Source organism: Mercurialis annua, linkage group LG5 (assembly GCF_937616625.2).
Source record: "Mercurialis annua linkage group LG5, ddMerAnnu1.2, whole genome shotgun sequence".
NCBI lineage: Eukaryota > Viridiplantae > Streptophyta > Magnoliopsida > Malpighiales > Euphorbiaceae > Mercurialis > Mercurialis annua.
The window spans coordinates 35,747,997-35,820,085 of NC_065574.1; the positions used below are offsets into that span (position 1 = coordinate 35,747,997).

Sequence of the window (72,089 nt, forward strand, 5' to 3'; positions counted from 1 at the left end):
AAAATTTGTAAACGTTTGACTTAAACCACTAAAAAGGCAAAACGTTTGGATTTGTTTCTTAATGTTTTAAACGTTTGAATTGGTTTCGTATCATTTTTGACGTTTGGTTTAAATTGCTAAAAAGGTGAAACGTTAGGATTTGTTACGTAACGTTTTAAACATTTGGATTTGTTTTGTAACGTTTTAAACGTTTGGCTTAAATCGCTGAAATAGGTAAAACATTTGGATTTGATTTGTAACGTTTTAAACATTTGGATTCGTTTGGTAACGTTTTAAACGTTTGGCTTAAATTGCTAAAAAGGTGAAACGTTTGGATTTGTTTCGTAACGTTTTAAACATTTGGATTTGTTTTGTAACGTTTTAAATGTTTGGCTTAAATTGCTAAAACGGTGAAACGTTAGGATTTGTTTCGTAACATTTTAAAAGTTTGGCTTAAATCGCTAAAAAGGTGAAACTTTAGGATTTGTTACGTAACATTTTAAATATTTGGATTTATTTCATATAGTTTTAAATGTTTGGCTTAAATAGCTAAATATGTGAAACGTTTGGATTTGTTTGGTTACGTTTTAAACTCTAACTTAAATCACTAAAAGGTGAAACTTTAGTTTGTTTCGTAACGTTTTAAACGTTTGGATTTGTTTCCTAACGTTTTAAATGTTTGGCTTAAATTGCTAAAAAGGTGAAACGTTTAGATTTGTTTCTTAACGTTGGAAACGTTTAGCTTAAACTGCTAATAAGGTGAAACGTTTGGATTTGTTTTGTAACGTTATAAACCTTTGGATTGGTTTCATTACATTTTAAACCTTCTACTTAATTCGTTAAAAACATGAAACGTTTGGATTTGTTTCATAACATTTGTAAACTTTTGGTTTATATCGCTAAAGAGGTGACACGTTTGGATTTGTTTCGTAATGTTTTAAACGTTTGGATTGGTTTCATTACGTTTTAAATGTTTGGATTAAATCGCTAAAAAGGTGAAACATTTGGATTTGTTTCGAAACGTTTTAAATATTTGGCTTAAATCGCTAAAAAGGTGATACATTAGGATTTGTTTCGTAATGTTTTAAACATTTGTCTTAATTCGCTAAAAAGGGGAAACATTTGGATTTGTTTCGTAACGTTTTAAACGTGTGGCTTAAATCGCTAAAAAGATGAAACGTTTAGATTTGTTTCGTAACATTTTAAACATTTGGATTTGTTTCGTAACGTTTTAAACGTTTGGATTAAATCGCTGAAAAGGTGAAACGTTTGGATATGTTTAGTAACGTTTGTAAACGTTTGTCTTAAATCATTAAAAAGGGGAAACATTTGGATTTATTTCGTAATGTTTGAAACGTTTGGATTGGTTTCGCAATGTTGGAAACATTTGGATTGGTTTCGTAATTCTTTAAACGTTTGGCTTAAATCGCAAAAAGGGGAAACGTTTGAATTTGTTTCGTAACGTTTGGCTTAAATTTCTAAAACGGTGAAATGTTTGAATTTGTTTCGTAACGTTTGTAAACGTTTGGCTTAAATCGCTAAAAAGGGGAAACGTTTGGATTTGTTTCGTAACGTTTGTAAACGTTTGGCTTAAATCGCGAAAAAGGTTAAATGTTTGGATTTGTTTCGTAACGGTTTAAACGTTTGGATTGGTTTCGTAACGTTTTATACGTTTGGCTTATATCGCTAAAAAGAGAAACGTTTGCATTTGTTTCTTAACGTTTGTAAACGTTTGGCTTAAATCGCTAAAAAGGTGAAACATTTGGATTTGTTTCATAACGTTTGTAAACGTTTGGCTTAAATCGTTAAATAGGAGAAACATTTGGATTTGTTTTATAGCATTTCTATACATTTGGCTTAAATCACTAAACAGGGGAAACGTTTGCATTTGTTTAGTAACATTTGAAACATTTGGGTTGGTTTCATACGTTGGAAACGTTTGGATTGGTTTCGTAACATTTTAAACGTTTGGCTTAAATCGCTAAAAAGGTGAAACGTTTGGATTTGTTTTGTAACGTTTGTAAACGTTGGGCTTGAATCGCTAAAAAGGTTAAACGTTTGGATTTGTTTAGTAACGTTTTAAACGTTTGGATTGGTTTCATAATGTTTTATATGTTTGGCTTAAATTACTAAAAAGGGGAAACGTTTGGATTTGTTTCGTAACATTTGTAAATGTTTGGCTTAAATCGCGAAAAAGGTTAAATGTTTGGATTTGTTTCATAACGGTTTAAACGTTTGGATTGGTTTCGTAACGTTTTATACGTTTGGCTTAAATCGCTAAAAAGATAAACGTTTGCATTTGTTTCTTAACGTTTGTAAACGTTTGGCTTAAATCGCTAAAAAGGTGAAACATTTGGATTTGATTCATAACGTTTGTAAACGTTTGGCTTAAATCGTTAAATAGGGGAAACATTTGGATTTATTTTATAGCATTTCTAAACGTTTGGCTTAAATCGCTAAAAAGGGGAAACGTTTGCATTTGTTTAGTAACATTTGAAAAATTTGGATTGGTTTCGTAACGTTGGAAACGTTTGGATTGGTTTCGTAACATTTTAAACATTTGGCTTAAATCGCTAAAAAGGTTAAACGTTTGGATTTGTTTCGTAACGTCTATAAACTTTTGGCTTGAATCGCTAAAAAGGTTAAACGTTTGGATTTGTTTAGTAACGTTTTAAACGTTTGGATTGGTTTCGTAATGTTTTATATGTTTGGCTTAAATTACTAAAAAGAGGAAACGTTTGGATTTGTTTCGTAACGTTTGTAAACGTTTGGCTTAAATCGCTAAAAATGTGAAACGTTTGGATTTGTTTCGTAATGTTTTACACATTTGGCTTACATCGCTAAAAAGGTGAAACGTTTGGATTTATTTCGTAACATTTGTAAACGCTTGTCTTAAATTGCTAAAAATGTGAAACGTTTGGAATTGTTTCGAAACGTTTTAAACGTTTGGGTTAAATTGCTAAAATGGTAAAATGTTAGGATTTGTTTCGTAGCGTTTTAAACGTTTGGATTTGTTTCGTAACATTTTAAAAGTTTCGCTTAAATCGTTAAAAGGGGAAACGTTTGGATTTATTTCATAATTTTTCAAACTTTCGGCTTAAATCGCTAAAAACATGAAACGTTTGGATTTATTTCGTAACCTTTTAAACGTTTGTCTTAAATCGCTAAAAATGTGAAATGTTAGGATTTGTTTCGTAAAGTTTTAAAAGTTTGGATTGGTTTCATTCAATTTAAACGTATGGATTAAATCGCTAAAAAGGTGAAACCTTAGGATTTCTTTCGTAACGTTTTAAACGTTTGGATTGGTTTTATAACAATTTAAACATATGGATTAAATCGCTAAAAAGGTGAAACCATAGGATTTGTTTCGTAACGTTTTAAACGTTTGGATTGGTTTCATAACAATTTAAACGTATGGCTTAAATAGCTAAAAAGGTGAAACGTTTGGAGTGGTTTCGTAATATTTATAAACGTTTGACTTAAACCTCTAAAAAGGTGAAACATTTGAATTTGTTTCTTAATGTTTTAAACGTGTGGATTAGTTTCGTACCATTTTTAACGTTTGGTTTAAATTACTAAAAAGGTGAAACGTTAGGATTTGTTACGTAACGTTTTAAATATTTGGATTTGTCTCGCAATGTTTTAAACATTTGGCTAAAATCGCTAAAAAGGTGAATCGGTTGGATTTGTTTTGTAACGTTTGGCTTAAATCGCTAAAAAAGAGAAATGTTTGCATTTTTTTAATAACGTTTGAAACGTTTGGATTGGTTTCATAACGTTTTAAACGTTTGGCATAAATCGCTAAAAAGTGAAATGTTTGGATTTGTTTCGTAACGTTCGTAAATGTTTAGCTTAAATCGCTAAATAGGTGAGACGTTTGCATTTGTTTTGTTATGTTTTAAACGTTTGGATTAGTTTCGTAACGTTTTGAACGTTTGGCTTAAATTGCTAAAAAGGTGAAACGCTTGGATTTATTTCGTAACGTTTTAAACATTTGGATTTCTTTTATAACGTTTTAAACGTTTGTCTTAAATTGCTAGAACGGTGAAACGTTGTGATTTATTTCGTAACGTTTTAAACGTTTGGCTTAAATCACTAAAAAGGTGAAATGTTAGGATTTGTTACATAACGTTTTAAATATTTGGATTTGTTTCGAATCATTTTAAACGTTTGGCTTAGATCGTTAAAAAGGTGAAACGTTTGGATTTGTTTCATAACGTTTTAAACGTTTGGCTTAAATCTTTAAAAAGGTGAGACGTTAGGATTTGTTTTGTAACGTTTTAATCTCTGGCTTAAATCAATAAAAGGTGAAACTTTAGTTTGTTTCGTAACGTTTTAAACGATTGGATTTGTTTCGTAACATTTTTAACGTTTGGCTTAAATTGCTAAAAAGGTGAAACGTTTGGATTTGTTTCCTATCGTTTGAAACATTTAGCTTAAATTGTTAATAAGGTGAAACGTTTGGATTTGTTTCATAACGTTTTAAACGTTTGGATTGGTTTCGTTACATTTTAAACGTTCTCCTTAATTCGCTAAAAAGATGAAACGTTTGATTTGATTCATAACGTTTGTAAACGTTTGACTTAAATCGCTTAAAAGGTGAAACGTTTGGATTTGTTTCGTAACGTTTTAAATGTTTGGGTTGGTTTCATAACGTTTTAAATGTTTTGGTTAAATTGTTAAAAAGGTGAAACGTTTAGATTTGTTTTGAAACGTTTTAAACATTTGGCTTAAATCGCTAAAAAGGTGATACATTAGGATTTGTTTCATAATGTTTTAAACGTTTGGCTTAAATCACTAAAACTGTGAAACGTTAGGATTTGTTTCGGAACGTTTGTAAATGTTTGGCTTAAATCGCTAGAAAGGTTAAACGTTTGGATTTGTTTCATAACATTTCAAATGTTTGGATTGCTTTCATAACGTTTTATATGTTTGGTTTAAACAGCTAAAAATGTGAAACGTTCGGATTTGTTTCGTAACGTTTGTAAACGTTTGGCTTAAATCGCTAAAAAGGTAAACATTGGTATTTGTTTCGTAATATTATAAACGTTTGGCTTAAATCGCTAAAAAGGTGAAATGTTTGGATTTGTTTCGTAACTTTTGTAAACGTTTGGCTTAAATCGCTAAAAAGGTGAAACATTTGGATTTGTTTCGAAACGTTTGAAACGTTTGGCTTAAATAGCTAAAATGGTGAAACGTTAGGATTTTTTTTGTAATGGTTTAAACGTTTTGTCACCACCCATTTTCAGATATCATGACCGGCGCTAGGGTATGGGTATGGTTGTACCAACACCCGTAGCAAGCCTTGCGGAAAACATTTAAATATCATAAGCAACTATGTACCTGCAGAAAATCACATGCTAGGGGGCAACCGAGACTTTAGCCTAGTCTAGCAGTACATACAAACAACATATAATTTAAATATTCTTATCTTAAGAAAACCTCCAATAGTATGGAAATATATAAAATACCATAAACACTGTAATCATGCCAAAGAAAATAAAGTAAAAGTTGGACCATTCCAACAATCAATAGTCTAAAACATAAATAATCAATACTACTACTGCGGTGTAAGAGTTTAAATCAATTTGACTTTTTATTCAAAAATTAAAGAACCTCCGGAGAATGAAGACACAGAGATCAACCAAACGTTCAAATCATAAACCTGAAAAATTTGGGAAAACAACGGGGTCAGATATATTGAGATGAGTTCGCAATACTATTTACATTTATTAAGTTTAAAACCCTTATATCAAAACATCTTATACTAATATATAATATGATTAAGGAATACAGTATTGAAATGATCCCAGCGCGAGAATGACATAGCATACCAAAAAATTAACCCAAAGTTAACGGGAACAAATCCTCGTCAAATTACCAGCGTAAGCAAGACCATAGTCTGCCGATCCCAGAGTATATACCGGTGCACACAATCTCGATACGAGCCTATCGAGTAGCTTGTTCCAATCCAGATCCATAATCGTAAAAACAGTTCAAAAACATTTATAATATTAAAATATGATACGGTACTTAATAAAGCGGTAAATATCACTACAAACTCAATGCTTGCTAATCCACGTGAAAACCTGGAAAGCGACAAAACCTGATTCAACTCTGAAGCACGAGTAGTCGACGAGTCTAAGAATAGAGTAGAACCCAATATTAAAATCAACCCCTAACTCTAGAGAGTACTAGACACTACATAGGACTAGCACAAAACCAAGTCAAGAAGAAACATAGCCAGAACAGATTGAACAATTAATCACGTAATGACCCGAGTCAAAATACGAACAACATCGAGTAATACAATACTCAGATAATCAAATAAGTCAAGTCTATTGAGTTCCCGCTTTAAGATCCGTTCCGGGAAATATTACTTAAATAATATTTAAATAATAACTTAAATAAATTCCTCAAATATTGGGTTAGCCGAGTTACCAATAACTGCCAAGCTACCTCATATGTCGGGTGACCCAAGTCCAACCCAACCCAACCTAATATATTCTATCAAAAATATAAATGAGAGTTTAAAATTCTCAAAAATAACTTTGATAAAATAAATATATTTATATTCAATTATAAACCATAGTTTATAATTGGAGAAACAATCTTTGATAAAATAATAGTTGAATTTAAAACGGAACTCAATAACTTAGAACTCGAGTAACTAATAGTTACAAATAATTTACTTTATTAAAGTAATTTAAGAAGCCTAGTAAAAATCTTATAACGTCCAATGGGCGCGTCTATGCACAACTTTTCAAAATTAATAATCTCCTGAGTAATTATAATTATTGACTAAAATGTAATTGTCACTTTCCGTTTATAATAATCAAAATATATTAGGAAATAATTAAAACAAACATTATCTAGATTAAAAATTAATAATGTTGCCAAATTATAAATCGAAACGAAGTTCGAAAATAAAATTAAAACCAAATAATAAAATTTAAAATGTGAAATGTGAAATATTTAGAAAATAACTTAATGGGTTCAATTGATTGAAATAAATAAAATAAGGATCAAATAAAGTAAAGTAGTAAAAACTCATGACTCTTTAGGAATTAAACCATCACTTTCAAGCCACTTAACAAAACCCACGAATTACCAATCCTAACCAATGACAATGAAGTACAAGGCAAAAACTTTAACGATTATATGAACAATTGACCATCTTCTTCAATACAAATTATAACCCGCCACTCCTAGAATGAATTGATATAGAAATCTTAACTTGCCCTTCAACCAAGAAACCCAAACTTCACATATTAAATCCAACACAATAACAACCAAGACATCAAAACTAAAGAACTTTCACTGAAATTAAATGCGGAGAAAACAACTGAAAACGATGAAACAATTCAACACTGAGAGCTTAAATATTAAAATATCTAACATTATAAGAGGTTTAATATCACAAAAACAACAAAATCAATACCAAAGAGTTAATAGAAATCGGCAACAACTATAAAGGAACATGACCAATAATAACTCATAAAAACAATGAAACAACGGCAGCTCAAGAGGATTGATTTACGTACTGTTTGGCAAAAACAAAGTTGGGAATTATAGAGGCATGAGTCTACTTGAACTAGGACGAGACGGATCTGAATTCGATCTAAAAACGGCTGCAAATGCATCGAAAAACGAAAGTATCGTTTTAGAATTCAAAAAAGCAAATAAATTGAAACGGTAAGACGGTGACAATCATAACGGAAAATATAACGTACAAAAATCGATTCCAAAAGTTAGAGAACAAAGAGGACCGAGTCTTCTACCGCTGAGATGAAACGGATCTCCAAACAAACATAAACCGAATGAGAACAAGCTTAGGAACGATAGAGTCGATTTAAGCAAAACATGCAAGAATAAGAACAATAATCTACCAAACTCACCAAGGAAGAAGAGCATCGTTTTAATCCAGAAAAATGAGAGGATAGACGGCTAGGGTTGGAAGGAATTGAAGGGAAAGAAAATTAGGTTTTTTTAGAATGTTAGAATTTATAGGAAAAAGAAAAAAGAAAACGCAGCAAATTATGCTACTAACATTTAGCTTCTGCTTCAATATTGAAGTTTAAATCTGAATGGGCCTTTGGCCATGCACAATTTGTATGGGCTAACTTTCACGTGGAAAATGATAGAAAATGCATGGGGTTTTTTTCATGGAATATACATTCATTTATATTTCTTTTTTTTCTTAAAATTTAATAATACAAACCAAATACGAACCGAATCACGACCGAATCAACGAACAACTCTAATAAAATTAAATAAAAATATTTAATAATAATAATAATATAAACCTTGACGGAATGCAAAAATTAAAATTAAAAAAAATTAAAAATACGGGATATTACACATTTTGATTTTTTTATAGTATTTTAAATGTTTGGTTTAAATCGTTATAATGGGAAAATGTTTGGATTAGTTTCGTAACGTTTCTAACGTTTGGCTTAAATTGCTAAAAAGGTGAAACGTTGGGATTTGTTTCATAACGTTTTAAACGTTTTGGCTTAAATCGCTAAAAAGGTGAAACGTTATAATTTATTTCGTAACGTTTTAAACGTTGGGATTGGTTTCAAAACGTTTTAAATGTTTGGCTTAAATTGCTAAAAAAGTGAACAGTTTGGATTTGTTTCATAATATTTGTAAATGTTTGGCTTAAACCTCTAAAAATGCAAAACATTTGGATTTGTTTCGTAATGTTTTAAACGTTTGGATTGGTTTCGTACCATTTTTAACGTTTGGCTTAAATCGCTAAAAAGGCGAAACGTTAGGATCTGTTACGTAACTTCTTAAACATTTGGATTTGTTTCGTAACGTTTTAAACGTTTGGCTTCAATCGCTAAAAAGGTGAAACGTTAGGATTTGTTTCGTAACGTTTTAAACATTTGCATTTGTTTCGTAACATTTTAAACGTTTGGCTTAAATCGTTAAAAAGGTGAAATATTAGGATTTGTTTCGTAAGGTTTTAAACATTTGGATTGGTTTCGTAATGTTTTAAACGTTTTGCTTAAATCGGTAAAAACGTGAAACGCTTGGAATTGTTTCGTAACGTTCGTAAACATTTGGTTTAAATCACTAAAAATGTGAAATGTTTGGATTTGTTTCGTTACGTTTTAAACGTTTCGATTGGTTTCGAAACTTTTTAAACGTTTGGCTTAAATTGCTAAAAAGGTGAAATGTTAGCATTTTTTTAGTAACGTTTTAAACATTTTGAATTTGTTTCGTTACGTTTTAAGGATTGGTTTCATAACGTTTGTCTTAAATCGCTAAAAAGTTGAAACGTTAGCATTTGTTTTGTAACGTTTTAAATGTTTTGGCTTAAATCGCTAAAAAGGTAATTATTATATTTTGGAATTATTGACTAGAAGCGTCAATTTGACGTTTTTAGATTTTAAACAATTTTCTTAATTTATTTTAATTAAGTAAATTGTTAGTAACTATTGATTACTTGTGTTTTAAGCTATTGAATTCCATTTAAATTATGAATTATTATTTTATTAAAGGTATTATTTTGGAATTATAAACTGTGGTTTATATTTTTGATAAATTGATTGGGTCGGGTTAGACTTGGGTCGCCCGACATGTGAGGTTAGCTTGGTAATTATCGGTAACTCGGCTAACCCACTAGTTGGAAATTAAATTGGTTTATTATTTAAAAAACAATATTTAAATAATATCTTTCTGAAATGGATTTTAAAGCGAGAACTCAATAGACTTGTATTATTTGGGCATTATTACTTATTTGGGTATTGTGTTTGCTCTGGATTGTTTCACCTTGACGTGTTGTTTGAGCTAGTCCTATTTGGTGTCTAGTACTCTCTAGATTTAGGGTCTGTTTTTAATTATTATTTTTATACCTTGTCTAGACTCGTCGACTATTCGTACTTCAGAGGCGAATCCGAATTAGGTTGCTTGTCAGGATCACTTGGATTAGCAAGCAGGGAGTTTATATCTCCACTTACCTCTTTATTAAGCAAATGTTATATTTTGTATATATATGTATCAACAGCTTTCGAACTATTTTCAGGATTGTGGATTGAATTTGGAACGTGCTACTGGATGCGCATCATCGGGATTGCGTGCGCACCGGTAATGACTGGTATGGTATTGAGGTAGATTTGAGATACATTTCACCTTAGTGAGGGCACCGGTGGAAAATACATCTCCTGTGCTCACTATTTATGAAGTGGTAGTCGGGGATCGGTTATTGAGATACGTCTCACCGACACGACAATATATTTAGAATTCTGGTTTAGGGTTTCATTGATAATCCATAATGAATAAATGTTTTAATAAACGTTTTAAAGGTTTTCAACTTAATAAATGTAAATGGTTATATAAACTCTATTCCGTAAATCTGACCCCGTTGTTTTCAAAAAAAAATCCAGGTTTATGATTTGATCATTGGTCGATCTCCATTTCTTCATTCTCGGAGGTTCTTTATTTTATATTAGAATAAAAGAGTCGAACTATTTTAAACTCTTAAACCGCAGTAGTAGTATCAGATTATTCATGTCTTGGTCTTACATTTATATTTTAGACTATTGTTTGTTGGAATTGTCCAACTGTTATTTTATCAGCTTTGGCATGATTGCAATGATTTTGTGTCACGACCCATTTTCATGGATCGCAACAGGCGCTAGGGTATGGGTATAGTATTATGGATAAGCATTGTAACCCTATACCACAAATAATCTAAATCCAGTTATCGTGTCGGTGAGACGTATCTCCATAACCGATCCCCGACAGTCACTCAGATAAACACGTGAGTCCCAGGAGACGTATCTTCCACCGGCGCCCTCACTAGGTGACACGTATCTCAAACCTACCTCAAATACCATATGATCATATACCGATGCGCACGCAGTCTCGATGATGCCCATCGATTAGCCCGTTCCAATTCAGATCCATAATGCCGAAAACAGTTTGAAAGCTGTTTATACAATATATATATATACAAAATACAAATTACTTAATAAAGCGGTAAATAGCGATATAAACTCACTGCTTGCTAATCCACGTGAAAACTCCTGGCAAACAGCCTAAATTCTGTTCGTCTCAAAAGCACGAACAGTCGATGAGCCTAAACAAATACGAATAATTATTAAAAACGGACCCTAACTCTATTGAGTACTAGACACCACATAGGACTAGCACAAACAACAAGTTAAGGTAAAGCCAATCAGAATAAATAATTAATCTACGTAATGACCCGAGTCAAAATACGAACAACGATGAGTACGCACAATACTCAAATAATTAATAAGTCAATAATAAGCCAAGTCTATTGAATTACCGCTTTAAAATCTGTTTCAAAAAAATATTATTTAAATAATATTTAAATAATAATTTAAATCAATTCCTCAAATATTGGGTTAGCCGAGTTACCAATAACTACCAAGCTACCTCACATGTCGGGTGACACAAGTCTAACCCGACCCAAATTATTTTATAAAAATATAAACTAGAGTTTATAATCCCAAAAATAATTTTGATAAAATAAATATATTCATATACAATTATAAACCATAGTTTATAATTATAGAACCACTTAGATAAAATAATAGTCGAATTAAAACGAAACTCAATAACTTATAAGTCAACTAACCAATAGTTACAAATAATTTACTTTATTAAAGTAAATAAGGAAACCGTTAAAATCTTAAAACGTCCAATTGACACGTCTAGTCAAAAAATAAATATTAAAAATTGCCCGAGTAATTATAAATTATTTAATAAAAATATAATTATCGATCTCCGAATATAATGATCGAAATAAAATTGAATAATAAATAAATCTAATATTATTCTTAGATTTAAAATGATATTTTCAAATTAATTTATAAATAATAATATTATCAATTTATTATAAATAATAAATAATAATATTATCAAAATAATTTAAATGACAAAAAATATAATGTATCAAATTGCCAATTTATAAATCGAAACTAAAACCGTAGATTAAAATCGAAATTAATTAACGTTAGATAAAATGTGAATAATTAGTAAATAACTTAAGGGACTCAATTAAGTAAAACAAATTAACACCATGATTTATTAGCATTTTAGCCAACACAATTTTCACTTACACTATTCATTCCCTGCCAACAACCATTGATTAACACTTAAGCCAACGACAATTGAATAGTGAGAATCCCGCCAAGAAATAATAACACAAGAAGAATCTCAAGCCATATAAATTTCTCATACTGATGTCAAGCACAAATTCCTTTTCATACTGTCAATGGCCCCAACTCAAAACGATTTTCATAACGAGTTCCATGGCCAAGGGAACAATAAATTCTAATCTCAAATCAAGCAACATAAAGTAACTATCGAATCATAAGAGATTGATTCAAACACATGAAGAACACAACCAAAGAACACAACATTTCAGTTTCAAGCGAAGGAAACCGAACCCAAAAAAACGATGAGATCAACACATAACACAGCAGATAATAACCTTTAGAACCACATAGCTAACCCTGGAAAACCTAAGAACCATCGGTTGCAATAATGACAGTTCGCAGAAACAACTAAAAGCATTCACAGTTAATAGCATCTGAAAACGGTGAGACGACGGCGAATGAAACAGAATTATTTACGTACCGTTTTATGAAAACAAGGCTCAAACGTGTAGAGGATTGAGTCTACAATCGCTGGAATGAAACGGAACTGAATTCGGTTCTGAAATGCACCTGAAAAACGTTTATGAACACAAGTAGCGCTTAGGAATGAAACTTAAATAAGGGATAATTACTTACCGAAATCAGGAAGGTTTATGAGGAAGAATGGACAGTGATTTTCAGAGAATATGCAAGGGAGATGACGACTAGGGTTTGAAGAATAGAGGGAAAGAAATTATGTTTAGAAACGTGAAATATAAAGGAATAAAAACAAGTTTAAAATAGGAAAAGAAGTGAATCAAGGCTGTAGAAAAAGAACAGGTCTCTTAAGAGACCGGTTAAATTAACAAAAGAATGGCCCATTATTGGCCAACTAATATGCAAGGCCTAAAAAAAAGTAATTATTATTTAACCAAACCAAGAAACGAACCATAAACTCGTAAGCTACCTCAAATTACCAAAAACCAATAAGGAAGATTTTGAAAAAAAATACGGGGTATTACATTCTCCCCAACTTATTATAAATTCGTCCTCGAATTTAAAACTAAAACAATCGTCGTACAACATAACATAAAACTATATGCCAATCTGAACAGAACGCCCATAACCAATGTGGAAACACATCCACAAGATACTCAACGTAAAAACAAAAGACAGCAATAACAACAATAACGCAAACAAACTCTGTCTTCCAAAACAGTTCTCAACCAAGAACCAACCCGTACCCAACGACCAACGCACTTGCGTAAACAGACAGGTTGTCCCTCAAAACAACTCAACACCACCACATGCATAAACCGAACAATCTCAAATGATCACTAAAGCATTGACACTACTTAGCATAAACGATAACTCGATATTTTCAATGATAACTCTAATCAAAATTTCTACTAAGAGAAGGTCAGCACAAGACCAAACACGACGAAAATACATATGGGGTATTACATACTCCCCAACCAATAAAAAATTCGACCTCGAATTTCAAATCTGAACTTATTCGCACTATAACCGTCATAAAACACATCTGCGCAAAATTCTGATTCTAATAACTCGGTGCTCTAATGATTACTCGATCAACCCAATGTGAATAATCAACAATTATCCAACTGAGAGTCACAATTACTCTATACCGGAGTGGCTTCCAAAACCAGCTCGAATCTTAACAATTATAAAACCTCAATATCAAACTACGACACTAATAAGATCATCCAGTCCAATGACTAACATCAAATTCGATAATACAATCAACTTCGTGAATTATGAAATACAAAACCGCATACCGTTATTTCCAAGGAAACATGAACTCATAATAATAGAATCTCTACATTAGTAATAATTAATCCTCAGCACAATGACTCCTTCAATCATTCAGAAACATAACGCCGCAACTAAATTGAGCATCGACTGCATCTCACTTATATTGCACCACTTAAAATTTGGTTGCCCACACTAAAGGTTCAACCACTGATCAGAACGATATCCAAACATTACAATAATACCATCAATCAACAAAATTGATCAACCAATACTGGTTGTCGAAACCTATATATCGCGACCCTCGATTCTCAAATCAGCTAACTCATATTTTCAAATCAAACTCAAATTCACAAAAAATTTCAATCAATTGACTATAATCTCATATACAACAAGAGATAACAACGACCAATTCACCCTGACTTGATTGTTAGTTATGCTCAAAACCAACCCACTGGGGTATAAAATCTTTCAATACACAAAACATTTTGTATTCAAAATTTTCCACTTCTCTCTAAAAGACTTTACGTCTTACACCTCCTTTTATATTCGAATCAAAATGCCTTTACCATTGAAAAACATCGGTTTTGTAAATCTCTGAAATTTTTTCAAATATCCACATTTTGAATCTTTTATTTTCCCTTTACTTTTCAATATGTTTGCAAATTTATAAAACAGTTCAATTGACAAAATTTATGTTCTCTTTAAACCAAACTTGCTAAAACCAATTTATCCCCTTTTCGAAAATATACAAACCGTGGAAACATCCTTCGTATTGAAAATACACATTAATTTTTCAAAACATTAAAATTTTACTGTCACTTACAAATCTTAATTTGTAAATAAAATCACGATTTAAAATTAAAATTTTATTCTCACTTACAAATCTTAATTTGTAAATAAAATCACGATTTAACATTAAAATTTTATTTTCACTTACAAATCTTAATTTGTAAATAAAATCACGATTTGAAGAAATCGTTAAACCCAAAAAAATATTGTTCCTTTTTGTATCCAATTTGATAAAATTTCTTCCTTTCCTCAAAAGGGTAAAATTTCACAACGCAAATCTTTTTATTTATGAAAATACTTTTATATCAATATACCCAAAGTACTTGGACAAAATCTAATCTGAAAGATAAAGTCTCGTTAAATACAAAAATATAGTGTATACACACACATCCTTAATCCACAAATCCATAAATCACATATCGGAAATTATCATGAAAACTTTCTAATTTAAATCTAACCATACATCGCACTTGGCACAACTTTATTCGAGTGCAACTGCAAAATTTATTCTTACTCTCTATAAAACACAAGATTCTGACAAAACAGACAGATCCATTACAACGTAAATGTCCAATATCCATCACCATCATCACATAGTAATTATCTAGCTATCTTTCGGTACAGTTTCAAAAACATTTGAAATCTTATGAATAAATTTATTACAGTGTGACTCGCGAGATCTTTTCAAAACATCCTTCTCAAAACTCTTTATTTATAAAATTAATTTTGAATAATTGTGCGCCAGGGTGATGACAGCTCTCATCCCCAAAGAGTTGCATCCAACCCTAATCATTTCAATGCATGTGATGCATGTACTACTATGCATGTATCAATTATTTATTTATCTTTTATTTAGTGAACATACTTAGTGTTCAATGCAATCCTATTCGTGATATTTAAAATGCATGTTCATGATATGTCTGGGCACAATTACATTTTGAAAATATTTTAAAAATTTCAACAACCGACCTTTGAAACCAAATTCTCGGTAAAAATAATTTGCTAGACGTTACACTCTGTGAGATGTGCACTTGATAACCTCAAAATATTCCTCAAACACCGTTCTTGCAGCCTACCAATATTTGATGATATAACAACTCATCCTAATAAATTCATTACAACTCTACCATATAAGGTATCCAACTAACCTCAATCCAGACTGAGCTTATTCCCAAAGAAATAACACATCAATACGTTTCTACAAAACTTACCGCCAACTCCCGCATCGCATCATCAGACTTGATGGAAACACCAGTGTATTAATACACTGATCTATCTTTTTGGTTAAGAATTTCCAATATCCGTTATAGGATAATTAGAAATCGTCAACCAATCCAAGGGAATATTTCCCTCATTTTCCTCGATATCGAAATCCAAAGATTTTGATCCACGACTGAAACATCAAGGTAAGCCAACTTGACCATGTGAATAAATCACCTCACGTGCTACTCCACACGAAGAGAAAGCATGTACAATAAAATTAGTCCGATAGACAAGCGAGCTATACAACGCAATTTAAACCCAAAAACATTATGATTTCTACAAACCATAAACCACGTAAGCATGTCATTAAACACAATAAAAGACAAAATCAAGACATACCACAACAAGCTTGAATTTTTGTAACCAAATCATTCTGTAATATATAATCTTTTAAGAATACGCTTCAAAATTTATTTTGAATCTTTAAGTCAAATACGAAAACTTCCAAAAACTTTAGTTGAGCCCCACGGTTAAAACAAAATTACTATCTGTAAAAGTCTCTTCTTATTAACAGATACCCAAGTATCTCAAACCATAAAATAATCGAGTTAGCCGAGTCATTACAACTACCAAGCTCAACTTCTAAATTTGGGTGACCCAAGTCGAACCCAAAACAACCATTTATAAAACGTATTCAAAATATTTGTAAATCCAGAAAAATATTTTAATAAAATTTCCATCCTTTCATATTTGGGAGCTCAACTTAACCCAACCACTAAACGACAATTTAAAATCTCAACTGAGAAATCTTTGATCTCAAACATCCATTCTGTAAATCTCAAAGGTTCAAAACACAATAAAAGTCCTCTTTACTAGCAACTTAACCAAAAATCAAACTCTTATATAATTAAACTCAAACTTCTTTTTTGATTCTATGTCAAAACACAAATTAAAAAAAAACACTTTTTTAATGAAAACTCTTAAAGAACATGTGGTCAAACCATATATGACCACAAAACACGTTTTAAAATTTAACCCAAAATTTCTTTACTAGAAAACAAGGCTAACGCCCAAATGTATTCTCATAGGTGCCAGTGTATATAGCGCCTAACAATTACGGCCAAAGCCAAAGTTTACCACCATATAATCCATCGTTATTTAAAGAAAAATCACTAGTGGCATAAAGCCAAAAAATTTCAAACAACATCACACCCAAGTATGAATTTATAAAACATCATTAACAAAAGATTTCTCAAGAAATCAGAAGAAATTAAAATCACCCAAGTGAAATAACCTCAACATGATAAAACACAGCAAGTAATATCCAAGTGAAATTAATTGTCAATCATAGCATCAACATTAAATAAAAGCTGACACACATCACCTATAGGATGTAGGCTAAAAGTTTGAAAATAAAAGATGACGTTATAAAAGACAAGACACAAGTCCTAATTCCGTAGTAGTTCCTATGACACGACATCAACTTGACATGCCAAGAACACATAACACATAACATGCATAAGGCCTTGGTTTGAAACCAAAGCTCTGATACCAAGTTTGTCACGACCCATTTTCATGGATCGCGACCGGCGCTAGGGTATGGGTATGGTTGCACCAAAACCCGTAGCAAACCTTGCAGATAACCTTATAAATATATAAACCTGCAAGAAACCAATGCTCGGGGCAACCGAGACTTCAGCCTAGTTCTAGCAGTTCATAAAAATACAACATTTATATAATAAATGTTCGATCAACTCCGAGTCTCTAACATGGCATAAATATTAAATAACCACAGTTAATATAATAATACCAATAAACAAATAATCCAATTGAGTTAATCTGCCAACAAGTGCTACAACAAATAAGACTTCTAATTACTACTGCGGTCTAAGAGTAAAATCAGTTCAATAACTTTAATAAAATAAAGTAAGGCCTCCGAGGAAATAAAGAATCGAAGACCAGTTGACTCGGGTAATTGATTTTGGAGGTCACTGTACTTTTCAAAAATTTCAAAATGGTGACCGAATTTCAAAACGTAACATTTAAGTTACTATACTATTTGCTTATGTTAAGATAGAAGGATTTTTGGTCACTGAAGAAAAATATTTCGAGTCGATTTTTTGTTGATTGTGTGTATATATGAAATATAAGGTAATATTTGTCATAAACAATCAAAATTTGATTACTACATATGTATAATTTGACCGTAAAACACATAAAAATCTTCTGAAATCACATATTTAAAAGTTTAGTAACCATTTTGTTACGTTTTGAAGTTCAGTCACCATTTTGCAATTCTTGAAAAGTACAGTGACCCCTAGAATCAATAACCCAGTTGACTCGCTCAAACCATGACCCTGGAAAATTGGGAAAACAACTGTGTCAGATATACTGAGATGAGTGCATACAACTATTTACATTTATTAAGTGAAAACCTTTAAAACACTTTTAAAACATTTGTAAAGTATTTTATCATTATGGATAAGCATTGAAACCCTATACCACAAATAATCTAAATCCAGTTGTCGTGTCGGTGAGACATATCTCCATAACCGATCCCGGACAGTTACTCAAATAAACACATGAGTATAGGAGATGTATCTTCCACCGGCGCCCTCACTAGGTGAGACGTATCTCAAACCTACCTCAAATACCATATTATCATATACCGGTACGCACGCAATCTCGATGATGCCCATCGAGTAGCCCGTTCCAATTCAGATCCATAATGCCGAAAACAGTTCGAAAGCTGTTTATACAATATATATACAAAATACAATTTACTTAATAAAGCGGTAAATGGCGATATAAACTTACTGCTTCTAATCCACGTGAAAACTTCTAGCAAGCAGCCTAAACTCGATTCGTCTCAAAAGCACGAACAGTCAACGAGTCAAAACAAATACAAATAATTATTAAAAACGGACCCTAACTCTATAGAGTACTAGACACCACATAGGACTAGCACAAACAACAAGTTAAGGTAAAGCCAATCAGAATGAATAATTAATCACGTAACGACCCGAGTAAAAATACGAACAACGATGAGTAAGTACAATACTCAAATAATTAATAAGTCAATAATAAGCCAAATATATTGCCGCTTTAAAATATGTTTCAAACAAATATTATTTAAATAATAACTTAAATCAATTCCTCAAATATTGGGTCAGCTGAGTTATCAATAACTTTCAAGCTACCTCACATGTCGGGTGACCCAAGTCAAACCCGATATAAATTATTTAATCAAAATATAGACTAGAGTTTATAATCCCAAAAATAATTTTGATAAAATAAATATATTCATATACAATTATAAACCATACTTTATAATTATTGAACCACTTTGATAAAATAATAGTCGAATTAAAACGGATCTCAATAACTTATTACTCAAATAACCAATAGTTACAAATAATTTAATTTATTAAAGTAAATAAGGAAACCGTTAAAATCTTAAAACGTCCAATTGACACGTCTAGTCAAAAATTAAATTATTAATAATTGCCCGAGTAATTATAAATTATTGAATAAAAATATAATTATCGATCTCTGAATATAATGATCGAAATAAAATTGAAAATTAAATAAATCTAACATTATTCTTAGATTTAAAATGATATTGTCAAATTAATTTATAAATAATAATATTATCAATTTCTTATAAATAATAAATAATAATATTATCAAAATAATTTAAATGACAAAAAATATAATGTTATCAAATTGCCAATTTATAAATCGAAACTAAAACCATAGATTAAAATCGAAAATAATTAACGTTAGATAAAATGTGAATAATTAGTAAAAAACTTAAGGGACTCAATTAAGTAAAGCAAATTAACACCATGATTTGTTAGCATTTTAGCCAACACAATTTTCCACTACACTATTCATTCCTTGCCAACAACCATTGATTAACACGTAAGCCAATGACAATTGAATAGTGAGACTCCAGCCAAGAAACAATAACACAAGAAGAATCTCAAGCCATATAAATTTCTCATACTTACGTCAAGCACAAATTCCTTTTCATACTGTCAATGGCCCCAACTCAAAACGATTTTCATAACGAGTTCCATGGCCAAGGGAACAATAAATCCTGATCTCAAATCAAGCAACATAAAGTAACTATCAAATCATAAGAGATTGATTCAAACACATGAAGAACACAACCAAAGAACACAATCAAAGAACGATGACGGTTGTTTCAGTTTCAAGCGAAGGAAACCGAACCCAAAAAAACGATGAGATCAACATATAACACATTAGATAATAACCTTTAGAACTACATAGCAAACCCTGAAAAACCTAAGAACCATCGGTTGCAATAATGACAGTTCGCAGAAAAAACTAAAAGAATTCACAGTTAATAGCATCTGAAAAACGGTGAGACGACGGCGAATGAAATAGAATTATTTACGTATCATTTTATGAAAACAAGGCTCAGACTTGTAGAGGATTGAGTCTACAATCGCTGGAATGGAACGGAACGGAATTTGGTTCTAAAACGCACCCGAAAAACGCTTAAGAACACAAGTAGCGCTTAAGAATGAAACTGAAAAATATGGGATAATTACTTACCGAAATTAGGAAGGTTTATGAGGAAGAATGGACTGCGATTTTCAGAGAATATACAAGGGAGATGACGACTAGGGTTTGATGAATAGAGGGTAATAAATTAGATTTAGAAACGTGAAATATAAAGGAAAAGAAACATGTTTAAAATAGGAAAAGAAGTGAGCCAAGTATGGCAGCCAAGGCTGCAGAAAAAGAACAGGTCTCTTAAGAGACCGGTTAAATTAACAAAAGAATGGCCCATTATTGGCCTAACCAAACCAAGAAATGAACCATAAACTCGTAAGCGACCTCAAATTACCAAAAAATATTCAGAAATTTTTTTGAAAAAAAATACGGGGTATTACATTTTGATATTATATATTATTTGCCATGCTGTTGGAGTTTAATTTGAGATTAAGTATACTTTGAATATATGTTGCTTATATGTACTGATAGACTAGGTTGGAGTCTCGGTTGCCCCTGAGCATGTGGTTTTATGCAGGTACATAGTTGTTAATGATATTTAACTGTTATCCGCAAGGCTTGCTACGGGTTTTGGTAATAACCATACCCGAGCGCCGGTCACGATTCATGAAAATGGGTCGTGACAAGCTTTGGTTTCAAACCAAGGCCAAATTGCATGTTATGTGTTTACTTTGTTAAGTGGTTAGTAAGTCATAGGTACTACTGCGGAATTAGGTTCATGTCTTATCTTTGAAACATCATCTTTTGATATTAAGACTTTCTGCCTACACCGATAGGATTATGTCGAGTCAGTCAGTATTTATGTGTTGAATTGATGCTTTTATTTTATTTTATTAATTTTACATCACTTGGGTGATTGTAATTGCTTTTGATTTTTCGGGCAATCTTATTTTGGTAATGTTCTTTAATTTATGGTTGGGCATGATGCTATTTTCCTTATCATGTTGATGATGCGTTTTACTGGGTGATAATATTTTGGCTTTTATGCCTTTAATAAAATTGTTAATGTTGAGTTATTTTGTGAGTACTTCTGGCTTTGGACGTGTGCTTTGATTTCTAAAAATGAAATTTTGTTGTGCTTTGGCGTTGCTTCGGGTTTAAATGATTTTGACTGAAAAATCTTTATCACGTTTTGTGGATTACGTTGATGACCACGTATTGGTTTTAAATTATCTTAAGGAAATTATTTTTGCCTAACTGGTGTTTTGACGCAAAAAGTCAAATGGGTAGTCTGGGCACGACACCCTAAAATATTATTTCAGTATCTTGCCAGTAAAATGAAATTCTTATGTTTTAAAATTTTACAGTTGACTGATGATTGTAAAAGGGTTGTTCTTTTGAAATAAAATGAATTTTTCGTATTTAAAAAAAATTAAATGTTATGTCTGACTTGGTGTTTCTAATATGATTATTTTTGAAATAATATTTTTTTGAAAGGCGATCCGTTTTGGCAATTTAATTTTACTTTTGTAATTTTACTATAATTTGGTTTGTCGACACATTCGTGTAATGCTTGATTGCTAGTATTGGCCGAAGTATATATTTCCAAAGAAGTTGTTAAAGGTGAAGTGTTTTCCTCACTTGAAAGATGAGTTTGATGTTTGTTGTTTGGGTGACGTCGAACTTCTTATTTTGAAAAGACTGGGATTAGTTTTAAAATGTGTATTTTCTGGATTTGAAAACGTGTTGTGTATGTTTTTACATGGTTATTATGGACTGACTTAGGTCGCCCAAAGTGGGAGTTGAGTTTGGAAGTTGTCATTACTCGGCTAACTCGATGATTTTAAATTCAGGCGTTTGGAAACAAATTTATAACCATTGTTTGTAAAAAGGTCTTCCGGAAAATGATTTTTAAAACTGTGGGTTTCGACATGAACTTGAAATCTATTTTATTAATTTTATATTTCGATACGGGTTTTGATGCGTACTTTTGATCAATATCTTTATTTATTTTGATCTGATTTGATGTTTTGAGCATGTTATTGTTTGATTTAATATTTTAATCATTTCCGGGTTGTTTGAGTTGTTACCATGTCGGCAGGAATTCGTTGATCATATAAAATATTACATGCTCAACTGTTTTTGAATTATATTGTCTACCTACCCTAATGAGTAATTGTTTTACTGCAAGATGCTTAAGTTCTTTTCGGTCGTGTGAAAAAATTCATGACCTATATTAGTGTGTTATTACATTTGTCTCCCATGTTTGGTTAAGTTGTCGTGGTAGTTATTGTCCTCGTTGGCCTCATTATGTGGAGTATCACGTAAGGGTACTTCTCGCTAGTTTTTCTTTGGCTTAACTTTTGCATTGGTGTCAATGTGTGTTTTGAACCTTGTTTTGACCCTGCGATTAGTTTAGATGTTCTAATTGGTTTAACCGGATCTAACGTTTGAATTCTGGAAATCGAGGTGATTAATTTTGGGGTCAAGGAATTTTTGGAGCGATTCTTATTAGCAGTTAGTAGATTCAAAATACGAATTTGTCCTTGTTAGAGGAAGGCAATTTGAGTTGTATTACTCAGCACCGGTGGAATAATTCTACTCGTTAGTGTTTGCCTCGTGCATGGAATTTCGAGCGTTATGCGTTTCTAGGTCGCTCTTGTTTGTGGTAAATTTGAGTATCAAAATTTTAGTCAGTTGGCATTCTTGAAAAAGAATGTGGAAACTGTGTTTTGAGGTTGATCAGTGTAGTAATACACTGGTGTTTTCATTAAGAAGATCGGTGAAATACCGAAACTGATTGTGTAGCTATTAAGGCGGTCGTGTTGCATTATTTTCTTTGGAAAATTTTCAATTTGATTCGAGGTGGAACTCGTTGTTAGGTAAATTTTAGTTTCATTGTCGATTTGGATTATTTCATTAATGACGATTCAAATTGGTGGACTAGGATAATGGAGATGGGCAAATATGTCAAGATGGACGAGTTCACGTCTCATAGAGTGTAATGTCTAGTGAATGTTTCGAAGAAAAATTAATTTCAAATGTTAACTTGTTAAAGTAATTGAAATGTTTTTATCACGTAATTGTGCCCAGACATGTCATGAGCATGCATTTGAAATGCCACTAATAGGAAACTGCATTGAGCATCGAGTATGATCACTAATTAAAAGAGAAATAAATAATAGATACATGCATTTAGTACATTCATCACGACATTACATGATTAGGGTTGAATGCAACTCTTTGGGGATGAGAGCGGTCATCACCCTGGCGCACAATTATGTAAAATAAATTTTATCAGTAAGGCTTTTCAAGATAAATGTTTTGCTATAAACTCTCGAGTTATATTGTGAAAATGGTGTTTAAAAGGTTGAGAAATTTCAAATGGTTTTGAAATTTTGGTTGGAAACTAGACAAATATTCTGTGATGACGGTAGTGATTTAAGAAAAAAAAATTGCATTGTAAGGATTTGTTTTATATTGTTGGAGTGTCCGTATTTGATAAAGAAGAACTATGGTTATAAGGTTGTACTCGAGGCTTAGTTGTGGTAAGTGCGGAAAAAATGTTGAGTTCGGATTAAAGAATTGTGTCAGTTTAGAGTATGTTATTTGAGAATTTTTGATTTAAGAATATTGGTTATGCTATGCGTGTATTTTTACAAAAAACATAAAAGAAATTTTATTTTTATAGATTCGATTTCTGTTTAAATTTTTTTGATATCGATATGGAAATTATTTCGTAAACGAAGGAATTCTTATTTGCAATTTTTTTTTTATCTTTTTAAGAAAGTGATGCAACTTTATCAGTATTGATTTAAAGGCGGATTTTAAAAATTTTCTAAATGAACAATTTTATAAAATCGTGAATTTATTATGAAAGTGAGGTTTGGTTATAATTTCAAATTGAGAGTGATTTATTATATTGATACGTTTAAAAAACTAGAGGATTTTTGAACGGGTTAATTATTTTCGGTTGAAAGTGAAATTAAACTTGAGGTGCTAGTAATTTCAAATTAAAGACGAATGGTGTTATTATGTATTTGTGTTTACGAAAAGCGTTTTTTTAGAAAAAATTTGTTTCGAGCATAACCAATAAACCGATTAATTGCACTTTGATCTAAATGATCTTCTGTAGGATTCGAGGTTATAGTGATTGGAAAAAAAATTAGGGAATGAAAATTTTTGTTGTCAGAAGTTTAAGTTATGTATTCTTTAGATATTGGTGTGCTTTCTTACGTCTTGGTTCGAAAAGTCAATAGTTTTGTCGAGTTGATCTTAGTTGGTTGAACCAGAATGATTAGTTTCAGCCGTTATTTTGTGAGAGCATATTGAATCAGAATGACATTTTTATTTGCTTGTATGCTTGTTAACGGGCGTTTTAAGTCTTCTCATATGAGGTATTTGGTGTGGTGAACATTCTAAGTGATATATATAGTGCGTAGGCGTTAAGGAATGAGATTATTTCTAGTTGAGAGTGTCTGTTTGTTTCGATTTGTAGCATTGGAGTTTGGTTTAGTAAGATTACGATTTGAATTTTGGGATTTGTTTCTACACTTGTAGTATTTCTTTGGTAGTCTTTGAGACTTGAGCATGTAATTTTGAAATTTTCCTCGTATATCATGTTGGTTATTCCCGGTTGGAAAATAAATTTTAATTCGTTTACACGTGATTTATGAGAAGTCGTTTGAGGTACTAAATTGTTGATCTCAGAATTTTTCGCATATGCGTGTGGTTATCTTTCGATTTTTCGAATCATTTTTAAATTCGAAGTCGTATTTTGATAAGTTGGGAAGAATGTAACACCATATATATTTGCTGCGTGTTTTCGATTAAATTATGTTTCGTTCGCTTTGACTCTCCTCAGTTTTCATAGTGGTAGAATTATCTTTTGGTGAGAGTTTGTTTAATCTATTGAAATTGCGGTTGAGTTCTGCTTAAGTTGAATTAGGCGGTTTTTATTATGTTTTCGTTGAGTTGTCACCTAGTGTTTTTGGGAATTAGAAATTGTTATGCTTAGTTGTTTCTTTCGTTCCGTTTTGGACGCGTTGCTCCATATTTTCGAGTTACGTGTGATTTTATACGTGCTATAGTTGACTTTATATTATTTTGGTTGTGGTAAATTCGAGGACGAAATTTTTTTATAAATTGGGGAGAATGTAATCCCGTATTTTTGAATTGTTTTTAACAAAAAAATTATGTTAACTTTTGCATTACGTCAAGTTTTAAGTAATTTATTATTGTTATTATTATATATTTATACTTAATTTTATTTGATTCGTTTGTTTATTCGTTCGTGGTTTGTTCGGGTTCGATTTGTATTATTATTTTTTAATAGAAAAAAAGAAAGGAAATTAGATATATTTTAAAATTCATGCAAATCATGCACTCACTTTATATTAGATACATAATTGCCCCGTTCATCTTAACTTGAAAAGCCCATCACCTGTATAAATTGAATTCATGATTTTATGCAGCAAACCATCTTCTGCATATATATACGTTTCTTTTCCTTATTTTTTTTTTGTTTTGCACGTTCTAAAACCTAATTTATTTTCCCCTCAATTCCTTCAAACTCTAGCCGTCAAATACTCCAAACCCTTTTGAGATATCACATTCCTCATTCGTTTCTTTCGCTCCTGAATCATGTAAGTAATCTCGTCTCTTTTTCTTTGTTTCGAATCGATATCGTAATATCGTTTCTTAACTCGTGTTCTTATTATGATAGCTTAAATCTGAAGTTTCTTACGACGATTCATCATTACTCATCGTTCTCATAAATCCCTACGTGTTGGAATCGATTACGGTACGTAGAAATCTCTCCGTTCATTGTCGTTCCGATTCGCCGTGTTCATGCATAAATTGTTGCGTTTTCCTTTGATTTCCTTGCTGCCGTCCCTTGCTTTTAATGATGCATTAGTTCATGAGTTTTTGCATTGATTTAGTTATAGGTTTTATGTTCAATATCATGAGGAATTCATTATGTCGAGTCTTGAATTTTGAATGAGTATTGCGGTTACTGGGGTTTGTTTTGTGATGGCTTATGAGCAGTGGTTATTCTGAGAATGCTTTGTTCATTGCTTAAGGTTCTTGCTGACTATGCATGGCTACTACTCGTTATCTTTTTTTTGTTAAGTTTTTGGCTTTGAAATTTGATTCTGTAATGAGTTGTGCATGAGGAAGGAGAGCCAAGGGCGGGAATTTTTAATTTCAAAAGATTTGGGAAACTTGGTTTATCATATTGCTGCGTGGGCCATTTTCTTGTGATTATTGCTTCTTGGACTTTTTGTTAGATTTTGGTTTAATGGCTAAATGGCCATTTGGGTCACACTCTATTTTGTTTTTAATCAATTAAGTCCCTTAAGCTTATTTATAACTTTTCACACCTTATCTAATGTTAATTTTAATTATTATTTTATTTATTTCGATTATTATAAGCGGAAAGCGATAATTATATTTTTAACCAATAATTTATAATTACTCGGGTAATTATTATATTTTGGAATTATTGACTAGAAGTGTCAATTTGACGTTTTAAGATATTAAACAATTTTCTTAATTTATTTTAATTAAGTAAATTGTTAGTAACTATTGATTACTGTGTTTTAAGCTATTGAATTCCATTTAAATTATGAATTGTTATTTTATTAAAGCTATTATTTTAGAATTATAAACTGTGGTTTATATTTTTGATAAATTGATTGGGTCGGGTTAGACTTGAGTCGTCCGACATGTGAGGTTAGCTTGGTAGTTATCAGTAACTCGGCTAACCCACTAGTTGGAAATTAAATTGGTTTATTATTTAAGAAACATGAATTAAATAATATCTTTCTGAAATGGATTTTAAAGTGAGACCTCAATAGACTTGTATTATTTGGGCATTATTACTTATTTGGGTATTGTGTTTGCTCTGGATTGTTTCACCTTGACGTGTTGTTTGTGCTAGTCCTATTTGGTGTCTAGTACTCTCTAGAATTAGGATCTGTTTTTAATTATTATTTTATACCTTGTCTTTTTTAATTATTATTTTTATACTTTGTCTAGACCCGTCGACTGTTCGTACTTCAGAGACGAATCAGAGTTAGGTTGCATGTCAGGATCACTTGGATTAGCAAGCAGTGAGTTTATATCTCTATTTACCTTTTTATTAAGCAAATGTTATATTTTGTATATATATATGTATCAACAGCTTTCGAACTGTTTTCGGCATTGTGGATTGAATTTGGAACGTTTACTCGATGGGCATCATCAGGACTACGTGCGCACCGGTAATGATTGTTATGGTATTGAGGTAGGTTTGAGATACGTCTCACCTTAGTGAGGGCACCGGTGGAAGATACGTCTCCTGGGCTCACTATTTATTAAGTGCTAGTCGGGGATCGGTTATTTAGATACGCCTCACCGACACGACAATAAATTTAGAATTGTGGATTAGGGTTTCATTGATAATCCATAATGAATAATTGTTATATTAAACGTTTTAATGGTTTTCAACTTGATTAATGTAAATGGTTATATAAACTCTACTCAGTAAATCTGACCCCGTTGTTTTCCAAAAATAATTCCAGGTTTATGATTTGAGCATTGGTCGATTTCCGTTTCTTCATTCTCGGAGGTTCTTTATTTTATTTTGGAATAAAGGAGTCGAACTATTTTAAACTCTTAGACCGCAGTAGTAGTATCAGATTATTCATGTCTTAGTCTTACATTTATATTTTAGACTATTGTTTGTTGGAATAGTCCAACTATTATTTTATCAGCTTTTGCATGATTGCAGTAATTTTGGTATTATATATTATTTGCCATGCTGTTAAAGTTTAATTTGGGATTAAGTATACTTTGAATATATGTTGCTTATATGTACTGCTAGACTAGGTTGGAGTCTCGGTTGCCCCCGAGCATGTGGTTTTATGCAGGTACATAGTTGTTAATGATATTTAAATGTTATCCGCAAGGCTTGCTACGGGTTTTGGTACAACCATACCCATACCCTAGCGCCGATCACGATTCATGAAAATGGGTCGTGAGAGTTTTAAACGTTTGGCTTAAATCGCTAAAAAGGTAAAACGTTTGGATTTGTTTTGAAACGTTTTAAACGTTTGACTTAAATCGCTAAAAAGGTGAAACGTTAGGATTTGTTTCCAAACGTTTTAAATGTTTTGGCTTAAATCGCTAAAAAGGTGAAACGTTAGGATTTGATTCATAACGTTTTAAACGTTTGGATTGGTTTCGTAACATTTTAAACGTTTGGCTTAAATAGCTAAGAGGGTGAGACATTTAGATTTGTTTCGTAATATTTGTAAACGTTTGGCTTAAACCTCTAAAAAGACGAAACGTTTGGATTTTTTTCAAAACGTTTTAAACGTTTGGCTTAAATCGCTAAAATGGTGAAACGTTAGGATTTGTTTCGTAACGTTTGTAAACGTTTGCCTTAAATCGCTAAAAAAGTGAAACGTTTGAATTGTTTTCGTAACGTTTTAAACGTTTGGATTGGTTTGGTAACGTTTTAAATGTTTGGTTTAACATGCTAAATAGGTGAAAGTTTGGATTTGTTTCGTAACGTTTGTAAATATTTGCCTTAAATCGCTAAAAAGGTGACACGTTTTGGATTGGTTTCGTAACGTTTGTAAACATTTGGCTTAAATCGCTAAAAAGGTGAAATGTTTGGTTTTGTTTCGAAACATTTGTAAACGTTTGGCTTAAATCGCTAATAAAGGGGAAACGTTTGGATTTGTTTCGTAAAGTTTGTAAACGTTTGTCTTAAATTGCTAAAAAGGTGAAATGTTAGGATTTGTTTCGTAACATTTTAAACGTTACGCTTAAATAGCTAAAAAGGTAAAACGTTTGGATTTGTTTAGTAACGTTTGTAAACGTTTGGCTTAAATCGCTAGAAAGGTGAAACATTTGGATTTATTTCGTAACGTTATAAACGTTTGGATTAGTTTCGTAACGTTTTAAACGTTTGGCTCAAATCGCCAAAAAAGTGAAACATTTGTATTGGTTTCCTAATGTTTGTAAATGTTTGGCTTAAATCGCTAAAAAGGTCAAACATTTGCATTTGTTTCATAACGTTTTAAACGTTTGGCTTAAATCACTAAAAAGGTGAAACGTTTGGATTTCTTTCATAGCGTTTGTAAACGTTTGGCTTAAATCGCTAAAAAGGTGAAACGTTTGGATTTCGTTCATAACGTTTTAAACGTTTGGGTTGGTTTCGTAATGTTTTAAATGTTTGGCTTAAATGGCTAAAAAGGTGAACATTTGGATTTGTTACGAAATGTTTTAAACATTTGGCGTAAACCGCTAAAAAGGTGAAACGTTTTGATTTGTTTCATAACGTTGTAAACGTGTAACACCCCGTATTTTTCTAACTTGTTCCGTTAAGCCTAAACGATACCTTGGGTTCATTTGAGTGGTTCGACCACTTAGATTCACGTGTCGAAGGTTCCAAACCTTTTAAAATGTGTTTTAAGATGTATTAGAAGTAATCTTGGAGTTTGAAACGTTTTCGATTTAAATTTCAAAATCTCAAATTTTCATCGGAGGCAGTAGCATTTCGCGGGCGCGACATGCATGAATCACGGGCGCGAAGGAAGTGTAGCGGGCGCGACGCGTGCACTGTTCAGTTCGCTGATTTCTATTTAAACTCACCTAATTCGACCTAATTTGATTTTACACTTTCTCTAAAACCCTACAACGGCTGTAGCATTTCTCTTAGTCATTTTCTATCATTCCTAAGCCTATTTCCATCGATTGTAAGTATTTCTAATCCTCTCCTTATGGTTTAATCCACTATTTATCATTGCCATCGATTATAAATTCATTAGCAATCGTGTAGGTTGATTGTAGGCTGATTTTGGATCCATATTTTCTGAGTTTCTCTTGATTGTTGTTCTTAATCCATCTTAAGAGGTTAGTGGCTTAAATCTCTTGTTTTGATTTGTAGAGATTGCTATATACTCAATTGTTTCGATACCTTGGGTGATTTGATTATATTTCTGTTTTGTATTGATCTAAAATCTGTAAATAATCCTTCTATGTCATTTTTAGTTTGTGTTTGGTGTTTGTTTCTTGGGTGGATGGGTGTAATCGTTATAATTGAAAAACTAATCAAATTGTGGGATTTGTAATGGAGTATTATGTTTTTATGATTAAACTAAAATCTGGAAATTTCAAAGAAATGGATCATAGGGTATTAGTTGATAAACAATACATTGGGTGGCTTTGAAGAATCGTTTAAATGGAATAGTGTATAGTTTGGTTAACATTTTTGAATTTAAATTCTGTTTTGAACTTATTACTAAAAGCTGGAATTGTTCTTTGATAATTAAAAAGGTTGTTAGATAACAACTCATACCTTGGGTGATTTGAGATAAATTGACCAAAGCTAGATCATAGATTAATTAAGGTTTTACAAAGGTTAAATTCGCTGTTTTGAATAAGTAACTTTGCTGAAAACTATTTTTAAAATGGTTTAAAACTTGTTCAAGGAATGCTAGTTCATCTTAGGTTGTGGTTTAATGTAAATTAAGTAATATAAAACATACAAGGTGTTATATGTCATGTGGGGTTTCGGTTGAACTATTTTAGCTTTAAGTTAATACTTGAAAGGTGTTGAATCTTATTGATTCTATTTGAGGTGACATAAATAAATGTACTTGGGGTGCTACTTGCTAAATGTTAGCAAGCTTAATTGTTTATGGCATTATTAAGTTACGGCGTGAGTTCTTATTTAAAAATTGACTTTGGTTTCATTTTAGGTTTGATTAAAGACTTTGGTTTTAAACTTGGTTTATGGATGGGTCGGGTTAGACGTGGTCTCCCGACATGTTGTGTTGAGCTATACTGCAGTAAGGCTAACACACTACTTTGGGAACTGTAATTGTTTTGTAAAAACTATTTAAGTATTTAAGTACTTTGGTTTCGTTTAAAAAGATAAGAACTCACCTAAGCTTAACTTGCCTTATTTGTTAATTAGTTGTATGGATACTTGGTGGTATTTTAATTACCTTGTTTGAATCTTTGGCTGTGTTGTGAAATGCTAGTGCTATGTGGAGTCTAGTATTCTTAGAGTTACCGGTTTTTCCGGTTTTGACTTATATAATGTTTTAGACCCGTCGACTGCTCGTGCTTCGGAGTCTACGCAGGGTTAGCTGGTTGCCAAGATTCACGTGGACAAGCAAACAGTGAGTTTATAGTGTTATTTACCGCTTTATTAAGTATCGCAAGTTATTTTAGTATATCAAATGTTTGTGAACTGTTTTAAGGATTATGGATCTGGATTGAAACAAGCTACTCGATAGGCTTGTATCGAGACTGTGTGCACCGGTAAGTACTTTGGGATTGGCTCTGTCTGGCCTACTTTGGGAATCGATGAGGATATGTTCCCATCTACTTTGGATTAAATACTTTGGGATTTCATTTCAATACTGTTTTCCATAATCAAGTATATATATTAGTATAAAATGATTTGTTTTAAGGGTTTTAAACTTAATAAATGTAAATAGCATTAGGAACTTATCTCAGTATATCTGACCCCGTTATTTTCCAAACATTCCAGGTTTATGATTTTAAGAGCGTTGGTCATCTATGATCTTTTGATTCCTCGGAGGTCTTTTTATGTTATCAGACTAGTTTACTGTTTTACTTCTTAGACCGCAGTAGAACTAGTTGTCTTTATTATTGTACTTTGGTTTGTCATAGTGGTACGACTTTTATATTATTATACTTTGGTATGTTATATTGGATTATTTAATATATGAGGCATGCTTCATAGTTCCGAATTGCTATTAAGTAATTATATTAGAAGTGCTATATAAGTTGTTAGACTTAGGCTAAAGTCTCGGTTGCCCCCGAGCATTGGTTTTCTTGCAGGTTATATTGAATAAAAGGTTTTCCGCGAGGCTTGCTACGGGTTTCGGTACGACCATACCCATACCGTAGCGCCGGTCGCGATCCATGAAATTGGGTCGTGACAAAACGTTTTGCTTAAATAGCTAAAAATGTGAAATGTTTGGATTTGTTTCATAACGTTTGTAAACGTTTGGCTTAAATCGCTAAAAATATGAAACGTTTGGATTTGTTTCGTAAAGTTTTAAACGTTGGCATTTGTTTCGTAACATTTTAAATGTTTGGCTTAAATTGATAAAAAGGTGAAACATTTGGATTTGTTTCGTAACTTTTGTAAACGTTTGGCTTAAATCGCTAAAAAGGGGAAACGTTTTGATTTGTTTCGTAACGTTATAAAAGTTTAAATTGGTTTCGTAACGTTTTAAATGTTTGGCTTAAATCACTAAAAAGGCGAAATGTTTAGATTTGTTTCGTAACGTTTGTAAATGATTGTCTTAAATTGCTAAAAAGGTGAAACGTTTGGATTTTTTTCTTAACGTTTTAAATGTTTGGCTTAATTCTCTAAAAAGGTGAAAGGTTTGGATTTGTATCGCAAAGTTTGTAAACGTTTGGCTTAAATCGCTAAAAACGTGAAACATTTGGATTTGTTTCGTAATGTTTTAAATGTTTGGATTGGTTTCATAACGTTTTAAACGTTTGGCTTAAATCGCTAAAAAGGTGAAACGTATGGATTTGTTTCGAAATGTTCTAAATATTTGGTTTAAATCACTAAAATGGTGAAACGTTTGCATTTGTTTCGTAATGTATGAAACGTTTGGCTTCAATCTCTAAAAAGGTGAAACGTTAAGATTTTTTTCGTAAACTTTAAAAAGTTTGACTTAAATCGCTAAAAACGTGAAACGTTAGGATTTGTTTCGTAACTTTTTAAACGTTTGGATTTATTTCGTAACATTTTCAACGTTTGACTTCAATTGCTAAAAAGGTGAAATGTTTGGATTTGTTTCGAAAAGTTTTAAACGTTTGGCTTAAATAGCTAAAAAGGTGATATGTTAGGATTTGTTTCGTAACGTTATAAATGTTTGGCTTAAATCGCTAAAATGGTAAACGTTAGATTTTGTTTCGTAACGTTTTAAAAGTTTGGCTTAAATGCTAAATGATGAAACGTTAGGATTTGTTTCGTAACATTGTAAACATTTGGATTGGTTACGTAACGTTTTAAACGTTTTGCTTAAATCGCTAAAAAGGGGAAACATTTGGATTTGTTTTGTAACGTTTGTAAACGTTTGGCTTAAATCGCTAAAAAGGGGAAACATTTGGATTGGTTTCCTAACGTTGAAAACGTTTGGATTGGTTTCGTAACGTTTTAAACGTTTGGCTTAAATCACTAAAAAGGGGAAACATTTGGATTTGTTTCGTAACTTTTGTAAACGTTTGGCTTAAATCGCTAAAAAGGGGAAACGTTTAGATTTGTTTCGTAACGTTTGTAAACGTTTTGCTTAAATCGCTAAAAAGGGAAAACGTTTGGATTTGTTTTTAACGTTTGTAAACGTCTGTCTTAAATTGCTAAAAAAGGTGAAACGTTTGGATTTGTTTCATAACGTTTTAAACGTTTAGATTGGTTTCGCAATAGTTGTAAACGCTTGGCTTAAATCGCTAAGATAGTGAAACGTTTGGATTTGTGTCGAAACGTTTTAAATGTTTGGCTTAAATCGCTAAAAAAGTGAAACGTTTGGATTTGTTTCATAACGTTTGAAACGTTTCGCTTAAATCGCTAAAAAGGTTTAAGATTTATTTCTTAACATTTTAAATGTTTGACTTATATCGCAAAAAAGGGGAAAGGTTAGGATTTATTTCGTTAGGTGTTAAACATTTGGCTTAAATCGCGAAAAAGATGAAACGTTAGGATTTGTTTCGTAACGTTTTAAACATTTGTCTTAAATCGCTAAGAAGGTGAAACATGATTTGTTTCGTAAGTTTTAAACGTTTGGATTTGTTTCACAACGTTTTAAATGTTTTGCGTAAATTGCTAAAAAGTGAAACGTTTGGATTTGTTTTGTAACGTTTTAAAAGTTTGGCTTAAATCGCTAAAGAGGTAAAACATTTGGATTTGTTTCATAATGTTTTCAACGTTTGGCTTGAATAGCTAAAAAGGTGAAACGTTAGGATTTGTTTCGTAACGTCTTATACGTTTCTATTAAATCGTTGAAAAGGTGAAACGTTAGGATATGTTTCGTAACATTTTAAACGTTTGGATTTGTTTCGTAACGTTTTAAACGTTTGGCTTAAATCGGTAAAAAGGTGAAACGTTTGGATTTGTTTAGGAATATTTGTTAATGTTGGCTTAAACCTCTAAAAGGGGAAATATTCGGATTTGTTTCGTAACGTTTTAAACATTTAGATTGGTTTCGTACCGTTTTAAACGTTTTTGTTTAATCACTAAAAAGGTGAAACGTTAGGATTTGTTAAGTAACGTTTCAAACATTTTGATTTATTTGGACACCTTTTAAACGTTTGGCTTAAACCGCTTAAAAGGGGAAACGTTAGGATTTGTTTTGTAGCATTTTAAACGTTTGGATTGGCTTCGCAACGTTTTAACCGTTTGACTTAAATCTCTAAAAAGGAGAAACGTTTTCATTTGTTTCGTAACGTTTTAAACATTTGGCTTAAATAACTGAAAAGGTGAAATATTTGGATTTGTTTCGTTACATTTTATACATTTGGATTTGATTTGTGAAGTTTTAAACTTTTGGCTTAAATCGCTAAAAAGGTGAAACGTTAGGATTTGTTTCGTTACATTTTAAACATTTGGATTAAAACGCTAAAAAGGTGAAACATTAGATTTTTTTACGTAAGGTTTTAAACGTTTGGATTTGTTTCGTAACGTTTTAAACGTTTGGCTTAAATTGCTAAAAGGGTGAAACGTTTGAATTTGTTTCGTAATGTTTTAAACGTTTGGCTTAAATCTTTAAAAAGGTGAAATGTTAGGATTTGTTTCGTAACGTTTTAAACGTTTGGCTTAAATCAGTAAAACAGTGGAACTTTAGGATTTGTTTTGCAATGTTTTAAACGTTCGAATTTGTTTCGTAACATTTTAAACTTTTGGCTTAAATCGCTAAAAAGGTGAAATATTTGGATTTGCATCGTAACGTTTGTAAACGTGTGACTTAAATCGCTAAAAAGGTGAATCATTTGTTTTTGTTTTGTAACGTTTTAAACGATTGGATTAGTTTCGTAACTTTTTAAACGTATGGCTTAAATCGATAAAAGGTGAAACGTTTGGATTTGTTTCGTAACGTTTGTAAACGTTTGGCTTAAATTGATAAAAAGATGAAACGTTTGGATTTGTTTCATAACGTTTTAAAAGTATGGCTTAAATCGCTAAAAAGGGGAAACATTATGATTTGTTTCATAACGTTTTAAACGTTTGGATTAATTTCATAACGTTTTAAATGTTTTGCTTAAATCGCTAAAAAGGGGAAACATTATGATTTGTTTCGTAACGTTTTAAACGTTTGGATTTGTTTCGTAACGTTTTAAAAGTTTTGCATAAATCGCTATGAAGGTGAAACGTTTGGATTTTTTCGTAACGTTTTAAAAGGTTGGCTTAAATTACTAAAGAGGTAAAACATTTGGATTTGTTTCATAACATTTTCAACGTTTGGCTTGAATCGCTAAAAAGGTAAAACGTTAGGATTTGTTTCGTAACGGTTTATACGTTTGGCTTAAATTGCTTAAAAGGTGAAACCTTAGGATTTATTTCGTAACATTTTAAATGTTTGGATTGATTTCGTAAAGTTTTAATCTTTTGGCTTAAATCCCTAAAAGGGTGAAACGTTTGAATATGTTTCGTTACATTTGTAAACGTTTGACTTAAATCGGTAAAAAGATGAAACGTTTGGATTTGTTTCTTAACGTATGTAAACGTGTGGCTTAAATCGCTAAAAACTTTTGATTTGGTTTGTATGGTTTTAAACATTTGGATTGGTTTCATAATGTTCTGAACGTTTGGCTTAAATCGCTAAAAAGGAGAGACGTTTGGATTTGTTTTGTAATGTTTGTAAACGTTTGGCTTAAATCTCCAAAAAGGTGAAACGTTTGGATTTGTTTCGTAACATTTTAAATGTTTGGATTGGTTTCGTAACGTTTTAAACCTTTGGCATAAATCGCTAAAAATGTGAAACGTTTGGATTTGTTTCGTAACGTTTTCAACGTTTGGATAGGTTTCGTAACGTTTTAAATGTTTGGTTTAAATTGCTAAAAAGGCGAAACATTTGGATTTGTTTCATAATATTTGTAGATGTTTGGCTTAAATCGCTAAATAGGTGAAACGTTTGGATTTGTTTCGTAACGTTTTAGACGTTTGGATTGGTTTCATAACGTTTTAAACCTTTGGCTTAAATCGCTAAAAAGGTGAACCGTTTGGATTTGTTTCGAAACATTTTAAATGTTTGGCTTAAATCGCTAAAAAGGTGAAACGATAAGATTTGTTTCATAACGTTTTAAATGTTTGGCTTAAATCGCTAAAAATGTGAAACGTTAGGATTTGTTTCGTAACGTTTTAAACGTTTGACTTAAATCGCTAAAAATGTGAAACGTTAGGATTTGTTTCGTAACGATTTAAACGTATCGATTTATTTCGTAACATTTTAAAAGTTTGGATTTGTTTCGTAACGTTTTAAACGTTTGGATTGGTTTCGTAACATCTTAAACGTTTGGCTTAAATTGCTATAAAGGTGAAACGTTAGGATTTGTTTCGTAACATTTTAAAAAGTTGGCTTAAATTGCTAAAAAGTTGAAACATTAGTATATATTTCGTAATATTTTAAACGTTTGGATTGCTTTCGTAATGTTTTAAACGTTTTGCTTAAATCGCTAAAGAGGTGAAACTTTTGGATTTGTTTCGTAACGATTTGTAAATGTTTAGCTTAAATTGCTAAAAAAAGTGAAACGTTTGAATTTGTTTAGTAACGATTGTAAACGTTTGGCTTAAATCGCTACAAAGGCGAAACGTTTGGATTTGTTTCGTGACGTTTTATACGTTTGGATTGGTTTCATAACGTTTTAAATGTTTGGCTTAAATCGCTAAAAAGGTGAAACGTTTGGAATTGTTTCGTAACGTTTGTAGACGTTTGGCATAAATTTCTAAAAAGGTGAAACATTTATATTTGTTTCGTAACATTTCAAACGTTTTGATAGGTTTCGTAATGTTTTAAATGTTTGGCTTAAATCGCTAAAAATGTGAAATATTTGGATAACGTTTGTAAATGTTTGCCTTAAATCACTAAAAAGGTGAAACGTTTGGATATTTTTCGTAATGTTTGTAAACGTTTGGATTGGTTTCGTAATGTTATAAATGTTTGGCTATATTGCTAAATAGGTGAAACGTTTTTATTTGTTTCATAACTTTTGTAAACGTTCTCCTTAAATCGCTAAAAAGGTGAAACGTATGAATTTTTTTCGTAACGTTTTAAACGTTTGGATTGGTTTCGTAATGTTTTAAACGTTTGGCTTAAATCGCTAAAAAGGTGAAACATTAGGATTTGTTGCGTAACGTTTTAAACGTTAGGCATAAATCACTAAAAAGGTGAAACGTTTGGATTTGTTCCATAACGTTTGTAAACGTTTGGCTTAAATCGCTAAAAAGGTGAAACATTTGGATTTATTTCATAACATTTTAAACGTTTGGATTGGTTTTATAACGTTTTAAACCTTTGGCTTAAATCGGTAAAATGGTGAAATGTTTGAATTTGTTTCGTAACGTTTGTAAACATTTGGCTTATATCGCTAAAAAGGTGAAACATTGGGATTTCTTTCATAACGTTTTAAATATTTGGCTTAAATCGCTAGAAGTTGATACGTTTAGATTTCTTTCGTAGCGTTTGTAAAGGTTTGGCCTAAATCGCAAAAAAGGTGAAACGTTTGGATTTGTTACGTAACGTTTTAAACATTTGGATTGGTTTCATAACGTTTTAAACATTTGGCTTAAATTGCTAAAAAGGTGAAACGTTTGGATTTGTTTGAAAATGTTTTAAACGTTTGGCTTAAACCGCTAAAAAGGTAAAACCTTTGGATTTGTTTCATAACGCTGTAAATGTTTGGCTTAAATCACAAAAAAGGTGAAATGTTTCGATTTGTTTCGTAACTTTTGTAAACGTTTGGTTTAAATCTCTAAAAATGCGAAACCGTTTGGATTTGTTTCGTAACATTTTAAATGTTTGGCTTAAATTGATAAAAAGGTGAAACGTTTGGATTTGTTTCGTAACATTTGTAAATGTTTGGCTTAAATTGATAAAAAGGTGGAACAATTGGATTTGTTTCATAACGTTTTAAAAGTTTGGATTGGTTTCGTAATGTTTTAAACGTTTGGCTTAAATCGCTAACAAGGCGAAACGTTTGGAATTGTTTCCTAACGTTTGTAAACGATTGGCTTAAGTCGCTTCAATTGTGAAATATTTGGATTTGTTTTGTTATATTTTAAACGTTTGGATTGGTTTCGTAACGTTTAAAAACTTTGGCTTAAACCGCTAAAAAGGTGAAATGTTTGGATTTGTTTCAAAACGTTTTAAATGTTTGGCTTAAATCACGAAAAAGGTGAAACGTTAGGATTTGTTTCGTACTATTTTAAATGTTTGGTTGAAATCGCTCAAAAGGTATAATGTTAAAATTTGTTTCATAACATTTTAAACGTTTGGTTTAAATCGCTAAAAAGGTGAAACATTAGGATTTGTTTAGTAACGTTTTAAACGTTTGGATTTGTTTCATAACGTTTTAAACGTTTCGATTTGTTTGGTAACGTTTTAAATGTTTGGATTGGTTTTGTAACGTTTTAAACGTTTGGCTTAAATTTCTAAAAAGGTGAAACGTTAGGATTTGTTTTGTAACATTTTAAAAATTTGACTTAAATCGCTAAAAAGGTGAAATGTTAGGATTTGGTTCGTAACGTTATAAAAGTTTGGATTGCTTTCGTAACGTTTTAAACATTTGGCTTAAATCGCTAAAAAGGTGAAACGTTTGGCTTAAATCACTAAAGAGGTGAAACGTTTGGATTTGTTTAGCGACGTTTTAAACGTTTGGATTGGTTTCGTACCGTTTCAAACATTTGGCTTAAATCGCTAAAAAGGTGAAATGTTTGGATTTGTTTCGTAACGTTTGTAAACGTTTGGCTTAAATCGCTAAAAAGGTGAAATGTTTGGATTTGTTTCGTCACGTTTTGAAACGTTTGTAAACATTTTGCTTAAATCGCTAAAAAGGTGATATGTTAGGATTTGTTTCGTCACGTTTTGAAACGTTTGGCTTAAATCGCTAAAAAGGTGAAATGTTAGATTTTGTTTCGTAACGTTTTAAAAGTTTGGCTTAAATGCTGAAAAGGTGAAACGTTAGGATTTGTTTCGTAACGTTTTACACATTTGGATTGGTTTCGTAACGTTTTAAACGTCTGGATTAAATCGCTGAAAAGGTAAAACATTTGGATTTGTTTCGTAACTTTTGTAAACGTTTGGCTTAAATCGCTAAAAATGTGAAACGTTTCGATTTGTTTCGTAACGTTTTTAAACGTTTTGCTTAAATCGCTAAAAAGGTGAAACATTTGCATTTTTTTCGTAACGCTTGTTTACGTTTGGCTAAAATTGCTAAAAAGGTGAAATGTTTGGATTTGTTTCGTAACGTTTTAAACGTTTGGATTTGTTTCAAAACGTTTTAAACATTTGGCTTAAATAGCTAAAAAGGTGAAACGTTAGCATTAATTTCGTAACGTTTAAAACATTTGGCTTAAATCGCTAAAAAAATTTATGATTTGTTTCTTAACGTTATAAACTTTTGGCTTATATCGCTAAAAAGGTGAAACGTTAGGATTTATTTCGTAACGTATATTATTGCCATGCAAAACAATCTTTGGATTCTTGCAAGAGCACGGTTAATTCTTTTTTTAAACCAACCTCTAGGTTTTTACTAACATAAGTTACCTGAGGTTCCTCCAAATTTCCAAGGTTCACTTCTTCTAATTCCTCTTTGACATGGATGGCTTCATCATCTATCCATAGAGGCGCTTGTTCTAGCTCCTCCAAGCCAATCTTATGTTCTTCAGAAACTTCTTCTTCGAATACCACTTCGGCATCAAGAACCTCTGCGAATTGGTCTCCTCCATAATTTCTTCCATAATATGCTGCATACGTTCCCTCAAAATTGCAGATGCAGCTGCTGCGAACTCACCAGAGGTGAGCTTCATCATGGATTTCTTCAATGGTGATGGAGGAGCACGCCTTGTTGTAAGGAACAATAGCCGTTGATCCCAATATTTCTTCTGCTTTCTTTTTAACCTCCTGATGAATTTCCAAAGGTTTACTTTCCTTTGGTTGACCCTTTTTATTTTTTTTCAGTGAACATGATGGGGCCAATACATGAATCATAGTAGCGGGCTTCAACCATATTGGTGGTAGTGGTGAATGGTTTTGTGTCTGCCCATACCACTTCCACCTCGTTTCCCTTCCAAAAAAGTAAAAATTGATGCAAAGATGAAGGAACGCACCAGTTGGCATGGATTTAATCCCGCTCCAGAAGCACTTGGTAGCTAGCAGAAGAATTTACCACAAAATATGCAGACAGAGAAGTTTTGCTTCCAACAGTTACCTATACTAGGAGAACACCAATGGTTTTTGTCAATGCTCGTACAAAGGCAGACATGCTGACCTCTGCTGAAATAAGATCTTCTGTGGTTTTACCCAAGTGGTGTAGCATCTTGAATGGCATAATGTTCACAGCTGATCCATTGTCAATGAGGACTCTGGATATTGGTCTGCCATTGATGTGAGCTTTAATATACAGAGGCTTCATGTGTTTGGTCATCGTCTCTGCTGGTTTGTCGAAGATCACCCTCTTTGGTCCTCCATTGGTTGCCTCTTGTATAGTGACCTGGCTTCGACACTCATCCTTTGGGAATTTGGGTTCCTCCCTTTGAATTTCCTCCACATCATCAGAATTGTTGGAGGTCCCATGCACACCTGGGCCTTTAAAATCTGTTGGCAAAATCAGAGTAAAAGCATTATAAGTCAGAGGGATTTCAATTTCACCCACTCTAACAGATGTCTGTTCTTTGCCTTCTATTTCTGCTTCTGAATCGCCATATTTAAAGGATCTCCTCTAGAATTTTGCACTTTCCTTGACAGTAGCATCAGTCAATATATCTTCCTTCAAGAGGTCCTCTAGGCTCGTGCCATCTTTTATCATCTTCTCATACATAAGATCATCCAGCTCCATATCATCCTCCATAAGGTCGTCTAGGCTCATGCCACCCCCTGACATCTCCTTTTCTAGAAAAGCATCTAATTCCATGTCACCTCTTGAACTCTATTTCTTCAAAGGAGTGTGGGTTGTTTCACCTTTGACTTTTCTGGCCTCAGAAAAATTTGGATCAACAAATTGTACCTTCGGGACAGAAGTTTCTTGAGACCCCTTTGGCACAACATCTTTTCTTGGATTCTCCAAGTGTCTGGACTACCACTCATTCCTTGCAGCAGCCCTCAACCTCTGGCGCCTCCACTTCTGAGTTCTTGTCAATGGAGGCGGGAACGTTTTATGATAATTTGTGTGCCGCCTTGGATTAGGAGAGACCAATGGCGGTACCACAAATCTTGGTTCTTTCTTTCGGTTTTCAGACGCAAAGGGAACCTATGGCTGTTTTTCTCTAGATGCCAAAGAAACTTTTGGCTGTTCATCTCTCCTCCACACATAGGATCGCCTCTCTGGAAAATCATATCTTTCCAGTCTTCTTTGGTAATAAGAGGCCCTGTTTTTCTTTTTCAGAGGAGCACAGTTAGTAGAAACAAAAATGTTTGAGTTTCTAGATCCGGATACCTGCTTTCTCTCCCCTTTATAATCTCGCTTCACCTCTGATCTCCTCTCCCTTTCATCTTGCTCTCCTTTGACCATTTGAGCATTTTGTTATGTAATTGTGAACTTTCTCTTTATGTCCAACAGCAACCGCATGTCAACCTCTGAAAGATCACTAGCATTCACATATGCCAAAGCCGGAAAAGGATCTTCATCTATCACAAATGCCTCTTTCTTTTCTGGGAATTTCAAAACTCCCTTAACAATCCGATCCTGGATAATATTTTTCAATCCCCAGCATGAACTTTTTGAGAGGTTCTAAGAATTATTGAATTTGCAATATTCCCTACCTTTCACTTCCTCCTTTGAAGTCATCTTATGATCAGGAGGCATAGTAATGAACTTCTCTTTCAATAAAAAGTTAAAGATTTCTTCTGTTTTTGATGCCTCAAAAGTGTACAGAGGTTGGGCATTGGAATTTTGTCGTATCTTCCAGCCATCAGGTACCTTTTTTATCAACATAGGGCATGTGCATGAACTGGTTGCCGTGAGGTCGGCTACCGCAGTTTCATATGACCCAACCTCCTGATAGTATGTGTCTATCGCAAACTTCTTCTTGTGGCTCTCCTCCCTCAGGAGTTCTTCATACGCCGACACTTTGGCAGCTAACTCATAGAAGTCTCTGAACTCCATCCCGTGGAACTTTTTCCGGAGCTCAATATCTAAGCCTCTCTGAGCCATGTTGACATACTCAGTCTCTGTGAGGACAATCTTGCACCTGATTCTCATTTTTTTAAAGCAGTGGATATACATGTCAGCATCCTCCCCATTTCGTTGAGAAATCTTGGATAATTCCGCAATACAAATCTCCGGCTCGGCACAGTAGAACTGGGTATGGAATAACCTTTCCATCTCCGGCCATGTCAACACTGAGTTCCTTGGTAGGGTTGTATACCAGGTAAAAGCTGTACTTGTCAAGGAGTTAGGAAACAACCGTAACTTGAAATTAGCAATATTATCAAGGTTGGCCAGAACCCCACATTGAATGGTAAATTTAGCAAGATGTTGCTTAATAGTGGAGTGGCCATCCTCTCCAGAAAACAAAGAAAAATTCGAGATCTTATATCTCCTAGGGTAAGGATTTTCCTTGTCAATATGATCTGGATATGGTTTGTGAAACTGGGGTCGGTCTATTTGTTTCAGACCTAGAACATACAGCTCCTGGACGGCTTCTCTCACAGCCTCCATGTCAAGTGGCCGTGCTACAGGTTGGAGTGGCAGAGGTTGGTTCCTCCCCTGGGGAAACTAGTTACCCCCCTTTACGCAGAGGTTGGACACAATTTTGATTAACCTTTGGATCATCCATGGAAGGATGATTAATAGCACCTACATTGAACGGCCTAGAATTCCGGTCAGTTTGATTATTAGTTTTAAAAGAGTTAAAATGAACATGTTCATATCTTTTATGTGGAGGTACGTACCTTTCTTCAGAGGGCGAGTTTGCGATTGGTACATGACTAGTGCTTCTAATCTACTAGACTCCTCGAGATGACTGCCCCCCGAGTCGGTTAGGATCTTGTTTGGCTGTGTTAACAGCCTTTGGTAAATCACCACCATATGATGATAAATTGACAGTAACTATTAATTCTGCTAAATAGCCTTCCATGTCGAACTGCTTCTTATCCATCATGGCCTGACTCTGCTTCATGTCTATCATGGCCTTTGACAGCATGTCTAAGGCCTCAGCCAATCTCGGCTCAGAATTTCGCCGAGTTGGTGTCTGTTTCCTTTCGAAACCAGGTGGTATATCATCACTCACCCCTCCATGGAGAGGTAAATTGTCTTTCTCGATGTTTCTGACCATGTGAGCCACATAGTCTCCATGTCCTACATTTGGAGAGGTGCGATCATCCACTGCATCCTCAGATACAATAACATCTTTTCCTTTCTCACTTCAAGTTCTAGGCATAACTCTAGTGTCCCACTGTTTGAATTTGCGGGCGTGCCATGAAGCGGATTCCAATTTGTAACTTGACTTCTTAAAATAAGCAAATGGGCTTGGTTAACCTTATAACAAGTACTCCAAAAAGATTGTTAAGAATTAGAATAGAAAATATTGAAATTCAACCGTAAATGTGTTTACTAATTGAAGAAAATGAAAATACATGTGTTTGTGTAGAAAATACAGTAATTCAATCGTAAAGTTCTTACTGATTGAAGAAAATGAAATTGCAGAGTGTTTGAGTGTTTTTAGCCTTTGGGCGTGTTTTTTGGATGATTGATCGGGGGCTTTAATGTTCCTGCTTCTCTCTTATTCATAGTCTTTAGTGCTTTTGGTAACTGTTTGTCATCTTCAACTACACACGTTCTCACAACACCTCTCCACTTCTACAAAACTGCAAACGTGGTCATCTGAATTATCGCTTTCAAAAACACGTGCTTTTTAGCTTTATTCTCCAGACAACAACATCCTTGGGCTTCTGGCCATTTAAACATAATTCAATGGCCATTCTAAATATGCGCTTATACTTCTGAAATGGACTTGGGCCTTCTAAATCTTCTGGGAAATTATTGGTCAACCTCTAAGATTAACCTCTGGAGTCAACCTCTAGAGTCAACTTCTGACATTAACCTCTGGAGTCAACTTCTAGAGTCAACCTCTGACATTAGCTTCTGGAGTCAACCTCTAGAGTCAAATTAGCTTCTGGAGTTAACCTCTGGCCAATTAATCATAGTCTAATGGCCTTTTTAAGAAAATGGGCTTTATGAGCCTTTGGACCATATTCTTAATTTTGGTGTACACATTAACGTTTTAAAGTTTTGGCTTAAATCGCTAAAAAGGTAAAACGTTAGGATTTGTTTCGTAACGTTTTAAATGTTTGGAATTCTTTCGTAACGTTTTAAACGTTTGTATTGGTTTCATAAAATTTTAAACTTCTGGCTTAAATCGCTAAAAAGGTGAAACGTTAGGATTTGACGTTTTAAACGTTTGGCTTAAATCGCGAAAAAGTTGAAATTTTAGGATTTTTTTCGTAACGTTTTAAACGTTTGGCTTAAATTGCTACAAAGGTTTAGGATTTGTTTCGTAACGTTATAAATGTTTGGCTTAAATTGCTAATAATTTGAATTGTTAAGATTTGTTTCGTAACGTTTTAAACATTCGGCTTAAATCGTTAAAAAGGTGAAACATTAGGATTTGTTTCGTAACGTTTTAAACATTTGGATTGGTTTCGCAACGTTTTAAAAGTTTGCCTTAAATCCCTAAAATGGTGAAACGTTTGGATTTGTTTCGTAACGTTTTAAACATTTGGATTTGTCTCGTAATGTTTTAAACGTTTGACTTAAATAGTTAAAAAGGTAAAATGTTTATATTTGTTTCGTAACGTTTGTAAATGTTTGGTTTAAATCGCTAAAAAGGTGAAACATTTGGGCTTGTTTCGTAACGTTTGTTAACGTTTGGCTTAAATTGCTAAAAAGGTGAAACGTTTGAATTTGTTTCATAATGTTTGTAAACGTTTGGCTTAAATTGCTAAAAAGGTGAAACGCTTGGATTTGTTTCGTGACTTTTTAAATGTTTTGATTGGTTTCGCAATGTTTTAAACGTTTGTCTTAAATCACTAAAAAGGGGAACGTTTGGATTTGTTTCATAACGTTTGTAAACATTGGGCTTAAATCGCTAAAAAGGTGAAATGCTTGGATTTGTTTCGTGACTTTTTAAATTTTTGGATTGGTTTTGTAAGGTTTTAAACGTTCGCCTTAAATCGCTAAAAAGGGGAAATGTTTGGATTTGTTTCATAACGTTTGTAAACGTTTAACTTAAATGGCTAAAAAGGTGAAACGTTTGTATTTGTTTCGTAACGTTTCGAATGTTTAGATTGGTTTCGTAACGTATTAAACATTTGGCTTAAATCGCTAAAAATGTGAAACGTTTGTATTTGTTTTGTAAAGTTTTTAAACATTTGGCTTAAATCGCTAAAAAGGTGAAACATTTGTATTTGTTTCGTTATGTTTGTAAACGTTTGGCTTAAATCGGTAAAAAGGGAAAACGTTTGGATTTATTTCATAACGTTTTAAACGTTTGAATTGGTTTCGTAACGTTTTAAACGTTTCACTTAAATCTCTAAAAAAGTGAAACGTTTGGATTTGTTTCGTAATGTTTGTAAACGGTTGGCTTAAGTAGCTTAAAAGGTGAAACATTTGGATTTGTTTCGTAACATTTTAAATTTTTTTTTTAAATCGCTAAAAAGGGAAATGTTTGGATTTATTTCGTAACGTTTGTAAACGTTTGACATAAATCGCTAAAAAAGTGAAAAGTCTGGATTTGTTTCGCAATGTTTTAAACGTTTGGATTGGTTTTGTAACGTTTTAAACGTTGGCTTAAATCGCTAAAAAGGTGAAAGGTTTGGATTTGTTTCGAAATGTTTTAAACATTTGGCTTAAATCGCTAAAATGGTTAAACATTAGGATTTATTTCTTAACGTTTTAAACTTTTGACTTGGTTTCGTAACGTTTTAAACTTTTGGCTTAAATCTCTATAAAGGTGAAAGGTTTGGATTTTTTTCGTAACGTTTGTAAACGTTTGGCTTACATCGCTAAAAAGGCGAAACATTTGGATTTGTTTTGTAACGTTTTAAAAGTTTTGATTGGTTTCGTAATGTTTCAAACGTTTGGCTTATATCGCTAAAAAGGTGAAACGTTTGGATTTGTTTCGTAACGTCTGTAAATGTTTGGCTTAAATCGCTAAAAAGGTCAAATGTTTGGATTTCTTTCGTAACGTTTTAAACATTTGGCTTAAATCGCTAAAAAGGGGAAACATTTGGATTTGTTTTGTGACGTTTTAAACGTTTAGATTGGTTTCGTAACGTTTTAAACCTATGGCTTAAATCGCTGAAAAAGTGAAACGTTTGGATTTGTTTCGTAACATTTGTATTTTTAATCACTAAAAAGGTTAAACGTTTGGATTTATTTTGTAACGTAATAAATGTGTGGATTGGTTTTGCAACGTATTAAATGTTTTTCTTAAATCGCAATAAAAGTGAAAGGTTTGGATTTGGTTCGAAATATTTAAAAGTTTGGCTTAAATCGCTGAAATGGTGAAACGTTAGGATTTATTTCGTAACGTTTTAAAAGTTTGACTTTGTTTCGTAACATTATAAACGTTTGGCTTAAATTGCTAAAAAGGGGAAACGTTAGGATTTGCTTAGTAACGTTTTAAACATTTGGATTGGTTTCGTAACGTTTTATACGTTGGCTTAAATCGCTCAAACGGTGAAACGGTTGGATTTGTTTCGTAACGTTTTAAACGTTTGGATTAAATTGATAAAAAGGTAAAACTTTAGTATTTGTTTCACAACGTTTTAAAAGTTTGGCTTAAATCGCTAAAAAGATTAAACGTTAGGATTTGTTACGTAACGTTTTAAACGTTTGGCTTAAATCGCTAAAAAGGAGAAATGTTTGGATTTGTTTAGTAACGTTTGTAAACATTTAGGTTAAATTGCTAAAAAGGTGAAATATTTGGATTGTTTTTGTAACGTTTTAAACATTTGGTTTGGTTTCGTAATTTTTAAATGTTTCGCTTAACTTTCTAAAAAGGTGAAATGTTTGGATTTGTTTCGTAACGTTTGTAAACGTTTGGCTTAAATCGCTAAAAAGGTAAAACATTTGGATTTGTTTCGTAAAGTTCTAAATTTTTGGATTAGTTTCGTAATGTTTTAAGCGTTTGGCTTAAATCGCTAAAAAGGTTAAACGTTAGGATTTGTTTTGTAAAGTTTTAAATGTTAGGTTTAAATCGCTAAAAAGGTGAAACATTTGAATTTGTTTCGTTAAGTTTTTAAACGTTTAACTTAAATCGCTAAAACGGATAAACGTTTGGATTTGTTTCGTAATATTTGTAAATGTTTGGCTTAAATCGCTAAAAAGGTGAAACATTTGGATTTGTTTCGTAAGTTTTTAAACGTTTGGATTGGTTTCGTAACATTTTAACCGTTTGGCCTAAATCGCTAAAAAGGTGAAATGTTTGGATTTGTTTCGTAAAGTTTGTAAACATTTGGCTTACATCGCTAAAAAGTTGAAATGTTTGGTTTGTTTCTTAACATTTTAAACGTTTGGCTTAAATTGATTAAAAGGTGAAACGTTTGGATTTGTTTCGTAACGTTTGTAAACGTTTGGATTAAATCTCTAAAAAGGTGAAAAGTTTGGATTTGTTTCGCAACGTTTTAAACGTTTTCGATTGGTTTCGCAACGTTTTAGATGTTTGGCTTAAATGTCTAAAAAGGTCAAACATTTGGATTTATTTCGTAGCGTTTGTAAATGTTTGGCTTAAATCGCTAAAAAGGGGAAACATTTGGATTTATTTCGTAACATTTTAAACGTTTGGCTTAAATAGCTAAAAAGATAAAACGTTTGTATTTGTTTCCTAACGTTTGTAAATGTTTGGCTTAAATAGCTAAAAAGGTGAAACGTTTGGATTTTTTCATAACATTTTAAACGTTTGGATTGGTTTCGTAACGTTTTAAAAGTTTGGCTTAAATCGCTAAAGAAGTGAATCGTTTGGATTTCTTTTGTAACGTTTGGCTTAAATCACTAAAAAGGTGAAACGTTTGCATTACATTTGGATTGGTCCCATAATGTTTTGAACGTTTGACTTAAATCGCTGAAAAGGTTTATGATTTCTTTTGTAATGTTTTAAACTTTTGGCTTAAATTGCTAAAAAGGTGAAACGTTAGAATTTATTTCGTAACATTTTAAACATTTCTCTTAAATTGTTAAAAAGGAGAAACTTTAGGATATTTTTGTAATGTTTTAAACGTTCGGATTGGTATCATAACGTTTTAAACGCTTGGCTTAAATCGTTAAAAAGGTGAAACAATTGGTTTGTTTCATAACGTTTGTAACGTTTGGCTTAAATCACTAAAAAGGTTAGACGTTTGGATTTGTTTCATAACGTAATAAACTTTTGGATTGATCTCGTAACATTTTAAATGTTTAGCTTGAATCGCTAAAAAAGTGAAACGTTTGGATTTGTTTCGTAACGTTTGGCTTAAATTGCAAAAAAAGGGAAACAATTGGATTTGTTTCTTAACGTTTGTAAACATTTGGCTTAATTCGCTAAAAAGGTGAAACGTTTGGATTGTTTCGTAACGTTTTAGATGTTTGGATTGGTTTCATAACGTTTTAAACGTTTGGCTTATATCGCTAAATAGGTGAAATGTTTGATTTGTTTTGTAACTTTTGTAAACGTTTGGCTTAAATTGCTAAAAAGGGGAAACGTTTGGATTTGTTTCGTAATGTTTATGAATGTTTGGCTTAAATCGCTAAAAAGGTGAAACGTTTGGATTTGTTTCGTAACGTTTTAAACGTTTCGATTGGTTTTGTAACATTTTAAACATTTGGCTTAAATCGCTTAAAAGTTGAAATGTTTGGATTTGTTTCGTAACTTTTGTAAATGTTTCGCTTGAATCGCTAAAAAGGTGAAACATTTGGATTTGTTTCGTAACATTTTAAACGTTTGGATTTGTTTCGTAACATTTTAAATGTTTGGCTTAAATTGATAAAATGGTGAAACATATGAATTTGTTTTGTAACGTTTGTAAACTTTTGGCTGAAATAGCTAAAAAGGTGATATATTTGGATTTTTTTCGTAACGTTTCAAATGTTTGGATTGATTTCGCAACGTTTTAAATGTTTGGCATAAGTCGCTGAAAAGATGAAACGTTTGGATTTGTTTCGTAATATTTGTAAATGTTTGTCTTAAATCGCTAATAAGGTGAAACGTTTGGATTTGTTTCGTAATGTTTTAAACGTTTGGCTTAAATCGCTAAAAAGATGAAACGTTTGGATTTATTTCGTAGCGTTTGTAAACGTTTGTCTTATATCGCTAAAAAGGAGAAACGTATGGATTTGTTTCGTAACGGTTTATACGTTTGGATTTTTTCTTAACGTTTTAAACTTTTGGCTTAAATCGCTAAGAAGGTTAAAATGTTTGGATTGTTTTCGTAACGTTTGTAAACATTTGACTTAAATCGCTAAAAAGGTGAAACATTTGAATTTGTTTATAATGTTTTAAACGTTTGGATATGTTTCGTACTATTTTAAACGTTTGGCTTAAATTGATTAAAAGGTGAAACATTTGGATTTGTTTCGTAACGTTTGTAAACGTTTGGCTTAAATCGCTAAAGAAGAGAAACGTTTGGATTTGTTTCGTAATGTTTTATAGGTTTGGATTGGTTTCGTAGCGTTTTAAACGTTTGACTAAAATGACAAAAAAGGTGAAATGTTTGGATTTGTTTCGTAACGTTTGTAAACGTTTGACTTAAATCGCTAAAAAGGTAAAAAGTTTGGATTAGTTTCGTGACGTTTTAAACGTTTTGATTTGTTTCGTAAGATTTTAAACGTTTTTCTTATATTGATAAAAAGGTGAAACATTTGTATTGGTTTCGTAACGTTTGTAAACGTTTGGCTTAAATCGTTAAAAATGTGAAACGTTTGGATTTGTTTCATAACGTTTTAAATATTTGGATTAGTTTCGTAACCTTTTAAATGTTTGGTTTAAATCGCTAAAAAGGTGAAACGTTTGGATTTGTTTCGTAGCGTTTGTAAAGGTTCGGCTTAAATCGCTAGAAAGGTAAAACATTTGGATTTGTTTGGTAACATTTTAAACGTTTGGCTTAAATCGCTAAAAAGGTGAAACGTTTGGATTTATTTCGTAACGTTTAAACTTTTGGCTTAAAATCGCTAAAAAAGTGAAACTTTTGAATTTGTTTCGTAATGTTTTAAACGTTTGGATTAGTTTCGTAACGTTTTAAACGTTTGGCATAAATTGCTAAAAAGGTGACACTTTTGGATTTGTTTTGAAACGTTTTAAACGTTTGGCTTAAATCGCTAAAATGGTGAAACGTTAGTATTTGTTTAGTAACGTTTAAACGTTTGGATTTATTTCGTAATGTTTTAGATGTTTGGGTTCAATCGCTAAAAAGGTGAAACGTTTGGATTTGTTTTATAATGTTTGTAAATGTTTGGCTTCAATCACTGAAAATGTGAAACATTTGGATTTGTTTCGTAACGTTTTTATGTTTGAATTGGTTTCATAACGTGTTAAACGTTTGGCTTAAATCGCTAAAAAAAGAGAAACGTTTGGATTTTTTTTGATTTGTTTTAAACGTTTGTCTTAAATCGCTAAAAAGGTGAAACGTTAGGATTTATGTCGTAACGTTTTAAACGTTTAGCTCAAATCGCTTAAAAGATTAATGGTTACGATTTCTTTCACAATGTTTTAAACGTTTGGCTTAAATCGTAAAAAGGTGAAAAATTAGGATTTGTTTCGTAACATTTCAAACGTTTCGATTTTTTTGTAATGTTTTAAACGTTTGTGTTGGTTTCGTAATGTTTTATACGTTTGGCTAAATCGCTAAAATGGTGAAAGTGTTAGGATTTGCTTCGTAACGTTTTAAACGTTTGGCTTAAATCGCTAAAAACGTGAAACGTTAGAATTTTTTTCGTAACGTTTTAAATGTTTGACTTAAACCGCTAAAAAGGTTTAGGATTTGTTTCGTAACGTTTTAAACGTTTGGCTTAAATTGCTAAAAAGGTGAAAAGTTAGGATTTGTTTCGTAATGTTCTAAACATCTGGCTTAAATCGCTAAAAAGGTGAACCGTTAGAATTTGTTTCGTAACATTTTAAACGTTTGGATTGGTTTCACAACGTTTTAAAAGTTTGCCTTAAATTGCTAAAAAAGGGGAAACGTTTGGATTTGCTTCGTAATGTTTATAAATGTTTGGCTTAATTCGTTAAAAACGCGAAACGTTTGGATTTGTTTCGTAACGTTTTAAACGTTTGGATTGGTGTAATACCCCAAATATTTTAAGATAATTAAGTCGTGCCATGTGTCGAGATTTCCGATAAATTAAATTAAGGAGAATTTAATTTAATTATATCGGAAATTTAAAATAATTATGTTAAGTCAATTAGCGGGAAATTAAGAATATAATTTAGAAAATTAATATAAAATAAATTATAAATCCTGTGGCGGATTTTATTTCGTTAAAGTCCGCGAAATAATTTATAGTATTTATGGTAATAGTTTCGAGTCAATCGGAGACCGTTTAAAATTTGGACGGGAATAGGTTTTGGACTAAATTAAAACTTTTGAAAAGTTTCAAGGACCAAAGTGTCCTTTAGCCGATATATATATATATATGATTACGTTCAGATGAAGGATCCAGACCTTCATCTTCTCATTTCATTTCTTCGTTCCGTTTTTGACGGTTCATCGCTCGGTTTCCGTTTCTCCTCCGTTTCCGACGTTTTATAACTCAAAACGATTGTATTTCAGTGGCAAATCACAGTAAGCTTGACGTTTTAACTATTATATGGATAGATTTCATTATATATCGAGTGAATGTTTTAGGCCACGAAACGATTTTATCGTTTTACCGGTTTTCGAATCGAATTTGGATGTTTTGAACCTAGATTAAGCGTTTTGGATGAGTTTGGAGCGTTTTTATGCGAGTAGCATGTCGGAATACCCGGAAAATGATTCCGGGATATCGTGCACTGTGCACGAACGAGCACCATCAAGGGTGCACGAACGTGCATCAAGGTGCACAAACATGCATTAAGGGGCACGAACGTGCACTTGTGTATGGTGCACGAACGTGCGCACGATCGTACACCCCAAGGCACGAAAGTGCACCCCTACGCTTGTACCCCCGCTCGTATGGTTTCGATGCCGTTTTGTGTTCGCATATCAAAACTGGAAATCGATTGAAATCGATTGATTATCGATTAGTTTGAATTGTTAACCTAATGAGGTTAAACGTGAAATGATATTTGATCCATAAACGAGTTAGATACCATTTATCGGGATACGCGTGAGAAACACGACGGTTAATTAGTATAATATATCGCGTCTCGAGTCTAGAGTCAATCTTAGAGTAGGATTCTAATACGAGTCAAATGTCTTGAAATTTTCTTTAGATCCGTCGAGGCAAGAAGCAGCTGGACTAGGAGTTCGGGAAGCTTGACGTTTCTAAGCCCTGACATATTTTTGGATAAGCGTTTTCGATGAGTTTATACAAGTGTACTTTTAAAGTATTTACTCAAGCAATTATTTTATTTTGCTCTACGTTTGATTTGCATGTTTATAGTGCGAAATCTTTATATGAATTGCATATACGCTTGATTTGAAACCAGTATCGATCCGATGGAACGTGCTACCTATTGAGCGGCAATAGGACTGCGTGATCACCACTTTTGATTGGATACACCAGTGAATACGATTAAGAACACGAATTTCGAGTTGGATATACGAATGCGATACGAGAGTGAACTTGGTTACAGTGTAACCTGAGCCCCTTATCTAGTAGGTTGGACCTACCATTGGAATTAAGAGATTTGTAGTGACTGACGTGGTAGAGTGTGAATACTCCCGGGTCGGACTATTGGATAAGTTATCCTCTAAGTACATACGTTTAGCATGTTCGAGGATTAGGGTTTCAATCGGATCTTGTACTTGGTTGCATATGATTGAATAATTATTAGTAAACATATGAACTCACTCAGTATATTCCCATATACTGACCCCTCAAATCTTTCCCTTTCAGGTGAAAGACGTTTTTGAAGCAACGGACTTCTATCCTACTTCCAGAAGTCTGTATTTTGAAAGTATGTAAAGAAACAATACTTTACTCCTAGAGCTGCAGTAGATAGGTGTTTTGTAAGTCAGCTTTTAATATATGGTATTCTGTAAATATAACTTTAATGTTTTACAGTTTTAAATGTTTTACGCTTGCTGCGTTTTGATGTTAAAGACTGCTAGAGGATATGTATGCCTGGCATGTGTTTTCAGCATGGCACGTGTTCACGTCTGTCATGCATGATGTATATGTTTTACGAAAAATTATTTTACGTTTTGAGGCTTGCTACGGGTTTCGGAGCTACCATTCTGTCACGACCCAATTTCATGGATCGCGACCGGCGCTAGGGTATGGGTATGGTCGTACCGAAACCCGTAGCAAGCCTCACGGAAAAACCTTATATTCAATATAACCTGCAAGAAAACCAATGCTCGGGGCAACCGAGACTTCAGCCTAAGTCTAACAACTTATATAGCAGTTCTAATATAATTACTTAGTAGCAATACGATACTATGAAACATGCCTCATAAAATAAATAATCCAATGTAACATACCAAAGTATAATAATATAAAAGTCGTACCACTACGACAAACCAAGTACAATAATAGAGACAACTAGTTCTACTGCGGTCTAAGAAGTAAAACAGTAAACTAGTCTGATAACATAAAAAGACCTCCGAGGAATAAAAAGATCGGAGATGACCGACTCTCTCAAAATCGTAAACCTGGAATATTTTGAAAACAACAGGGTCAGATATACTGAGATGAGTTCATAATGCTATTTACCTTTATTAAGTTTAAAACCCTTAAAACAAATCCTTTTATACATATATATATATTCGATTATGGAAAACAATATTGAAATGAAATCCCAAAGTATTTAACCCAAAGTAGATGGGAACATATCCTCATCGATTCCCAAAGTAGGCCAGACATTAGTCAGCCAATCCCAAAGTACTTATCGGTGCACATAGTCTCGATACAAGCCTATCGAGTAGCTCGTTTCAATCCAGATCCATAATCCTTAAAACAGTTCACAAACATTTGATATACTAAAATAATGTGCGGTACTTAATAAAGCGGTAAATAACACTACAAACTCACTGCTTGCTTATCCACGTGAATCTTGGCAAACAGCTAACCCTGCATAGACTCCGAAGCACGAGCAGTCGAAGGGTCTAAAACAATGTATAAGTTAAAATCTGATCAACCCCTAACTCTAAGATTACTAGACACCATGTAGGACTAGCATTTCAAAACACAACCAAGGTACAACCAAAGTATCCATTCAAACCAAATAACAAAATTAGGCAAATTAAGTTTAAGTGAGTTCTTATCTTTGAAAACGAAACCAAAGTCTTAAATACTTAAATAGTCTTTACAAAACAATTACAGTTCCCAAATTAGTGTGTTAGCCTTACTGCAGTATAGCTCAACACAACATGTCAGGAGACCACGTCTAGCCCGACCCATCCATAAACCAAAGTTAAAAACCAAAGTCTTAAATCAGACCTTAAATGAAACCAAAGTTATTTTAAATATGAACTCATACCTTAACTTAATAATGCCACGAAACAATATAGAAAACAACAATCCAAATAAGCTTGCCATCACTTGACAAGTAACACCCAAAGTACACTTAACATTCCATCCTAAATAGAATCAATAAGATTCGATATCTTTCAAGTATCAACTTGAAACTAAAATAGTTCAATTAACACGTAATAACCCATATATACCTTTCATGCCTTATAACTCATTTAACCAATGTAAACCACAACCTAGAATAAGACTAACATCCTTTAAATATGTTTGAACCATTTTATAAACAAAGTTTCCAGCCATTAACAATTTAATCAAAACCAAAATTAAGCCAAAGCACTCAAATAATCAAATATGGCAATCTTGCCGTAAAAATGCCTAAACTAGCCAAACGACTCAAAACCAACAATCGATGAACCAAAGTATGTTACTACTGATTTAAAACCTTTAAAACATCACTTAGAATATATTATATCAGTAGGTATATCATTTGAAAACCATTTTTGCAAACATAGCGTTTAACTTTCATAAAATTGACAATTTCGCAAATCGTAGAGATTTTACATAACAACTTAATTTCAAATCCCAAATTCAAATAAAAACTATTTAGATTAGTAGATATAGGTGAGAAACATAAAAATATCATGCCAGATCATATTTAACATAATATACGAATCGCTAAGCGAATCCACAACGCAAAAAGCTTGAAAACGCATAATCATCGCTTAAACCATGCCAAACCAATTCCAATCATTACACATCAGAAATTAATCATACTAAACTCCAATCTAAACACATATATCAGATGATAAAACTCAGACCATCACATATAAGGTTTCAATCCTCAAAACACCCTAAATCATGCAATTCTACGCATAACACATCAATAACAATAACCCAATACAAAAGGAATGAAGACAATACCTTAGAGTGATGAAGAATATGATAATAAAGATAACAAACCCTAGGTTAAGCGTCTGGACCAAAATAATGAAGCCACAATCACACCAACGAATCATACAAAGAAGGAATTGCGTAGATTCCGCGAAACGGATAATCAATCACCAAATAATTGTTAAAAACCACCATGAATCATAAAGGAATGATAAAAATTGAGTTTATTTGAGTAAAGGGTCGTTCTAGGTCTGATAGGGTGAAAAGAGGCTGAAGAAATCGAGTTAAAAGCCTATTTATATAAAAACAGCGAACCCTACAGTGTCGCGTCGCGCCCAAGATACGGACACGTCGCGCCCGTGACCTCCATATGTCGCGCCCGCGACAGAAAGAAAATGATCCGAACTGACCAGTTTTTAGCAAATTCTCTCATGAACGACATATCCAAAATGGAGCCCGATCCAACGGTGCATTAGGGAGATATGGACATTTTACTAAAGCATGTCACATCTAGAAAACACATAAACACTCATTCGATAAAGCTTAGAACCTAATCAAAACAACACACCAAAGGTTATGCGAACCAAACCATGGTTACAAGGAACCAAACCACCAAAGACCAAACCAAAACACATAAAAAAATTATCGGAACAAGCTGAAAAAATACGGGATATTACAATTTCCCCAACTTATATAAAATTCGTCCTCAAATTTAAACCACAAAAACAACCGCTGTAAAACTTAACATGAAACTACAAAACAAACTCAACAAAAGGCACACACCTAATGTACAACGCATAAACAAGATACCCAAGGTAACCAAGAAAAGCAATATTTACAATTCTGCATAACGAACTCTTTCTCTCAAGAACCTATCTCAACCAAGCAATCAAACAAAACTAAAACAATAGAAATACCTTGTTTAACGACCTACGCACTTTCGTAACCACAAACCTAACAGGTTCCCCCTCAAATGATAACTCAAAACTACCACTCATATAAGTAAACAACTTAATGGTCACAACCCACATAAGTGCAAAATTCTGATTATAACAGTCCAGCACCCCAAGCGATTATTCGATTGCACAAAATGTGAACAACTAAGATTATTCAACTAGTAATCATTAAACTTGGTCACAAGGGAGGTTACCAGAACTCGCTCGAGTTCTAACAGTTATCATAACAACCTTAAAGAGGCTCAAGGACAAATCCGAAACTCGAATCGCAATTTATACCATACCAAAAATCTATCTCTCCAAAAGAGAAACCTTTAAATACCAACTGATAAAGATCATGCATCCATTGCCACTTACTTAACCACTGAACACCGAGTATCTCATATCTAAGCATTTAAAAAATAACAAGAATCGAGTTATCCAAACAACAAGGACTAAACTCGACAAGACCATCAACCTTAACGAATCAAGAACACAATTCATATGTTAACATTCAAAAGAATATACAACTTTAACTTATGATAACAAAATCTCCAAATTACATACAAACCATCCTATTCAAGAAGATTCTTCCACTCATATCATAACAAAGGATGCAGCCCGAAGTCTACTAACGTAATAAGACACCAACATACACACCGATTATTTGTTGCATAAACCAAATTTATGTTGCACACAAAAGGTTCAACAACCACACAAAACGATCTCCAACTTTTAATAACAAAATTTCACAATCAACAGTATCGATCAACCAACCTTTATTCTCGAAACCTACTCATCACGATTATCGAATCAACTAACTCAAAAATCCGCACCGAACTCAAATTCTCAAGATCAATTTACCAAATATAACTCTTGCAATCAAGATATCACCTAGATCAAATTCACAAGTAAATGGATCATTGGTTATGCTCATGTCGAACTTACAGGAAAACAAAATCTCCAAAACACAAAATATTATATTTATATTTTCACCTTTTAAAGACGTTAACATCTTATACGTGTCTTTATATACAAAAACCAAAATCCTTTTACCATTGGAAAACCTCCAGTTTTTTAAACTCCTCAAAAATTTTGTATTTGTAATTTGCATATTAACCTTACCTTTAAACAAATTTACAAATCCTAAAATCATTTAAATGCCAAAATTTTATTTCCTCTAAATAAAACTTGATAAAAATAAATTTATTCTTTTTTTTTTCAAAATAGAAAAATATTTTTAATGAAAATACTTTTGCTCAAACAAAATGATGTTCACGTGTAAACCAAACATTTAAACAATAATAAGTATGTAAAAAAAACTTCTTTTAATATCACGGCGTAAACACACACGTAGAGTATAACCAAATCGCTTAATCCAACAACCCTCAAATTTAAAATTGAAAGCTAACACGTAAGCCTATCGATCCGACCTCAAAAATCATATTACACTTATTATAACAATAACTCGAGTGCAACCTTATATCCAATACTAATTCCTAAAAACACAGTTATTCAAATAGCATAAAATTGATCATTGCAACGCAATCGTCCTTCATTCATCACTATCATCACAGAGTATTTGTCTAGCTACCTTTCGGTAAAAATTTCAAAACCATTTGAAATTCATCAACTTTATAAATACATTTATCCCAAGGTGACTCGCGAGTTCGTTTCAAAACATTTTTCTCGAAAAACTTAATTGCCAAAAATCCATTTTACATAATTGTGCGCCAGGGTGATGACAGCTCTCATCCCCAAAGAGTTGCATCCAACTCTAACCATTTTATTTCACGTGATGCATGTACTATTATGCATGTATCAATTTTTTTATTTCTCTTTTACTTAGTGAACATACTCAGTGCTCAATGCAATTTCCTATTCGTGACATACAAAAATGCATGTTCATGATATGTCTGGGCACAATCACGTGATAAAAACATTTTAAATACGTTTAACAAATTAACGTTTGAAATCAATTTCTTGATAAAACATTTGCTAGACATTACCCTCTGTGAGATGTGCACTTGATAGCCTCAAAATATTTCTCAAACTCCATACTTGCAATCCACCAAATCATATGATACTAGCATAGAAATTTAAGCCGATAACTATTGTAAAATCTCTTATGCGACAATAAACTCCCACTAAGCTTAAACTTAACTCAAAGAAAAAAATATATCACATACGTTTCTACAAAACAAACCACCAGTTCCCGCATCGCATCATCCAATCTTGATGACAACACTAGTGTATTAATACACCAATCTATCTCTTCGAATAAGAATTTCCAACATCCTTGTTCAGGATAATCTAAAACCACAAAGGAAACACTTTCTTTATCTTACTCATCTCAAAACCCTAAGACCTCGATCCACAAAACAACACACTAAATCCAACGTAACTCGAAACCAAAATTAAAGCAATATAGAGTTTAAACGAAGGTCCTACTCATAAAATAAAGGCCCAATCACTCAAAAACCCCTCACCTTTAAACTTTTTTTCAATTCCACCCCGACGTTGAAAATTTATCAATTTTACCCACTTTTCAATTTTCCGTTTTCAATTGTACCCCAATATTTTAATTTTTGTTAATTTTTTTACTTAAATGATAAAATCATTCAATTAATTAAGTCTAAACATGAAATTAAATTCTTTTTTATTCAAAAAAGTACAAATAAGTCCTTTATTTTTAAAAACTAACTAAAAACCATAATCAAATTAACACTAATTTAAATTCTTAATTAAATTAACTAAATTTAAATAAATTTTAAAAATATATAATCAATATATGCGAGACATGGAGAATGTTTTAAACAAATTTCCAAATGCAAAAGACGTTAATTTAATTTTTCAGGGTACAATTGAAACACAAAAATGCAAAATAGGGTAAAATTGACGAATTTTCAACGTCAGGGTATGATTGAAAAGGGGCTAAAAGGTCGGGGTTTTTTAAGACATTAGGCCTAAAATAAAATCATACAACAAGGTAAGCCAACCATGACCGCGCGAAATAATACATCTCACGTGCTACTCCGCACGAAGAGGCAAAGTAAAACAATTAATATAATTCAACCCAAACGTGCGAGTTATGCAACACAATTATTACCAAGAGATTACAAATTCTACAATTCATAAACCATCCAAGCATTATGCCATACAACCAATTATCTCAGCATACCTAAAAGACAAAATCAAGACATGCTACAACCAGTTTTGAATTTTCGTAGTAAAATCAACCTATAATATATCATCTTTCAAAAGTACGCATCGAAATTCATTTGAAATTTTAAGTCAACAAGAAAACTTCTAAATTTTTTTAGTTGAGCCCCACGGTTAAAAAAAAATCAATATCCGAAAATACCTCCTCAATCAAATCAATTGCTTTAAAATTTCCAAAGAATCTCAATCCATAAAACAATAGAGTTAGCCAAGTCATTACAACTACCAAGCTCAACTCCCAAATTTGGGTGACCCAAGTCGAACGCAAAATAACCATTTACAAAACGTATTCAAAATATTTGTAAATCCAAAAAATGCACTTAAATAATCTTCTTTTAAAGTTAGGAACTCACTTAACCCAAGCATCAAACATCAACTCAAAAACTTAAGTGAGAAAATCCTTGATCTCAGACAATCATTCTGTAAACACCTAAGCAAGCCAAACATAATTACCGATCATATGACCAAACGACGTTTCAAACGTCGATATACCACAACATGGTAAAAATATAACAACAACAACTTAAATCCTCCATACGGTGACATATCTTATAAATATTATTATTTTTAAAAACAATTGTCGTCCATCCAATCCAAACGTAAAATTGTGAAATATGATAAATTCATTTTACTTGCAAAGTAACCAAAAATTACATTTTTTTTAAGTAATAAAACCATAATTCTCTCCCAATTATCGTGTCAAAACACAAATCAAATCAAAATAATTTTCTCAATTAACCAACATGTAGTCAAACAACATAAAGCCACAAAACATGCTTAAGGATTTAACACACAAAAAATCCTTTAAAAACAACACAAGGCCAACGCTTAACGTATCATAGTATGTGCCAACCTATTTAGCACCCAACAAACACAACCCAAAACCAAACTGTACTCACCAACAAGGTGAAAGAAATCCAATTATAATCAAAATCATCCAAGCGTAAAAGCCAACAGTTAATCATCCAAGGTAAACATCATATAAGACACAACAGTCAACTAAGCATCACCCGAAGTAAACACCGTATATCTCATATATGGCACAACAGCCAACAAATCACCCAATGTATAAGCAGTAAACATTCCAAAGTAAAGCATCAGTAACACATAAGACCGACACTCAACATTCCTATAGATGAAGGTATAAAGTTTTGAAAACAAATGATGATGTTTCAAAAGACAAGACTTGATTCCTAATTCCGCAGTATATCCTGTGACACAACAACAACTTAACATGCCTTAAAGCAATAAACACATAACATGCAAAAATTTGGCCTTAGTTCGAAACTAAAGCTCTGATACCAACTTTGTCACGACCCAATTTCATGGATCGCGACCGGCGCTAGGGTATGGGCATGGTCGTACCAAAACCCGTAGCAAGCCTCGCGGAAAAACCTTATATTCAATATAACCTGCAAGAAAACCAATCCTCGGGGGGCAACCGAGACTTCAGCCCAAGTCTAACAACTTATATAGCAGTTCTAATATAATTACTTAGTAGCAGTACGATACTATGAAACATGCCTTATATAATAAATAATCCAATGTAACATACCAAAGTATAATAATATAAAAATCGTACCACTACGACAAACCAAGTACAATAATAGAGACAACTAGTTCTACTGCGGTCTAAGAAGTAAAACAGTAAACTAGTCTGATAACATAAAAAGACCTCCGAGGAATAAAAAGATCGGAGATGACCGACGATCTCAAAATCGTAAACCTGGAAAATTTTGAAAACAACGGGGTCAGATATACTGAGATGAGTTCATAATGCTATTTACATTTATTAAGTTTAAAACCTTAAAACAAATCCTTTTATACATATATATATATATATATATATATATATATATATATATATATATATATATATATATATATATATATATATATATATATATATATATATATATATATATATATATATATATATATATATATATTCGATTATGGAAAACAGTATTGAAATGAAATCCCAAAGTATTTAACCCAAAGTAGATGGGAACATATCCTCATCGATTCCCAAAGTAGGCCAGACATTAGTCAGCCAATCCCAAAGTACTTATCGGTGCACACAGTCTCGATACAAGCCTATCGAGTAGCTCGTTTCAATCCAGATCCATAATCCTTAAAACAGTTCACAAACATTTGATATACTAAAATAATGTGCGGTACTTAATAAAGCGGTAAATAACACTACAAACTCACTGCTTGCTTATCCACGTGAATCTTGGCAAACAGCTAACCCTGCATAGACTCCGAAGCACGAGCAGTCGAAGGGTCTAAAATAATGTATATGTTAAAATCTGATCAACCCCTAACTCTAAGATTACTAGACACCACGTAGGACTAGCATTTCAAAACACAACCAAGGTACAACCAAAGTATCCATTCAAACCAAATAACAAAATTAGGCAAATTAAGTTTAAGTGAGTTCTTATCTTTGAAAACGAAACCAAAGTCTTAAATACTTAAATAGTCTTTACAAAACAATTACAGTTCCCAAATTAGTGTGTTAGCCTTACTGCAGTATAGCTCAACACAACATGTCGGGAGACCACGTCTAGCCCGACCCATCCATAAACCAAAGTTAAAAACCAAAGTCTTAAATCAAACCTTAAATGAAACCAAAGTTATTTTAAATATGAACTCATACCTTAACTTAATAATGCCACGAAACAATATAGAAAACAACAATCCAAATAAGCTTGCCATCACTTGACAAGTAACACCCAAAGTACACTTAACATTCCATCCTAAATAGAATTAATAAGATTCGATATCTTTCAAGTATCAACTTGAAACTAAAATAGTTCAATTAACACGTAATAACCCATATATACCTTCCATGCCTTATAACTCATTTAACCAATGTTAACCACAACCTAGAATAAGACTAACATCCTTTAAATATGTTTGAACCATTTTATAAACAAAGTTTCCAGCCATTAACAATTTGATCAAAACCAAAATTAAGCCAAAGCACTCAAATAATCAAATATGGCAATCTTGCCGTAAAAATGCCTAAACTAGCCAAACGACTCAAAACCAACAATCGATGAACCAAAGTATGTTACTACTGATTTAAAACCTTTAAAACATCACTTAGAATATATTATATCAGTAGGTATATCATTTGAAAACCATTTTTGCAAACATAGCGTTTAACTTTCATAAAATTGACAATTTCGCAAATCGTAGAGATTTTACATAACAACTTAATTTCAAATCCCAAATTCAAATACAAACTATTTAGATTAGTAGATATAGGTGAGAAACATAAAAATATCATGCCAGATCATATTTAACATAATATACGAATCGCTAAGCGAATCCACAACGCAAAAAGCTTGAAAACGCATAATCATCGCTTAAACCATGCCAAACCAATTCCAATCATTACACATCAGAAATTAATCATACTAAACTCCAATCTAAACACATATATCAGATCATAAAACTCAGACCATCACATATAAGGTTTCAATCCTCAAAACACCCTAAATCATGCAATTCTAAGCATAACACATCAACAACAAAACCCAATACAAAAGGGATGAAGACAATACCTTAGAGTGATGAAGAATATGATAATAAAGATAACAAACCCTAGGTTAAGCGTCTGGACCAAAATAATGAAGCCACAATCACACCAACGAATCATACGAAGAAGGAATTGCGTAGATTCCGCGAAACGGATAATCAATCACCAAATAATTGTTAAAAACCACCATGAATCATAAAGGAATGATAGAAATTGAGTTTATTTGAGTAAAGGGTCGTTCTAGGTCTGATAGGGTGAAAAGGGGCTGAAGAAATCGAGTTAAAAGCCTATTTATATAAAAACAGCGAACCCTACAGTGTCGCGTCGCGCCCAAGATATGGACACGTCGCGCCCGCGACAAATGTCGCGCCCGCGACCTCCATATGTCGCGCCCGCGACAGAAAGAAAATGATCCGAACCGACCAGTTTTTAGAAAAGTCTCTCAGGAACGACATATCCAAAATGGAGCCCGATCCAATGGTGCATTAGGGAGATATGGACATTTTACTAAAGCATGTCACATCTAGAAAACACATAAACACTCATTCGATAAAGCTCATAACCTAATCAAAACAACACACCAAAGGTTATGCAAACAAAACCATGGTTTCAAGGATCCAAACCACCAAAGACCAAACCAGAACACATCGAAAAAATCATCGGAACAAGCCAGAAAAATATGGGATATTACAATCTCCCCAACTTATATAAAATTCGTCCTCGAATTTAAACCACAAAAACAACCGCTGTAAAAATTAACATGAAACTACAAAACAAACTGGTAAAACTTCCCATTCCCTAGCGCCGGTCTCGGCCTATGAGATTGGGTCGTGACAATGTTGGTATCAGAGCATGGTCCAGTTACCATTGCTTATGTTTGAAGAGTGATTGATTTTCCTAGGAATCTACTGCAGCACATAGGACTCGAGTCTTCTCTTTGTTACGTATTCATTTGACTTTCAAACTTCTAGCTTTCCCTCTAAGATGTGACGCTGTCATATGTGTGTGTTCGTATGTGATTAGATACGCGTTTAATACGATATACATTTGCAATGATATGCGTATATGCGGCTAAGTAATGTTGTATGTCTTGGTCAGGAAGTCTGACCAACGACAAGAAGAAGAACGAGCTACCGCTGCAGCACTGGCCAACGACAAGAAGAAGAACGAACTGCTACAGCACGAAATGTTATAGAAGGGGCATATGACGTACACCCAGAAGCTCAAGATGAGTCTTCTGTTCATGGAGAAGGTGATGGCCAAGAGGCCTAGGCTCATGCACCTGGAGTGCAGGCGCAAGCCCAGCAACCTAATGTTTTGGGTTTTTACTTGAATCAGTTCCTTACGAGAATTGTAGCTATGCAAGCTAATCAGGCTAAGGTGCACAATATGCATCGTGAACAACTACAGCAGCAACAGCTACGCAATGTTGCTTTCACCGATATATCGTCTTGGCTTATATGCGCCTAAAGCCAACTAAGTTCGACGGCTCTGATGATGCTCTAGATTCCCTGGAAGAAATAGAACGTAACGCTCGACGCCTGCAAGCTAATGAGAGACAGACCATCATTATGGTGGAAATGTCTATGAGAGGACCTGCGAAAGACTAGTTCCAGCAGCACATTCAGCCAACCATGGACACTATGACTTGGGCTGAATTTGTAAATCGTTTTAGAGAATTTGTCTTACCGTATGCGATGATGGAAAGTTATCGTAATCAGTGGCTGACCCTGAGTAGGGACAATCGGTCTGTGCAGGAGTTTGTGACTGAGTTCACCAGAGTGAGTAGATTTGCACTCGATCTGACGGCAGACCCAGTCAGAGTGAACTCGAAGTTTGTAGAGGGTTTAGGAGCTGAGTTTGTGAGTTTGACATCTGATATAATTAAACCTTTAGTGCAACTGATCGATAATGCCAGACAGATGGAGGTTTCTCTGATCCGGTTTGGGAGAATTCCTGATCCTTCCAATGTTGCACCTGTGAGAAGTAACACATTTCGCAGCGTACAGAGCGCGCCTACCGAGTCATATGTTAGGAATTATTCTCGATTCACACCACGTCAGCGAGAACGCAAGAGGCCCCGACGTGGAACACGAGTTAGTGCATCAGGCACAGGATTTGGTGCCAGATCTATGAGTGATATGGGAGGCGGAATTCCTATATGTCTGAACTATTATAAGAGTCCAAATGACAAATTTATGTTATCTTTAAACCAACCCTGCTAAAATAAGTTTATCCCCTTTTTGAAAATACATAAACCGTGGAAACATTTCTTCGCATTGAAATACACATTGGTGTTTCAAACATCTAAAATCTAAATCGTTTCCATTTTTTTCTCTTAAACAAAAACACAATTTAAAGAAATCGTTCAACCGAAAATTTATTTTCTTTTGAATCAAATTTGACAAACTTTTTTTCTTTCCTCCAAAAGGATAAAATTAGCAATGCAAATCTCTTGTTTATGAAAATACATTTATATCAATACACCAAAATACTTGGACAATTTTAAATCTGAAAAGATAAAGTTTTTTTTTTAAAAAGAAACGTAGTGTATACATACACATGAGAATACCAATATCCTTTATCCACAAATCCGTAAATCGCAAATCAGAAATTAACACAAAAACTTCATAATCTGAATCTAACCACACACTGCAGTTGACACAACTATATCTCGAGCGCAACCTCAAATTTATTCTTACTTTCTATTAACACAAGATTATGACAAAACAGTCTGATCCATTACAACGTAATCGTCCAAAATCCATCACCATCTTCACAGAGTATTTGTCTAGATACCTTTCGGTAACAGTTTCAAAATCTTTTGAAAACCAATAACTTTATAAATAAATGTATAACAACATGACTCGTGTGCTCGTTTCAAAACATTTTTCTCAAAACACTTTATTGAAAAAAAATCCATTTTACATAATTGTGCGCCAGGGTGATGACATCTCTAATCCCCAAAGAGTTGCATCCAAACCTAATCATTTATAGTCACATGATGCATGTACTATTATGCATGTATCAATTATTGATTTATCTTTTATTTAATGAACATGCTTAGTGCTCAATGCAATCCTATTTGTGACATTCAAATGCATGTTCATGCTATGTCTGGGCACAATTACGTATTGAAAATATTTCAAATATTTTAACAATTCAATCTTTGAAATCAACTACTCAATAAAATATTTTCTAGACGTTACACTCTGTGACACGTGCACTCGATAACCTCAAAATATTCCTCAAACTCCGTACTTGCAACCTACCAATATTCAATTCTCTATAACAACTCATCATAATATCTCCATTACAACTTTACTATAGAAAGTATCTGACTAACCTCAATCCAGACTGAGCATAACCACGTAAACTAGCACATAAAATGCGTTCCTATAAAATTTACCGCCAGCTCCCGCATTGCATCAACAGACTAGATGGAAACACTAGTGTATTAATGCACCGGTCTATCTTCTCGGTTCAGAGTTTCCAATATCCGTTCTAGGATAATCAGAAATCATCAGCCAAACCAAGGGAATATTTCCCCCTTCTTCCTCGATATCAAAACCCAAAGATTTCGATCCAAAACAACAATATTAGCAAACCCAATTTATCCTCAGTTGATACTATATCAAAACAGGGTATGAACAAAAGTTCGACTCACAGTCAAACCACACATCAGGTATTTACCATAATCGCATGAAATAAATCATCCCACATTCTACTACGCATGAAGAGACAAAACGAAACAATTAACTTAGTCCAACAGGTAAGCGAATTATGCAACGTAAATCAAAACCCAGAATATTACGATTTCTACAACCTATAAATCACGTAAGCATGTCGTTGAACAAGATTGACCCAAATATACTTGAGACAAAATCAAGACATGCTAAAATAAGCTTGAACTTTAATAACAAAATCAACTTGTAATTATCTCATCTTTTAAGAGTACGCTTCAAAATTCGTTTTGAAATTTAAAGTTAAATACGAAAACTTCCAAGTTTTGTTGAGCCCCACGGTTAAACAAAATTACAATTTGTAAAAGTCTCTTCTTATTAATTAGTTGCTTTAAAACGGATACCTAAGTATCTCAAACAATAAAATCATCGAGCTAACCGAGTTATTACAACTACCAAGCTCAACTCCTAAATTTTGTTGACCCAAGTCGAACCCAAATCGACCGTTTATAAAACGTATTCAAAATATTTGTAAATCCGGAAAAATAATTAGTAAAATTTTCATCCTTTCAAAAATTTAGGAACTCAACTAAAACCAACCGCTAAATGGTAATTTAAAACTCAAGTGAGAAATCTTTGATTTCAATCATCTATTCCGTAAATCTAAAAAAAAAAAAAATTAAAATGCTGACATACTACAACATGATAAAATAACTTCAACGTTAAATTCTTACAACAATGGCTCATCTCGTAAAATATCATTTTGAAATCATCGCTTGTTAACACCAGACCAAACATAATGTTTCAAAATACAAGAATTCTTTTTACTGGTAACTTAACCAAAATCAACATTTTTTAGAATTAAAAAAGAATCAAACCTCTTTTCTGATTCTGTGTCAAAACACAATTTAAACAAAACCATTTTTCTTAATAAAAATCCTTAAAGATGATTTGACCACAAAACACATTTTTAACTTTAACCCAAAATTTCTTTATTAGAAAACAAGACTAACGCCCAACTGTATCCTCATAGGTACTAGCGTATATAGCACCCAATAATTATGGTCAAAGCCAAAATGTACTACCATATAATCCATCGTTATTATTTCATTAGTGGCAGAAAGCAAAAATTTATCAAATATCATACCCAAGTATGAGTTTTAGAAAAACTCACCAACCTAAGATTTTCCGAGAACTCGAAAGCAATTATAAAATCACCCAAGTGATATAACCTCAATCGTGAAAAAACAAAGCAAGTAACATCCAAGTGAAATTAATTGTCAGACATAGCATCACTACCAAATAAAGACTGACAGACATCACCAATTGGATGTAGGCTGAAAGTTTTAAAAATCAAAAGATGACGTTTTAAAGACATGACAGAAACCTATATCCGCAGTAGTTCCTAAGACACAACCATACTTAACAGAGTAAACACATCGCAAGCAAATGGCTTTGGTTTGAAACCAAAGCTCTGATGCCAAGTTTGTCACGACCCATTTTCATGGATCGCGACCGGCGCTAGGATATGGGTATGGTTGTACCAAAACCCGTAGCTAGCCTTGCGGATAACCAACAATTACTTAAACCTGCAAGAAACCAATGCTTAGGGGCAACCGAGACTTCAGCCTAGTTCTAGCAGTTCATAAAATACGACATTTATATAATAAATGCTCGATCAATTCCGAGTCTCCAACATAGCATAAATATTTAATAACCCAAGTTATTATATTAAAGCCAAAAAAATTTAATCATTATAATAATTCTGACAACAAGTATTAGACAAATACGACTTCTAATTACTATTCCGGTCTAAGAATAAAATCAATTTAATAAACTTTACTAAATAAAGTGAAACCTCCGAGGAAATAAAAATTCGGAGAGCAGCTGACTCGCTCATATCATAACCCTGGAAAAAATTGGGAAAACAACGGGGTCAGATATACTGAGATGAGTTCATACCACTATTTACATTTATCAAGTGGAAAACCATTAAAATCGTTTAAAATATTTAATAACAACATTACGTATAATAGTTGGAACCCTAATCCACAATACTAAAAATAACCATAATCCATATAGGCCTGGTCTCGAGAGTTGAGCTACACCGAGTTACCACCGACCACTCTTAATCCGTAACCAGAGTCCCGAGAGCTGAGCTACACCGAGTTACTCTACTAGTCCCGAGAGCTATGCTCACACCGAGTTACCACCACATTTCACATACCTTATCTAGATCAATACCTGTGCGCACGCAGTCCTAATGATGCCCATTAGCTAGCATGTTCCAACTATAAGAGCCATAATATAAAAACAGTTCGAAATACACATACAGTATATATTTAATATTAAAATAACAATTTACTTAATAAAGCGGTAAATAGTAAGTACAAACTCACAGCTTGCTAATCCACGTGATAACTCCTGTCAAGCAACCTAGACTTGGTTCTCCTCAAAAGCACGAACAGTCTATGAGTCTAAACACAAATAAATAATTATTAAAATGACCCTAACTCTACAGAGTACTAGACACCACACAAGACTACCACAAACAACAAGTTAAGGTAGAACCCATCAGATCAATCACAATATCCAAATAATTTATAATGCCCAATTAATATAACTCTATTGAGTTCTCGCTTTAAAATCCATTTCATAAAATATTATTTAAATAGATATTAAATAATAATCGATTTCCAAATAGTCGGTTAGCTAAGTTACCGATAACTATCAAGCTAACCTCACATGTCAGGCGACTCAAGTCTAACCCGACCCAACATTTTATCAAAATATAAACCAGAGTTTACATGCCCAAAATAACTTTGATTAAAATATAATATCCAATTATAAACCATAGTTTATAATTACAGATATAACTTTGATAAAATAATAATAAATATTTAAAACGGAACTTAATATCTTAAAATCCAAGTAACACAAGTTACAACTAAAACTTAACCAAATTAAGTTTAAAAACGCTTAAGGGCTAAATTGTAATTTAGCAAATCGGCACGCCAAACTAATATTTTAATAATTCCAACATAGTGAGTCAACTGAGTCAATACGTAGCTTAGTTTCTTCTCACATGCCGGACGACCAATGTCTAACCTGACCCAACCAATTTATCAAAAATATAATCCACAGATTATAATATCGAATATAATAATTTTGATAAAATAATAATTCATAATCAAAACGGAACTCAATAGCTTTAACCTCAAGTAACCAAAATCTAAACTCAATTACTTAACCAAAATAAATTAAGAAAATACTTTTAAAGCTAAAGCGTACCAAAATTCCAAACTCATATATATTAGTTGCATATGATACACGTGTTATTGAAAAATTAAAATTAATATAATTTAAATTTCTTTGAACTAAAGAGTTAGATTTTTAAACTTCAAGTACTAAACTATCATTCCATAACAGTTTGAGAACCAACAAAAGAAAACAACAAATATGCCGCATAAAAGAATAATAAAATGATGTAAAACCATTCATGCAAATTTATCCAATTAACATACAAGACATGCTGACAAGTTGCTGAACTATCTAATGCAATATGAATTAACAATATAATTACCAAAACTCGTGCCCAGTCACAATATCATTAATCAGTATAACCATTTACACAAAACAAACAATATAAAAGCCTAATTAAGAATCTGAACTAGATATATGCCTAACAAATATATAATCTCAACAGTATTAAAGCGAATTAATATACCTTTGTGATGAAGGATCAACTCTGAACTACGGCGCCGAAGCTAATGTTTCTATTTTTCTTAATAGTTGTTAGAGTCCAAATAAAGAATAATTAGAAGTCCTTATATACACTTAACTACATTAGGGTTTTATTTAAAATAGAGAAAATACCAACTTTAACCCTTATCTTGTTATTACCCTTATTTTACTTTATTTAATTATTATTAATAATGTTATTCTTATTATTCTTATTCTTATTTTACTTTATTTAATTCATATTACTATTATTACTATTATTATTATTATTATTATTATCTTACTTTATTTTATCAACATTATTATAATTTTTATTTTGGGTAATACACATCTAATGCTAAATTTATAAGGCCCACAAGTGATGAGGGGTCAAATCCGGAGTTCATTCAACAAGTCAAACGAAACAACCGAAGTACAAATACAATCAACCTAACAGCATAATTTAGAACAAAAAAAGAAAGAGAAAAGACGGGGTATTACAATTGGTCTCCTAACGTTTTAAACGTTTGGCTTAAATCGCTAAAAATGTGAAACTCTTGGATTTGCTTCGTAATGTTTTTAAACGTTTGGCTTAAATCGCTAAAAAGGGAAAATGTTTTAATTTGTTTGTAAATGTTTGGCTTAAATCGGTAAAAAGGTAAAACGTTTGGATTTGTTTCGTAACGTTTTAAACGTTTGGCCTAAATCGCTAAAAAGGTGAAACATTCAGATATGTTTCGTAATGTTTTAAACGTTTGGATTCGTTTCGTAACATTTCAAACGTTTGACTTAAATTGATAAAAAGGTGAAACATTTGGATTTGTTTCGTAAATTTTGCAAACGTTTGGCTTAAATCGCTAAAATGGTGAAACGTTTGGATTTGTTTTGT

At 32.7% G+C, this 72,089-nt stretch overlaps 1 protein-coding gene across 1 annotated transcript; it reads right to left on the minus strand.

The window, feature by feature from the left end:
- Positions 1-42,131: 42,131 nt before the first annotated feature.
- On the minus strand, positions 42,132-43,268 carry LOC126681809 (uncharacterized). The gene is made up of 2 exons (XM_050377364.1): positions 42,378-43,268; positions 42,132-42,293 (listed from the first exon to the last, which is right to left on the minus strand). The coding sequence occupies exons 1-2, from the start codon at positions 43,266-43,268 to the stop codon at positions 42,132-42,134; spliced, it is 1,053 nt and encodes a 350-aa protein (XP_050233321.1).
- Between the last annotated feature and the right edge of the window lie 28,821 nt (positions 43,269-72,089).

Coding starts and splice junctions, on each gene's coding strand:
- LOC126681809 (XM_050377364.1), bottom strand. CDS start 43,268: ATGGAGGCTGTGAGAGAAGCCGTCCAGGAGCTGTATGTTCTAGGTCTG. Junction 42,294..42,377: donor AGATGACTTCAAAGGAGGAA/GTGAAAGGTAGG, acceptor AATATTATCCAG/GATCGGATTGTTAAGGGAGT.